Source organism: Bos taurus, chromosome 16, assembly GCF_002263795.3.
Source record: "Bos taurus isolate L1 Dominette 01449 registration number 42190680 breed Hereford chromosome 16, ARS-UCD2.0, whole genome shotgun sequence".
Taxonomy (NCBI): Eukaryota; Metazoa; Chordata; class Mammalia; order Artiodactyla; family Bovidae; genus Bos; species Bos taurus.
This window is the reverse complement of record NC_037343.1, coordinates 40,114,462-40,182,495: the sequence shown is the minus strand read 5'-3', so window position 1 is coordinate 40,182,495 and position 68,034 is coordinate 40,114,462. Positions and strand designations below refer to the sequence as shown.

Below are 68,034 nucleotides of genomic sequence, written 5' to 3'. Positions count from 1 at the left end.
GCGAGGGAAGTCTAAGTGTGACAAGAAGCTATAAAGAAAACAATAGATTTGCTTTTAAAAAGTAAACATTTCTACATGGAAAAAGTTAACAGACAAATGACACAATGGGAAGACACCTTTGTAATACATGTAACTGACAAAGAAAGAGCCACATTCATAACACACAAAGAGCTGTCGTAAACTAGTAAAAAAAATACAACAGCTTAATTTTTAAAAGTAAATTATATTAGCTAATTCACTGAAGAAGAACTACGAATGGCAATAAAGCCAAAAATTAAAGAGTTTCAACTTCGAAAATATTTTAAGGCAAATTATGGAGAGCATTTTTTTGCCTGCTAATGTAAAAAGTTTTAGAAATGAGTTAAAAAATAAAAAAATTAAAAAGCCAGGAAAAAAAAAAAAGAAATGATAATATAAATAAAGCTTACAGTATAGAGAAAAGGTGTTCTCACCTGGTGTGGGTAGGAGTGAAAATTAGTACAACTTTTCACAGAGCAATTTGATAATACCCATTGAAAGTCATAACTACATAGCTTATACCTTCCAATTCAGTTTTTCTATCCTAAAGAAATACTAACAGAAATACACAAACACATATGTAAACATAGTCATTATAGCTTTTTTGAAACAGCAAAACTTTGGGAACAAATTAAATGTCCCTTCATAGAGAAATGACTCAAGATGTGCTGATGGTCTATGCACACAACCATTAAGAAGAAAGAGGTAGATGTGTAAGATAAATAGCTAGTGGGAAGTAGCTGTATAACACAGGGAGCTCAGCCTGGCGTTCTGTGATGACCTGGAGATTTGGGGTCGGGGTAGGGGAGATGGGAGGGAGGCACAAGGGTACAGACATATGTATACTTATGACTGATTCACTTGTTGTGTGGCAGAAACCAACCCAACATTGTAAAGCAATTATTCTCCAATTAAAAAAAAAAAACTTTATAAATGAGGGACTTCCCTGGCCATTCAGTGGTTAAGACTTTGCCTTCTAATGCAGTAGGGCGCAGGTCCGCTCCCTCTTCAGAGAGCTAAGATCCCATATGTCTCAGGTCAAAAACCGAAAACATAAAACAGAAGTAATATTATAACAAATCAAAGACTTTAAAAAATGAAAACAGAAAAAAAAAAAAGAAAAGAAAGAGGTAGATCTGTATGCTCAGAGAAAGAGATGTCCATATTGTTCTGTTCAATCATTTTTTCAACACAATGTTATTGAGCACCAGAATAAAAGTCGACCTGGATCTAATTGGAAAAATACACAAAGGAAAAAAAAAGTCTAGGAAATCATTACAATAGGTGCTGTAAAGGAAACAGAGTAGAAAATAGTAGGTGTAATCCTTGATTCATCTCTTTTCCATGCACCCAACACCCAATCAACAGACCTGAAAATTTTACTACTAAAACTAACAGATCAAAACTTTCCACTTCTCTCCAGTTCTCCTTTTATTATGCTTTTCAGTGGCTTCCACTAGAACCTAAACCCCTCACCCCAGTTTAGAAAGCCCTGCATCATCTGGGCTCCTGTCTACTTCTTCAGCATCATCTCTTGCCATCCCCAGACTCCAGCCCTGTGGTCTTTCCTGCTGTCCCTGCTCTTAATAATTGCTGAGCCCATTCCTGTTTTACAGCCATCACTTTTGACAGTGGTTTTCAACAAGGAGGAAGTTAGGAGCAGCGCCAGGGAGAAGTATGGAAATATTTGGGGGATATATTTAGTTGTGTGAAAAGATTTCAATCTAAAATGGAACTGGAGGGTACGCAGTGGTGGATCTCACACATGCGCCCTCAGAGGAATGGAATTTAAGAACCAGGAGACTGACTTCCTATAAACGTCTGGTTTATGAAAGACTGAGACTTATTACCTGACCAGTGAACATCTGCCAAGAATCTCTCTCCATCCTCAAGCCAAAAAACATGTTTCTTGGACTCTCCCTGAACTTCCCCTTCTTCACACTCCTTGCTCATAAATACAGCTCACCCTAAATCCTCAACAGACTTGCCTATAGCTTGCTACAGCACATGCTTCCCAAAGAGCAATTCCTCTACTGTTCTCAAATAAACCTAATTTCTAGTAACTTGAGCTTGCCTCAGTTTACCTCTTTATTTAGGCTGACAGTTATCAAGTAACTAGTGGACCTATTGTCATTTAAGCCCTTAAAAAAACTCAGCATATTTCTAGATGCATTATGGACTCAAAAATACCAAGAGTAAGCCCAGAAAAAGTTGTTGCCTCGGCTTGCAATGCACTCTAGCTTCATCTTCGCATTCCTGGCCCTTGTTATTTTAAATGGTACCTTCTCAGAAAGGCCTTCCCACTCATAGTTTTCTAGTCTCTCTTTACCTTATCACCCTCTGGTAATTCTCTGTATAGTGTTTATGGTATTTATAATATTTATAAATACTATAAATTTATAGTATTTATTATTGACTTGTCTGTTTATTTTCTCCACCACTCATGCTCCCAACTAGAATGTAAGTTTAAAAGAAGTGAGGAACTTACCTGACTTGTTTGCTATTGTATCCTCTGAACAATGATTGGCACCTAGTAGTTGCTTAATGAATGTTTGTTGAATGAATGAAGAATATTGGTAATATAATGGGGCGATATGATCTTGCTTTGGTTAAGATTTTTTGGATCATAAAAGCCTGGTCTTGAATCCTAGCTCTCTTACCATGTGATCTTGGGAAAGTTACTTAACCTCTCCAAGACTAAATCTGTTTTTGGTCATTTGCAAAATGGATTTGTAGAGCTGCTGTGGGGATTAGTAAACATAAATGTTGGGCACTTTGCATAATCCTCACAAAAAGGAGTCAATAAGTTACAACTACTATTTCTACTTACATACTCCATGGCTTGGCTTAGGGCAAGAATTAAGTCATGTGATAAGTGTCCCACTATTTTTAAGCAAAGGGCTTCCCTGGTAGTTCAGCTGGTAAAGAATCCACCTGCAATGCAGGAGACCCTGGTTTGATTCCTTGTTGAGAAGATACCCTGGAGAATGGATAGGCTACCCACTCTAGTATTCTTGGGCTTCCCTGGTGGCTCAGATGGTAAAGAATCTGCCTGCAATGTGCGAGAACTGGGTTTGATTTCTGGGTGGTGGAGGAGGGTATGTCAACCCACTCCAATATTCTTACCTGGAGAATCCCCATAGACAGATGAGACTGGTGGGCTACAGTCCACGGGATTGCAAACAGTCAGGCATGACTGAGTGGCTAAGCACAGGGACACATTTTTCAGTAAAAGGGGTATTCTTACCCATCTTGTGAGCCATAAGATATGACAACATGGACTTAGAAGTAGGGCAGAAAAAATGTATTCATCTTCCTCTCAAATGTACTTTCAGCTACCTGAACACTGATTATACTCCTGCTCCCAATCTCAGAACAGAGCAATTTTTTCACGTTCTTCTGGAAAGTTAGAAAGAGTCACTTTGCCACCCAAAAGACATATGAACCATCTCAGCCCCTTGTGTGGTGTTCTTCTCTTTGCCACCCTCCAGACCCCTGCAGAAGCTTCCAGAATTTCTTAGAAGCCAGAACACAACCCACCAGATGATGCAAAGAGGATGCTGAGGTTTGAATTATCTTTCCTTGTAGTTCACACTTCGAGAGTTCTGTTTGACACCTTTGGGTCTCTTTCTCATCATCTGAGTCAATGCTGTTTTCTTTTCTCAATGAAGATATGGGTGAGAATAAGACACATTTCATGTTATTGGAATCCCCAGTTTCTTTAATCTACAGTTTTCAATCTGTTACAAAGATCTAGATTCTTAGTTCATTTACTTAAGGCCAGAGAACTCTGTAGCTTCCTGAATCTTTCACCTGCCTTCTCTTTCAAGCAGGAGCAACTTATAGAATCTTCCTTTCCAGAAAATGTGTACCAAGTTCTCTTCCAGAGACTGGAAGTGGTGCAGGGGTGGTGGTGTTACGGTGAGGTGTACAACAAGACTGAGACCTAAACCAAGTGAAACTAAAAGATCCTTGCCCAGAGAAACATTTGAGGTATCAACAGATGCCTCTACAACTCTCTAGCTTCCTTTGCAAAGGTTCTTGTCTTGCATATGGTATCTTACATGAGTGGACACTTTCAGACTTCAATAACATCAAGAGTGCCTCTTGGTAACTCACTTTGTCACTTTGTTCACCCATGGAAAGCCAAGGCTAGGACAAAAGCAGTAAGGAGTTCTATCCCTTCTGTGATGAGCGGCTGGAGAAGGTAGATTCCTTAGCAGTTCATGTCTCCTAAGAAGCCCTGAGTTAAGCAGGGGGTTTTAGCTATAGATAAGATAGCAAAGTGGAGAAGACAATGGCACCCCACTCCAGTACTCTTGCCTGGAAAATCCCATGGATGGAGGAGGCTGGTGGGCTGCAGTCCATGTGGTCACTAAGAGTCAGACACGACTGAGCGACTTCCCTTTCACTTTTCACTTTCATGCATTGGAGAAGGAAATGGCAACCCACTCCAGTGTTCTTGCCTGGAGAATCCCAGGGACGGGGGAGCCTGGTGGGCTGCCGTCTCTGGGGTTGCACAGAGTTGGACACGACTGAAGCGACTTAGCAGCAGCAGCAGCAAGATAGCAAAAAGCTTAAAGTGTTATATACCACCAGTCAAAAGTGAGTTAAATAGAATTAAATCACTCTATTTAATTATATGTCAGGCTTAAAAAATAGGCATCAAAATGGATCACCCTAGGTTGTGAATATAAAGAGCATGGTGAAGGTGAAATCAATCAGTCGTGTCCAACTCTGCGACCCCATGGACTGTAGCCTACCAGGCTTCTCCATCCATGGGATTCTCCAGGCAAGAATACTGGAGTGGGTTACCATTTCCTTCTCCAGGGGCTCTTCCCGACTCAGGGATCGAACCCAGGTCTCCCGCGTTGGAGGCAAGAATACTGGAGTGGGTTACCATTTCCTTCTCCAGGGGATCTTCCCGACCCAGGGATCAAACCCAGGTCTCCCGCATTGGAGACGCTTTAACCTCTGAGCCACCAGAGAAGCCATAATGAGCATAGAAAACATTCAATATATTCAACTAACTTTATAGAGAATCTGATACATGCCAACTGCTTTTATGTGTATTACTTCATATATTTTTAAAACAATAAAAACAAGAGACATGTGAGAAAATGTTTTTAAAGGCCATGAAGACATAAGATATTATTACTTTATTTACATAGCTCAGAATGAGATTTACCCAGATATTGTTCCTAAATAGTATTTTTATGTTTGATGGGATTCATACATGATAGGATTATGGATAATTGATTTTTTAAGCAAGTAAGAAAGTTTTTAAGTGACTTTATCATGAAAGTTGGGGCTTTCCTGGTGGCTCAGATGGTAAAGAATCCGCCTACAATGCTGGAGACCTGGGTTCGATCCCTCAGTTGGGAAGACCCCCTGGAGGAGGGCATGGCAACCCAGTATTCTTGCCTGGAGAATCCCCCTGGACAGAGGAGCCTGGCAGGCTATAGTCCATAGGGTCGCAAAGAGTCAGACATGACTGAGTGACTAAGCACACATACATATCAAGAAAGTTGCTGAGGAACATAGCAGTTCCGATGACTTACCTAGGAGTGATTTTCCAAGTCACAATGTAGCCTTGTTCCCCTTGGCATTAACACTATTCCTATAAAGTCATAAGAACAGAAATCGGCATTCTTATTTTACAGAGGAGACAAATGAATCCCAAGTTGTTCGTGTCACTTACTTAAGGTCCCACATATAGAAGAGGCTGAACCCAAACCCAGGCCTTTGACCCCAAGCTCAATCTCTTTCCCTGTCACCTTATTAAAACCAGGATGCTATGTGCTGGCAGAGGGGCAGTAGGGGCAACTCTTAAAGAATACAGAAGAGAGAAGAAATGAAAAACGAATCAAACAGCAAGTCTCAGCACTGAAACTCTGTGAACCGCATCAACAGAGTTACATCAGAATTATCCCAAAATCAACAGGATTACATCAATATAAAGTATGTTATAGATAACAATATGATATAATGAAGAATATTGGTACTAGGCAAAAAGAGACTCATATTGAAATGCAAGGAGATAATGAATCACTGAAAATTAATGAGATGAGGCTCATGTTGAGTGTCATTTTATGATACAGTTTTAAGAAATCTCTTTGCATGTGGAAAGAACTTAAGACATAGGGTTAGACAATTACAGTTAAGTCCCACTTCCACCATTTCTTAGCCACGTCACCTTTAGCAAGGCTCACAACTTTCCAGGATTTCAGTTGTTTTGTGTATAAAATAAGGATAACAATCTACCTTACAGAGTTTAGTGAAAAATAAACAAGATAAGGTACATGAGAGAGCTTGACAAGCCATAAAATTCTACAGGAGTATTAAGCAGCAAAGACCTATGACCAGTGTGTAGAGGACTTCAATCTAAGAAATAACTTTCTAAAATGTAATGTAGTCCAGTACAAAAATGGGTTCCCTCACAGTTCAGTGAGTCCTCTCTTCTGAAACTATTCAAATAGAGAATATGTTTGGAAATGGGTTCCATTTGGAAATACAGCAAAGGGGACTTCTACACTAGAAGAAAGTTTGCCTTATTTCGAAGATTACTTATTGACTTAAGATCTGCAATGAGTAATTTTTGGCAACTGGGGAAATTTCAGGTTTATACATGGCAATCTTAATATACCCTGTCTTCCTTCCTTCTTAAGGCCATGATAGAGACACGTATATCTATGAGAAGAACTCAAGCAGAACCTAAAGGCTGGTCGGTCTTTATGCTGTCAGCTATCAGTGAAGAGCTAGTCCTTGTTGGTACAAACCCAAGGATGTGTAACAGGAAACAGGAGTTTTCTTTTTTTTTAATTTGTCTATTTTTATTTTTGGTTGTGCTAGGTCTTCACTGCGGCATGGGCGTTTCTTGGGTCTACTCTGTGGTTGCAGTGCACAGGCTTCTCATTAAAGTGGCTTCTCTTGTTGCAGAGCACGGGTTCTAGGGTGTACGGGCCTCCGTAGCTGTGGCACGTGGGCTCAGCAGTGGCAGCTCCCAGGCTCTGGAGCAGAGGTTCAGTAGTTGTGGCACATGATCTTAGTTGCTCCACAGCCTGTGGGTTCTTCCCAGACCAGGGATCAAACCCATGTCCCCTGCAATGGCAGGTGGATTCTTTATCACTGAGCCATGAGAGAATCCCCAGACAACAGTTTTCTGACTCCAACACAAACTGTACCTCCTACTCGAGAGTAGCAAAACCATACTATGTAAATGGCACAGCATCCTCCCAATTGCTCAGACAAAAAATGAAAGAACTGTCACTTCCCTCATGTCCCACATCCAATCCATTAACAAATTTGTTTAACACTAACATCAAATTGACTCTCAGTACCCTGGTTCAAGCCACTGCCCTCTCCAACCTGGAGTGCTAAAGCAGCCTACAACTGTCCTCCCAACTCAGAGGCTGTTGTTCTTCATAAACAACTAGAGGTCACATCACTCTCTGTTTCTAGCCCTTTAAAGCCTTTCTATGACCCTTAGAATAAAATCCATACTCTTTTACAAAGTTCCCAAGGCCCTACATCATCTGGCCTCTGGTAACCTTTCCAACCAGTTTTCATCAACTCACTCCACTCCAACCATATACCTTTTTCGTCTTATGCCTTTGCATTTTAATTTCTCTGCTTCATGTGTTCTGAGTGGTATCCCCTCAGCACTTATCAAACAATCCCCTCCTTCTTCTCCCCTCTCCACCATCTTATCTCCCTTACAATTTCTTCATTAGCACTTACTGTGTGTGTTCAGTCACTCAGTCAAGTCCGACTCTTTGCGACCCCATGGATTGTGGCCCATCAGGCTCCTCTGAGAGGAGGAGATTCGTGAGATTCTCCAGGCAGGAATCCTGGAGTGGGTAGCCATTTCTTTCTCCATGGGAGTCTTCCTGACCCAGGAATTGAACCTGGATCTCTTGCCTCTCCTGCATTGGCAGGCACTGCCACCCATACCACTGCACCGCCTGGGGAGCCCATAACTAACTAGACACTTGCTTCTTTTCTGTTGTCTATTTACCATGTCTCCATTAGAACATAACTCCATAAGAGACTATTTTTTGTCGTACTCATGGTATCTTGGATAGTTTCTGGTAGATGGGAGACATTGAACAGTTTTTGAATGAATGAGCATATGCTTCCTTTCAAGTACTAGGATTTGGGGTGACACATTTAAGGAAATAACTGCAGCAAATTTGAGGGATGCTGGTGATGTCTAACACTCAATTTTAGGTGTAACTTACACTGTGTGTATAATGTAATCTCTATCCATTAGCCCCAAACTGTCAATAAAATTTGTGTACACCCAGCAACCTGTGGTAGGAGTGCCTTGAGGGCAACGCAGATGGTCCACCGTAGGAGTACCTTAGAGAACATGCACTGCCAGAATCCAGGTGAGAGCCAGGAAACCTGCTGTTAATGTCATGTGGACGCTCAAAGAATGGAGGTCTTTCCTGAAATTTTCAGAAAACTTAGGACAACTTTTAGAACAGAAGACAACTTTCAACAGAATGTGATTGAGGTTCATGTCATTCTACTGAGAAAGAGAAGAAAGGATAACCCCATAGAATTGAAGGGGTCTCCGAGAAAGAGAAGAGACAGGCCCAGTGCACTTTTCTCTAAAGATGTACCAGGTAGAACAGTGAAGAAATGTCTGCCAGCAAAGGGAAAACTTTAGCGACAGCAAGAAAGTTGTCATTGAGGTGATGCTTTTCTACCCTCTGGGTGAAATGTAAGGAGCAAAATACCCACTTAGCTGTCTATATTTCCAAGGCTGGTGGTTTCTAGATGAATCCCAAAGATTCCTGGCTACTATCAGTAGTTATATTATTTCTGAATAATGTCCATTTTTGAGTCTGAAGGCCCTAAGGAATGGGCTTTAATTCAGCTTTCCTAGGATTACCTCATTCTGCCTCTGGATAATTCAAAACCCTGGAAAAGAAACACACAAATACATACACACAAAGAGAAAGTAAAAAATTGTTTCTACTAACATCAGAACTTAACCAAACTCCTTTGAAAAAATGTAATTTAACATACAATTTAACAGCACTCTTTCTTAGATAAGGACCAAGAAATGTCTATGGTTTAACCTCTTTAAGGAAATCTTACAGTGTGGCTTTGAGGAGGCAGCTTCTTAACCAATTCAACGTCTTCCAATGATCTGTTGTTTCAAGTTAGTCATTCTCACAGTGATGGCCCCAGTAAAGCTTTTTTTTCTGAAAAGCTGTGGTAAGTCAAAACCTACTTCAGAGGATACAAAGTCACCACTCTGGGGGGCTAAGAAAAAAAATATGGTTTTCTACGTTTTTAGTTCTTTGAAGCAAAAGAAAGAAAACCTCAAACTACTGAACCAGAGGTGACCTTTTTTTTTTTTCAATAAGTGTTCTACTTTGGGTTTAGCATTTCATAAGGGAACGATGGCTGACTCTATTTTTGTTGAGCACATTCCAAAAGTTTTAGAGTTTTGACATCCCTTGTATTCCTGCTTACAGAAAAATAGCTAAAGAAACTGTTAGTACCTCTTCCCTGAAATGAATATTTAAAGCATAGTAAGTTACAAACTTGTCCTCAGAAAATCCCAAAGGCGTCCTAGCAGAGCAGACTCAGATGCGTAAAAGGGCCAGTAGTACCACAACTAGCTAATGGCATCAGGTCCCCTCTGGATGCCCAGCACCATTCCTCTTTCCTCTTTGCTCTAATACCATTATCTAGAAGGGCCCACTGACCCCTAAAAATGGTCCAGCCAACTTCCCATGACCATCAGAACCAGTTTACTTCAATGGATGGAGCCATATGAAGAAGAAACTGATGAGGAAAATTCATTGTGAGGGTTGGGAGTACAATCAGCCAAAAGAAGGGTGAATACCTCTCTGACTTTCTCCAAGAGGTACCTGGTCAGAAACCTGACCATATAAAGCAGATTAATCAACAGAAGAGTTTTAAGGCGATCAGGTGACGTACTCCAACCTGGACCTTTTGTTTTGTTCATTAATTTATTCAACAAATACATATTGAAAAAAGTGAAAGTGTTAATGGCTCAGTCATGTCCGATCATTTGAGACCCTATGGTCTGCCAGGCTCCTCTGTCCATGGAATTTCCTAGGCGAGAATACTGGAGTGGGTTGCCATTCCCTTCTCCAGGGGATCTTCCAGACCCAGGGATCGAACCCGGGACTCCTGCACTGCAGGCAGATTCCTTACTGTCTGAACTACCAGGGAAAACAAATATGTATTGAGTATCTTCCAAATGACAGTTTCAGCTCTAATTACCTAAAAATTTTCCTCAACATTCTCCCCAAAGCTCCTGGTAATTCCAAGGACCAATTAGATCTTTCTTGTTTTCTAATTCCATGAATTAAGATGCACAATTTTTTTTCATCTGTAGCCTCAAACTACCATTGGATAATCTAGTCAAAGATGGATAAACATGCACACACATCCATGAGGCAACACAGCTATGGATTCACTACTCTGAAAAACATATCCACTGAAAGGCCTTTGCCTTATGATTAAAGTTATTTAGTCAACAAATATTTATTGAGCACCTAATATGTGCTGGCGGAGAAGGCAATGGCACCTCACTCCAATACTCTTGCCTGGAAAATTCCATGGATGGAGGAGCCTGGCAGGCTGCAGTCCATGGGGTCGCTAAGAGTTGGACACAACTGAGCGACTTCACTTTCACTTTTCACTTTCATGCATTGGAGAAGGAAATGGCAACCCACTCCAGTACTATTGCCTGGAGAATCCCAGGGAAGGGGGAGCCTGGTGGGCTGCCATCTATGGGGTCGCATAGAGTTGGACACGACTGAAGCGACTTAGCAGCAGCAGCAATATGTGCTGGCACTGAGTTAGGTAATCTGGAATAAATACAAAGGCAAACACAACAGAAAAGGTCTTGCTTTTGGAACTTTTATTCTAACAGGAAAAAAAAAAAAACCAGATTTTTTTAAATGGTCAAATAAATAACCTAGCCAGATTCCTGGCTAAAAAAAAATGGAGCTCATGTGTGTGGAAAGAACCTTCTCAGATGTTTGTCTCTACCAGGAAAATGAGAAACGAAGCCATTACTGATGGAAGAGGAAGGTTAAAGAAAGGTTTGGGTTGTTTTGTGGTTTGATTTATCTTTTAGTGAAAGGGAATACGTGAGTATATATGTATTACATGCTAGTGGGCATTATTTCATAGACAGCTAGTTTGAAGATCAAGAAGAAAGAAGAAAATTTTTAAACAGGTAAAGCAGGGAAGAGGAAATGAGTCTAGTGCACAAATAAATGGTCCTCTTCCTCCTCCGTATTGGATGGAAGAAAGAGATCATTCAGATGCAGGTGGGTTTGTGTTTCAGTGGTAGAAGTGAGATTCCATGGTGGGAGGAGGGGATGTGGTTGGTTTACAAGAGGAAAAGACATGATGTAATTGTCTCAAACAGTGAAAAAAAAAAAAATGCTCATGAAGAAACTGAAGAAAAAGTGGTGGGCCTTTGAATGCTGATTTGAAATCTCTGATCACTAATAAAAAGCAGTGGTTCTCAACCAGGAGGGACTTTGTCTCCTCACCCCCAGCCTGGGGACATTTGGCCTCATTTGGTGATATTTTTGGTTATCACACAGGGCGGGAGGGGAATGCTACTGGTATCTAGAGGGTAGCAGGCAGGGATACTGCTAAACATACTAAATGTGCAGGCAGGACAACCCTCACAACAAGAATCAGGAGCCCAGAATGTCAACAGAACCGAGGCTGGGAAACCCTGACATAAAGTGATGTCATATTTGTGTATAGACCATCTCGCAAAAGTTACAGAAGGAGACAGTGATGTTCCTTGTGGGCAGAGGTGGAGCCACAGGACAGGACGAGAAGAGGACTTACTTTCATCCTATATCTTCGTACACCTTTTACAATTTGTACCATGTGCATGTATTACCTATTCAAATAAATCAAAAGACAGAAATAATTCACTGATGGATAAATAATTGATTGGCTGATTTAAGTAGATGATAGATAAAAATAAAATGAAACTAATCAATCAGTTGGAGTTATTTTTCTCCAGCAACATCCAGCTGCTAGGATGCCAGCATAAAGAAAATGAAATTTTTACAAGAGGAAAATAGTGACTGTAACAGAGTATTTTGGAGTTCAGGGTCTTTCCAAGGTACTAATTGTAATGACAGATCATGGAAAAGAGTGAAGATAAAGAAGGAGTTGATAGATAAGCAAGAAAATGATATTATTTATTAATTGAATGTCAAATATGGAAAAATATATATTTTAGGAGAGAAAATGTTGGACCAATTGAGTTGGAATTACAGGAGATTGTGTTGTGAAAATAAGGTGCTGAAGTCAAATTTTAACAGAAGTGTTATTTTTAACAGTGACAAAATATAAGGAGAAGTCATGGTAATAAGCATTTGGACAAAATAGGAAAAGGTCATTGTGACTGACCAAGGTGAGAGGGCAAGAAACAGGTGTTTGGATGGATCTCTCAGATTTGTAGCTTCTTCTGGAGAATGATGTACCTCCCCTTATTAATAATGGCAGATACTATTTTTGACATTCCACTATGTATCAGATACTTTATGTACGTATTACCCCACTTTTGTCCAAAAAAGGTCAAGTGACCTGCATAGTTATTAAGTAGAGGAACGAAGATTCAAATTCAGGTTTTTAGGCCCAAAGTTTATGCCCTTTCCATTGTGCCATGTCTCTGCCACCACGAAAAGACAAACTGTCATCAAATCTATGGGAAATAGGTGAGCTTAACACTGGCAATAATATTGGTAATGGAAACTGGGTAGTAGGAGAAAGAAGGGAAAGAGAATATAGTGAGGAGAGGAGAGCCTGGCAAAGATGCAAAGGTCTGCCTCATAACTCTTCTCACACTAGTATATTCTTCTTTAAGTGGGCTTAAGTCATAATGAATGAGGAAGCCATGGAGAAAAGAAATAATAAGGAAAAGATACAAACCTTAGTGATTTCCAAATAGAACACTTATAATGCCTACCTATATTATAAAATATAGTTTTTGTTATGGGTATTCTTTTCATTAAAAATGTACAAAATACATATAAATATGGTTATATTATGGGAAAACAGCATTAATAACTGACAATCAAAGAGCTTTGAGGACTATTAGAGTTGGTTACCAAAAAGCATTCAAAATCTACCATCAAATGCAGCCCATATTCTAACATGCCCTTCCCAATTTCCACATTCTTTCTACTTATGTAACCCTCTAGTCACATACTCACACTCACACACACACACACACACACACACCCCTACAATTGCACTGGAAATATACATGCTGTATAGGGAGTGCATTAAGTTCCCAAAAGATTTCTTTTGCTTCTCTGTTAACATGACCTGATGGCTCAGACTGTACATCTAGAAATAAAGATGCTGCCAGTGGGATGCTGGCCTTTCAGTCTCTTTAGCTTATCATGCAAGCCTGGTCCTCTTTTCCCATCCCTTATACATTCATGTCATATCCATATACATGAAAGACAGCCTCCCCTGAGGTAGACAGTAGACCCACCCCAAGAGGTGAGTTCAAAGGTGCCATTTTCAATGTGTCCGAATGCACTAGGCCACTTAAGATGAGTGTAGTTGCTGACACAAGCAACTGGTAGTCACTTTTCCCTGCCTTTGCACCTCCACATGGCAGCCCAGAGTTTCATGTTCATTGCTCACAGTCCTCCTCCTGTCTGGTTTGTGGACCTTAGGTGAGATAAGGAACTGTAGACCTGCTGGACTCTGTGGTCTCAAGATCCTCCTGGTTCATGTCTTCGCTCATGACCTCAAGTGGACTTCAGAAAACTCTCATTCAAGACAATATTCTCAGGGCCTGTAATAAGGAATCATAATGGAGAGAATCCCAGAGTGCTTTTCTTAGAGTTTATATAAGCCAAAAAATGTCTTAGATTCCTCAAAACTGACCAGAGAGAGTTCAGATACATTGACATATAAATGGTCAGCACTGGTTAGATTGAATACAGCCCCCAGGTAGCTGCTGCGGGCCCACATCTTGCCAGAAGTGCAGTAGTTCATCATCTTCCCCTCCATCAGCACCATGTCCTGGGGGTACCTAAAGTTCCTGGAGTAGACCTTGTGGCTCAGGGGCTGGTTGTTGCAGGACTGACCCCGGAAGTACACTTTGGAATACACAAAATACAGCCCAGTTTCATTGATCACAAGGCTGCCCTTCTTGTACTTCACCCCAGAGACCAGGGCAATTCCATAGGTGTCTTCCCATTCCAAAGGGATGGATCTTGAGTTGAGCTTGCCTGAAATCAAACCAGAGAGGAGCTTTCAGCCAGGAATGCTCATGTATCCCACAGATCAAGCTTTCAAGGCAAAACTGTGGACGATTCCTTGAGCAAATGCTTTTTCCCTAAGTGACAGAGAACTGGGTGATGGGTCAGACCTGACCTGTTACTGAACTTCTTCAGCACGTTTATCAAATTGACTCCCTCGATTTTATCATCCACACAACTGGGACAATAACATATGTTTCTAACCAGCTGCAGTGAGAAAAGACTAGGATGATTTTAGCTCTCTGGAACAGAGATTCTATGAACAGAGGTTCAGAACTAGCATCCAGATTGCTAGAGTTTGAGTCTCTTCATGAGAGGAGAAGTCAAATCCAAGGAACTCTGAAGTTCTAAAGTTGGAAAGGATCTTAGGAATCATCTAGTCCAACTCTTCACCTACACGAAAGATTCTTCAGTATGGGCAAAAATCCCCTTTCCTTTGTATCTGCACAGCATGGTGTACATACCTACTTCAAGCAGAGAATGCTGAAAATATTGCTTTCATACCTTTCATGTCTTTCCCTATTAGATTGTAAGCTCCTTGAAGGCAGGTGCCATGTGTGATTCAACTCCACATGCCCCAGGTTTGGCACAAAGCATGTGCTTAAGAAATATCTGTTGATCTAAACTGGATCATTTTACAGCCTCTGCTGACATAGTTTCAGGGACAGCAGCATGCCAGTTTCTGTGATACGCATCCACTTTGCAGATACTGGTGGACTTCACACTGACAGTGCCCCCACTGTCTTGCTATCAAATCATGTCACTCCACGGCACGACCACGTGTGCCAGGACCCAGCCTCCCTTCTCCTATTTCTGCATGGACAGAGTAAAGCTCTCCCAGAAAACCAGGGAAACACATATTGAAATAATTCACTGTTCACCATCTCCCCAGCTCTCACCTCTTGGACCTGTGTCCCAAATTCCCCAAGGGTCCTTGGAGCGAGTGAAGAGAGTGAGCTCCTTATGAGCAGGGATCATGTCATAAGCAGCTCCATTTCTCCTGTTTAGAGCAGGGCCTTGCCCAGAGCCGCCCTTTGTGTGTGTGTGTGTGTGTGTGTGTGTGTGTGTGTGTGTGTGCATGTGTGTGGTGTTGACGTAACTAGAAAGATGTGACTACTCTTGGGTTTCAAATACTGTCACTGGAAAGTATCATCTCCCTCAGAGCACAGTCACGGAAACCAACCAGCTACTCTGCTTTTTGCCAAAGGCTTTCCCAAGATAGCCCTCCAGATACAGACCTGTTAAATGAGCTGCTTTTTTCAGTTCCTTTTTCTCAGAGGGTGGACTGGGGTGACCTGTATTATAGAGAGATGAAAGATACATGTAAAAGTGACATAACTACTATTCTTTTTTGTGGGACTCTAAACAGGGCATTTAAATAAAAGATATTTTTATAAGCATAAATGGCAACAGTCTAACATCCACTAATCATTCAAGTCCAAACTGCAGGACTTACAGCAGCCTATATTTCAGAAACAGGTAAAAAGGAGTCAAATTAAGATAGACATGCATAAATTATAAATTACAAAACAATATAAAGGTCAGTTTATAAAGCCCTCCATATAAGTTACTGCATTTATAACTCCCAACAATCCTTTGAGGCGGCAATCCTTACAGATGCCAAAATGAGCTTGGAAGTTGGGTGACTTGTCCAAGAAGACCCGCTAACTCAGTGTCAGAGTGGGACCAACACTCAGGTCTCCTGAGTCCAAATCCCGGGCTCTTGCGTCTCTGGCTCTGCTGCCCTCAGGACTACAGGACAAAGGTTGAAGAAGACTGCTAATGTCCAGGCCACTAGGTCTTCCCCAGCGGCATTCTACAGTTGGCCACAGATTAATTCCTCTAAGGTCTCAAACACCGCGAATGACTCCTCATTAAACAGGTAATTGCACACAGGTGTTCCCCACCACACGCTCTCTGCCCATCTGTCCAGCCTCCTCTGGCTCACTCCCCTACCCTGGACACTGCCACACAACAGTTCTGAGCACACCCAGCCTCCTGCCTCTGTGCTTTTGTCCGTGCTACTCTTCCTGCCTGGAATGCCCTCCCAAACTGATCTCTGTGTCAAATTTCTATTGACACTACAAACACCACCTAAAATATCTCTTTTCCTGGAAAACATTCCCAAGCCTTTCTAATCAAATATGATTTTTCCCTCCACTGAAACCTGGAAGCATTCTGGCTTCACCCTATTTTGTCCATTCTGACTCACCTTTTTTTCAATGGTAACTGGATGACTGGTCTTACTCCTCCAAATAAATAGCAAATTCCTTACTATATGTTTCATCTACCAGAGTAATTAGCTCAGTTTCTAACCCAGGGCATGCAATCAGTATATGTGCATTAAATTAAATTGAAAGATTGAAAATAGACAACAGTTCTCAAAATAGATACTATTTCTCTGACTTGAGATATTTCAGTGGAATAGCACTACCATTTGGCTAATGAGTTCAGCTAACTTAGACTTTGAAGAAAGTTGCATAGAAGAGTGCTCATCCACAGCAGGCTCCTCACGGTTAGCCTGTAAAACTCCATATGATGTGCGCATGCTCCCACCGAGACTATGATGTGAGCAGTCATTCCCTCTGTAGCTGCCCAAGACCACACATCATGAGTGAGGTGTTAGCGAACAGGAAAGGCAAAACTGAGTCTCTTCTACATTCCTATACCACAAACCATCTGTGCAGCTATCTGGCATTCAGCCATAAACTGACAGGAAATGGAACAGAGAACCACATGCTGCCTATCTTTATATCCCTCAAGTGTTGGTCTCATAGAAGGTACTCAATAAAAATATCTGCTGGATAAATGCTGGAATAAATAAAGTAGAAATATACCCTACACTTTTGAGGATGACTGTTTCCTGCTCCAGGGTCTTTGCACATGACATTCTCAGAGCTGGACTGCTTTTCCCAGCCTCCCACACCCCCGGCCCCTCCGCCACACATACACACACTCACATTAACAACACCTCCTTAGAGGGGACTTTCCAGACCATTCTATCTTAGGTTGCATTTAGCACAGCTTGAAAGTCTGTTGTCTGTTTGCTTGCTTTTGTTTATCTTCTCTAGCATGCTAAGAGCTCCATGAGAGCAGGCCCCTTGTCTCTCTTGTTCTGCTATCACCCACTAACCCACACCCAGACTGGCATGCAGGAAGCACTCCAAGAACATTTGTGAAAGAATAAAAGATTCAGTGAGTTAACTGTGGAAAAATGACAGTGAACCAAATAAGAAAGTTTAAATAATCTACAGTAGTAAGTACCTCCCAGTTAACCTGTTGGAGTATAAGTCCTTCTAGATGCTTACTAAGAATATGAAAATATGTATATGTATTTAAAGAGTGAATATTAAATGAAATACACTGTTTTATAACTTGTTTTTTTATCTAACAACATGGACAATCTCTATGATATTGAATGTCCTTCTAGTATACAGCTTTAGTTGCTGCATGTTATGCTCTTGTGTGAATACACTGTGATGTGTTTAACTAATTTCCTATTGAGTGGCATTTAACTGTCTCCTAAATGGTTTATTAGAAATAGTCTTCTAAGAAAGTGGTGAACATCCTTATTATAAATTTTCAGACACATTTTATTTTCTTTAGATAGCTTTAGTGATGAGATTACAAGGTAAATTAACAGTATTAATCCTTTGATATATTTTTCCCAACTGCTCTTTAGAGAAGGTATAGTGGAGAAGGCAATGGCACCCCATTCCAGTACTCTTGCCTGGAAAATCCCATGGACGGAGGAGCCTGGTAGGCTGCAGTCCATGGGGTCGATAAGAGTCGGACACGACTGAGCGACCTCACTTTCACTTCTCACGTTCATGCATTGGAGAAGGAAATGGCAACCCACTCCAGTGTTCTTGCCTGGAGAATCCCAGGGACGGGGGAGCCTGGTGGGCTGCTGCCTATGGGGTCGCACAGAGTCTGACACGACTGAAGTGACTTAGGAGCAGCAGCAGCAGCAATTTACATGCCCACTGACTGTCACTAAGCAGACCCTTTTCACTCACATTTTTTGCCAATTGGGCTTTATTTTTTTAAACTTCACTAATTAGATGGGTCAACCTAGGTATCCCCCTTTTTAAAATTTGCATCTCTTATCTCATTAGTAGAGTTGCTAATTTGATTTCTATGTGATAACACACCAATTTCTGGCCCATCTGGTTTGGCCTAAGGAAGATACTTAATACTTGTTATTGGGACAGGTTGATCTGACTCATCTGCTAACTTGATTTTTAATCACTAAAAGGACTCTAGAGAGTGTTGAAAGATGAGTAATTTGGTACCCCTTTTACCGGCCACATTTCACTGATCTTCAAAGCTATTTTATATTAGAAATCCTCCAGAAGCTTTATTCTTCTAACGAACATTTGTACTCTGCTTGGGTACATCTGGAATTTCTCTTTACAGGTTCATACCCAGAATTAGAAACCAGAGGACCTTACCAATAGCTCCTACAAGAGCCTACCTTCCAGGGCAATAGGGTGTCTTGGGTTTCTCAGGCACAGCCTGAGAATTTGGAGCAGGCTTCCCTGACTAGATGACCAATGCTGTCTTCTCTTTGCAGAGGCATCTTGCCTGTCATCTTTATTTCTCATTCCATGACCATCAGAGACAGATAGGAGTAGGAGTTTCCCTGTGTCACAGGGCCAGAGCATGTACTGGTAAGAGCTGGAGGTGACAAGGCATCAGGAGCCTGAGTTCCTTCTCAGCCCCATTCCAGCCTCTGTGCCCAGAGGTCTTGGGCACATTACTAATCTGTCTGGTGTTTTGTTTCTCTTCTGAAAGGTGAGATGACTGGACTGGATGTTCTCTAAGCTCCTTTCCATCTTAGTTTAATGAGTATTCTAAATCCACAGTTTCCCAAACTATGTCCTGAAACTTTAAGAGGCCGACGTTCAACATTGTGATCTTCCTGTCCTGGATGTCACATAGAGGATTTCCCTTTATTATCAAAAATAGTGCATGATTGTCTCCGAGTGAAGTGGGACTACCCTCTGAAAAATGCCTAACATTTTCCTCCAAGCTTTCCAGCGGCTGCAAGAGAACCACCCTAATGTGGATGACTGCTTGCCCACTCTTTAAAAGCTTAAATATAACCTATTAAAATTTAAATCAGATCTGACTCTTAAGTAATCTCTTATAGAGTTTAAATAGGAGAGCAAGGATCTTTCCCAGCAACAGCTGTGTCTGCCTGCACCTCCCCTTCTCTCCTGAGGAGCTATAGCCGCCGCCCTGTGCATGGGAATCAGGAGGCCTGAGGAAGGGGGCAGGCCTGGAGCCAGCTCCTTGTGGGGGCAAAGGTCCAGGGTTGTACATGTGTGTTTCTCTTTCCAAATTCAAGCAGAAATTAGTTTTGAATTTTTTTGTGATACTTAACTAAACTAATTTTGAACAGTTAAACTCACTTCATATTTTAGGGCAGTTTCAAGAACCAAAATGACATGAGATTTTGGAATTGGTTAGGATTTCTCTTCCATAGTCTATATGTGCCCAAGAATAAGATGGAATTCAAGGTACTCCTCCAACATGGTTCGGTGCTGAGGACTGTTTTTAGAAACTCAGTGTGCAAGCATAAAAAAACTCACCTATTTGCTTCTCCAAAGATGATGCTGTATGCCTTTGGCTGGTGGACTGGCAAAAGAGAAAAGATATATAATAACTATGAAGCTCTTTAAGCAAAGGAAGAACTGTCAAATAAACTAAGCACTGGAAAGGAAATCTAAGCACGCAGAACCTCTCCTAACTCAGACTCTGGCCAAGCAATTGTGCCTGTCCATGCCTCAGTTTTGCGATTTGAAATAGTTCTAATACTTTTAAGCACTTCCAGGGAAATTTAGTTTGTGCATTTGAACAAATTCACTTCTCAGATGCCAAGTTCCTTTTCTTTGTTGAATCAAGTATGAGGTAGGTAGTAAAGGTCTTCCTTTCTCAGATGATCAGCCAACTGAGAAAGGAAGAACTCTTAACTGCCAGTCCTAATTTGATCCTGATCCCTCCCAAGATAGAAAATACTCCTTCCACCCATATGAGCCCCCATTTCTCTGCAGGTAGAATAGGATGGCTAGTGTGATTCATTTCTAAGACAGGAAGAAAGGATTGAGAAGTACGCTGCAAGCCAAGTGTGGTCCATGTGGATTCCTGTTGCCCTCCTCCCCCACTTCAGCAGGGCAGTTTCACCCCATCCCCCACCCCTGCACCTTCAGGGTGTGGCAATCCCCCAGGCAGCTTACCTCTCTGAGTTCAGCCAACTCCTTCTGTAGATGGAAGAGCTGAAATATCCCCAGCCCCAATCCAACCAGGGCCACCAGAACCATGAAAAACATCACAAGGAGACACAGGCCTGTGTTGTGGTCCCTCCTCTTCTTCAGAGGTGGTGGCGGTAGTGGAGGCAGGGGTGGCGGTGGCGGTAGTGTTGGGGGTGGCGGTGGTGGTGGCCTCCTTTGCCCCGGCCTTCCTGGCACTGAGGACGGACAGGGGAAGACTGATCCTGGAGAGGCCCAGGGGGAGCTGGCACTGCTGTCCACCCAGAAGATTGGGGGGTATGGGTAATTCAAGGGCTGCTGCATGGCATCCAGTGCCTCAGGCCAGCCCCCAGCCCAGGGTTTTCCTCTTCTTCAGTCGTGTGGAGGCCCAGGTGTCAAAGGCCAGACTCCTGTTTCTGACTGCTCAAGAGAAGGAAGCCGGTTCTCTCTTTATAGAGTTTCCAGAACTGAGGGAAACACCTCTCTTTCGTTCTCTTTCGGCTTCTCAAAGAGACACCCACTCACTCTGCATCTGACCCTGAGAAGCCTCAAGAAACTCAGAGCAAACCCCCCCGGGAAGTTTCCGCCCACAACTTTATGATGAAAGCTTTCAAAACCCCAATCGCTGCTGCCCTGCTCCCTCAAAGGCTGGGAGGGTGGGCTCGTTGTCCTCAGGCCCTGAGAGAGGGGGTAGCATCAGAGCAGCTCTGTGGGCTCCAGCCGTTGTTCAGCTACAAGGAGAGTGGCCTGTGGGGCGAAAGCACCGAGTCATGGCCAGAGGAGTCACTTCTGTGTCTTACCTTTGGCAGGAGGGAATCACCCCCTGCTGCCATCCCTCCCCCACACCCAAATACTGTTTACGCTGACACAGCAAAGCACCATAGTTTACAGGTTACAACATGCCTGCCTACTCTATAACAGATCAGAGACTGCAAACCAGTGGCCCATATGCCTCACAGAGTCCTCAGACTTGCTTTGCTTGTGCCTTATAATGTTGTTTATTTCTATTTACTGTCCTCCTCAAAAAACAGGATAGTCCATACTGCAGACATTCATCTCTGTTTTGCTGAACCTAGAACTCAGACCAGAAAAGCAATAGCCATTGCGATACTTTAAGTATCACAAGATAAACCAACCACAGATGCCTGGGGCAAAAGATTACTGTTGAGACTCACAGTGGACTGCTGTTATCACTGAATAGTGTTCTTCCAAAGTGTAAGCACCAAATCCCAATCCCCAATGTAACTGTACTTGGAGATAATGCCTTTAAGGTGTAATTAAGGTTAAATGAGGTAGTCTGAGTGGGACCCTAACCCAACATGATTAATGTCCTTACAAGAAGAGGTAGAGGGCTCCCTTTGTGGCCCAGTGGTTGGGAATCTGCCTTGCAATACAGGGGACACATATTCCATTCTTGCTCTAGGAAGATCCCACATGCCATGGGGCAACTAAGCCCTAGAGCTGCATCTACTGAACCCACATGCCCTAGAGCCCATGCTCTTCAATGAGAGAAGTCGCGGCAACGAGAAGCCCATGCTTGTCTACAACTAGAGAAAGCCCATGCACTTACAAGGACCCAGCAGAGCCAAAAATAAATAAATAAATACTTCTTGAAAAAAGAAGAAGTGGTAGAAGGGATGCATGTGTACAGACAAAAGGCCAAGGGAGGTGGTTATCTGTAAACACAGCAAGAAGGTGGTTATCTGTAAACCAAGAAAAGAGGACTTAGGAGAAACCAGCCCTACCAACACTTTGATCGTGGACTTCTATCATCTAGAACTGAGAAAATAAATTTTTGTTGTGTAGGCCATTCAGAAAAATTGGGATAGTCCATATATGTTATAGTCATATTGGGGTTTGAAACACTAGAATATTGGGCAGTCTGGAGGCCCTGTCTGCAAACCCAGTCAGCTGGACTTGGGCCACTGCTGCAGCTCTCAAGGACAGGACATGGGTGTGCCAGGCTGCCTGGCTTGCACACCCTCCACTGTGTTTCCCATGAACCTCACTGTGAGAAATGGCCTTCCTGGGCCCTTTAGGCATCTCTGTTTGCTACCTCTGTTATGGTTGTCAACATTTGTTGGATCATGGAGAAAGCAAGGGAGTTTCAGAAAAACATCTATTTCTGCTTCATTGACTACCCTAAAGCTTTTGACTGTGTGAATTTCAACAAATTGGAAAATTCTTAAAGAGATGGGAATACCAGACCACCTTACCTGCCTCCTGAGAAACCTGTATGCAGGTCAAGAAGTAATAGTTAGAACCAGACATGGAACAACTGACTGATTCAAAATTAGGAAAGGAGTATGACAAGGCTGTATATTGTCACCTTATATGCAGAATACATCGTGCAAAATGCCAGGCTGGAGGAATCATAAGGTGGAATCAAGATTGCCAGGAGAAATATCAAAAACCTCAGATATGCAGATGACACCACTCTAATGGAAGAAAGTGAAGAGCAACTAAAGAGCCTCTTGGTGAGGGTGAAAGAGGAGAGTGAAAAAGCTGGCTTAAAACTCAACATTCAAAAACTAAGACCATGGCATCCAGTCCCATCACTTCATGACAAATAGAAAGGGAAAAAGTGGAAACAGTGACAGATTTTATTTTCTTGGGCTCCAAAATCACTGCAGACTGATTGCAGCCATAAAATTAAAAAACCCTTGCTCCTTTGAAGGAAATCAATGACAAAGTTAGCATATTAGAAAGCAGAGATATTATTTTGCCAACAAAGGTCCATATAGTCAAAGATATGGTTTTTCTAGTAGTCATGTACAGATGTGAGAGTTGGGTCATAAAGGCTGAGTTGAAGAATTAATACTTTCAAATTGTGATATTGGAGAAGACTCTTGAGAGTCCCTTGGATTGCAAGGAGATCAAACCAATCAACCCTAAAGGAATCAACCCTGAATATTCATTGGAAGGACTGATGCTGAAGCTCCAATACTTTGGCCACCTGGTGTGAAGAGTTGGCTGATTAGAAAAGACCTGGATGCTGGGAAAGATGGAAGGCAAAAGGAGAAGAGGACGGTAGAGGATGAGATGGTTAGACAGCATCACTGACTCAGTGGACATGAATTTGAGCAAACTCCAGGAGAGAGCGGAGGACAGAAGAGCCTGGCATGTTGCAGTCCATGGGGTCACAAAGAGGAAGACCCGACTGAACAACAACAAGAAAACAACGAAAGAGATCATTTGACTTAATTTCAATATATAATAATTAAAAGGAGAGAAATAGAAACAATAGAGAAAAATAACAGCATATAATCACCGAACTGGGCTGACCTATATCCAGACTTGAACAGTGCTGGGAAGTCCCTCATTAACAGCAATCTGGAGTCTCATTTGGGAAAGGGTCCTGCGGGGAGCTGCCCATGAGAACGGGGTCCTTTGTCTGAAGGACACAGCTCTGGGAGCTGCCTCAGTCCTTGAGAGTTTGCTTGCAAACATAGCTCTCTGTCCCGCCACCCCAGAGATTAGGCGCTTATTTACTGCAGGCACCTGGAGTTCTGTGCAAACTTCTCACGCACAGAGAAATGTTATCTGGTGTAAGAAATAATAACAGGGAGCCATTCCCATGCTCTCAAGATTTCTTGTGACTGTTTGTAACATGTATAGGCCAACCAAGAAAAAATGTCAACTGTCTTGTCTTTCTCACGCTTTTCTGTATAAATATGAGATGTTGAATAAAGTTGGTGTCAGACTGCGTCCCTTCGTGGTGACGTGTCTGAACCTCTCGACCCCATCTTTGTAGTCTCTTGCTTTAGTTTCTTTCTTAGCCCCGCCGTGCACGTTCTCGGGACCTGATCGCCTTTGCCGGCTGGCTCCGGCAGGGTCCTGGGTAGTGCATCCATCCCATGGATGAGACTCCAAATTGCAGTTTCAAGGGCTCCCACTTACAATCCCAGGTTGCAAACTGATAACCATCATCAATTTGCACTTAAAACTGTAGCTATGGTTTTCATAACTTTTGAACTGTCGTGTTAGAGGAGACTCTTGAGAGTCCCTTGGATACCAAGGAGATCAAACCAGTCCATCATAAAGGAGATCAGTCCTGAATATTCATTGGAAGGACTGATGCTGAAGCTGAAACTCCAGTCCTTTGGCCACCTGATGCGAAGAACTGACTCATTTGAAAAGACCCTGATGCTGGGAAAGATTGACGGCAAGAGGAGAAGGGGATGACAGAAGATGAGATAGTTGGATGGCATCACCAATTCAATGGACATGAGTTTGAGTAAACTCCAAGAGTTGGTGATGGACAGGGAGGCCTGGTGTGCTGCAGTCCGTGGGGTCGCAAAGAGTCGGACACGACTGAGCGACTGTTTCACCTTGTGCATTTTAGGATTTTCTTGGGCCCCGGGGTGGGTTTTGTTGACCCTCAGGGGCTCAAGAATTCCAAGACCTGCTCCCATTCTTATCTAAAGTGCTGCCTTACTTGCTGTGCATGCAGGCAGGCATGGAATCTGAGCAGTGTCCAGGCAGGTGAGAAGCCGGTCAGAAGCCTGTTCTGCTTCTGAAGCCTAAACAAGACTTCCTCCATTTTAATTTTCCTAACATGACACAGTGTTCTCACTCTTTTACAGGTGGGCAGAGTTAACATGCTTTTAAATTCACATATGGGTTTCTTCATAAGCAAAAAAAAATAGTAAGTTTATAATTAATAATCAAAAAACATAATTTTAAGAGTTCCACCTTATGTACAACCAAAACACAACCCTTAAAGTATCCTGAAGTAATCCTTAAGAGCAGTTGTATAGAATCATATTTTTAAACTATAAAAATTTTCCTGAGAATGGCAAAGATTCAAATCAATGGAAAAAACCCCCCATATCCTGGATGGGGAGATTAGAAAAATGGTTAGGATTGTGTGCTTCTGATGTGAGACTTCCTGGGTTCAAATCCCAGCTTTTGCACTTGTTAGTTATGTGAGCTGGACAGGTCACTTTCCCTCCTCTGCACCACAGTTTTCTCATCTATAAAAATGGGCGTGATTATAATAATACCTATTTCACAGACCAATATGAGAATTAACTGAGCCACAGCACTTGATACACTTAAAACAGTCCTCAACATAAAAGTAAGCACTCAACAAATGTTACTGTTCTTGTTGTGTTTGTGGGAAAATATAGTGTATCTTCCCACAAATTATCTGGCTGTAGACTTAATGTAATTTACCTTCTTTCACTAAGAATAAAAGACAGGGGAGAGAAGAGAGACTGCAGCAAAAACTACAAGTCAATGTCTGACGTCCAGTATCCTGAGAGATGCTACCAGTGAACAGATGTACCAATGGATTCCTGTTTCAGGCTAAGACCATGCTGCTTTTCTATCTCAAACTCCCACAGAAAATTCTAGACTTATTCAATAGGAATTATGCTGTAGTTTCACATTTTCCTCTGTCCTGCTTCTTGATTAATTCTGTGGTAGGCAGAATCAGAATCCTAATATCTGCCCCCAAACCCCAATGCCCTCCAACCCTAGAGAGAACTCTGAACTGAAACAGAGACAAAGGGAGCAGTCTTAAACCTGGGTGCCACTCTTTGATAATGCTACCCCAAGCATCGCAAGTTGGTAAAGTTCCTAGCAAAATAAACACCCTGACAAACAATGACAGGGGCCCATCATAGTTTGGGGTTCTACCAGAACCTTATGAATTAGCAAAAATTATCTTTTACAAATAGATGTTAACTCTGTGATCACTAAAGGGAAAAAATTGTGTATTTGCTCTTGGGAGATGCACTGAATAAATAAATCAAAGAGCCAGCAGAGTTTCTTTCCTTCTCACCTTCACCCTCCTACCTGCATCTCTGAGTCTGGAACCAGGGTTTGTTGAGGATGGATGGGGCAGAAAGACTCAGAGTTGGTGATTTCTTTCAGCAAGTAGGATTGCCAGTCAGAGAGATTTAAAGAGATGTGCATGAGTTCATCTTTGTTTTTCTCCACATGTGAATCAGTTTTCTTAACATAATCCATCTTTTCTCCCAGTGAATCACAGTATATTTATCATATATGAAGTCTGTACCTATAGTTGGGTCTTTTTCTGGGCTCTTATCTTTGTCTCGTTGATTTCTTTCTCTATTCCAGTACTAGTGTCACACAGTTCTCAAAATTATAGCTTTATAAAATGTCTTGAGGCTAGTATGGCAAAATTTTCCCTTTGATCCTCTTTTTCAAAAAAAACTTGAGTATACTTAATCTCTCCTATATCTATTCAGTTCAGTTAGTTCAGTTCAGTCACTCAGTTGTATCCGACTCTTCGCGACCCCATGAATTGCAGCACACCAGGCCTCCCTGTCCATCACCAACTCATGTTCACTCAAACTCACATCCATCGAGTCAGTGTTGCCATCCAGCCATCTCATCCTCCGTCGTCCCCTTCTCATCCTGCCCCCAATCCCTCCCAGCATCAGAGTCTTTTCCAATGAATCAACTCTTTGCATGAGGTGGCCAAAGTACTGGAGTTTCAGCTTTAGCATCAGTCCTTCCAAAGAACACCCAGGACTGATCTCCTTTAGAATGGACTGGTTGGATCTCCTTGCAGTCCAAGGGTCTTCCAAGAGTCTTCTCCAACACTACAGTTCAAAAGCATCAATTCTTCGGTGCTCAGCTTTCTTCACAGTCCAACTCTCACATCCATACATGACTACTGGAAAAACCATAGCCTTGACTAGATGGACCTTTGTTGGCAAAGTAATGTCTCTGCTTTAGAAAAGAAAACTAGCATGGTCTTAAAATGTTCTACTGGATTCTTTTTACTGTAATTGCACAAATTTAGGTGAAGTGTTTTCTTTACAATGTTTTTGCCCTATTGACAGCTTTTCATCTGTCCTTAATGGCTTTTAAATTTTTTCTCCAGGATGGTCTTATCCATTCTTTCTTAGATTAATTGCTTGATATTTTGTAATTTTGTTGTGATAATAGACATCATTTTCTGGGGTATTTTTAGATTCTGTGGTAAGCAACCTCTACACAACCCCAATGATCCTCCACCTCCTGGCATTCACACTTTTTCATAAATCCCTCCCGTCACGTGTGGACTGGACCTGCTGACCCACTTCAAATAGAATAAAGCACAAGTGTTGGGATAGCACTTCCAAGATTAAGTCATTAAAAGACTGTAGCTTCTGCACTGCACATGACTGACTTCTCATTGTATCCTCATAGGGTGGAGAGAGGAAGCAAGATTTCCTCTGGCTCTCATTAGGGCACTAATCCCCTTCATGGGCTTCCCTGGTGGCTCAGACAATAAAGAATCTGCCTGCAATGTGGGAGACCTGGGTTTGATCCCTAGGTTGTGAAGATCCCCTAGAGGAGGATACGGCAACCCACTCCATTATTATGCCTGGAGAATCCCCATGGACAGATAAGCCTGGTGGGCTATAGTCCAGCCAGTCAGTTCAGTCACTCAGTTGTGTATGACTCTGTGACCCAATGGACTATAGCACGCCAGATTCCCTGTCCATCACCAACTCCCAGAGCTAACTCAAACTCATGTCCATTGAGTCAGTGATGCCATCCAACCATCTCATCCTCTGTCATCCCCTTCTCCTCCTGCCTTAATCTTTCCTAGCATCAGTCTTTTCCAAGGAGTCAGTTCTTCACATCAGGTGGCCAAAGTATTGGAGCTTCAGCTTCAGCATCAGTCCTTCCATTGAATATCCAGGACTCATTTCCTTTAGGATTGACTGGTTGGATCTCAGTGAAGGCCAAGAGACTCTCAAGAGTCTTCTTCAACACCACAGTTCAAAAGCATCAATTCTTCAGTGTTCAGCTTTCTTTATAGTCCAACTCTCACATCCATACATGACCACTGGAAAAACCCTAGCTTTGACTAGACAGACCTTTGTTGGCAAAGTAATGTCTCTGCTTTTTGATATGCTGTCTAGGTTGGTCATAGCCTTTCTTCCAAGGAGCAAGCATCTTTTAATTTCATGGCTGCAGTCACCAACTGCAGTGATTTTGGAGCCCCCTAAAATGAAGTCTGTCACTGTTTCCATTGTTTTCCCATCTATTTGCCATGAAGTGATGGGACCAGATGCCATGATCTTTGTTTTTTGAATGTTGAGTTTTAAGCCAACTTTTTCACTCTCCTCTTTCACTTTCATCAAGAGGCTCTTTGGTTCTTCTTTGCTTTCTTCCATAAGGGTGGTGTCATCTGCATATCTGAGGTTATTAATATTTCTCCAGCTATCTTGATTACAGCTTGTGCTTCATCTAGCCTGGCATTTCGCATGATGTCCTCTGCATATAAGTTAAATAATAAGGGTGAAAATATACAGCCATGACATACTCCTTTCCCAATTTGGAACCAGTCTGTTGTTCCACGCCCAGTGCTAACTGTTGCTTCTTGACCTGCATACAGATTTCACAGGAACCAGGTCTGGTCGTCTGGTATTCCCATCTCTTTAAGAATTTTCCACAGTTTGTTGTGAGCCACACAGTTAAAGGCTTTGGCATGGTCAATAAAGCAGATGTTTTTCTGGAACTCTCTTGCTTTTTCCATGATCCAGTGGATGTTGGCAATTTGATCTCTGGTTCCTCTGCCTTTTCTAAATCCAGGTTGAACATCTGGAAGTTCACAGTTCACGTACTGTTGAAGCCTGGCTTGGAGAATTTTGAGCATTACTTTGCTAGTGTGTGAGATGAATGCAATTGTGTGGTAGTTTGAACATTCTTTGGCATTGTCTTTCTTTGGGATTGGAATGAAAACTGACCTTTTCCAGTCCTGTGGCCACTGCTGAGTTTTCCAAATTTGCTGGCATATAGAGTGCAGCACTTTCACAGCATCATCTTTTAGGATTTGAAATAGCTCATCTGGAATTCCATCACCTTACTAGTTTTGTTCATAGTCATTCATAGTTGCAAATGACTCTAACTGACTTAAATAAATGCTCTTCATTCTGTAATAATTTAGACTCTTGTAAACTTATGGAACTCTCTTTATTTCTGATAGTGTGCCTATTGACTCCTGGGGTTTTCTTTCCTATTAACATAACATTATTAGCGGATAAAATGGTAAATTCTAATCTCCCTTTCTAATCCTATGCCTCATTCTTTTACTTTTCTTTTTGGATTGTCCCAAACCTCAAGAACTATATAAAACAGTAATTTTTATTATGGGTATCTAGCTCTTATCCCTAATCATGGAGAGACTGTTCTAAAGTTTCTCATAATAAGTATGATGTTTTTCTAAGGTTTTGTTTTTATTTTTTTTATTTTATTATTATTTTTAAATTTTATTTTATTTTTAAACTTTACAATATTGTATTAGTTTTGCCCAACATCGAAATGAATCCACCACAGGTATACCTGTGTTCCCCATCCTGAACCCTCCTCCCTCCTCCCTCCCCATACCCTCCCTCTGGGTCGTCCCAGCGCACCAGCCCCAAGCATCCAGCATCGTGCATCGAACCTGGACTGGTGACTCGTCTCATACATGTTACACATGTTTCAATGCCACTGTCAATAAAGTTTCCTACTATATCATCAGAATCTCATCAGCAAACAGATGGAACAGAAATTAGGATAGCTTGAGAAGGGCTTAGCAAAAAGGACAACCATATAAGTAAGATGTAGGGAAATCAAAAAGAAAACAGTATACTCTTTTATCAATAGAAGGAACAGGGTTGTTATGACCACTAGTTAAGAAGAATGATAAGTTATTGGAACCTAAGAAGGGCAGACTTGTATGGAGAAGACAGCCTAATAGGACTTGTGACTTCAAGTCAAGAATTGCAGCCAGTCCAAGGTGTACTTGGAGAATAAATATCTGTCCTACTACACAAGCTTCCCTTGTGGCTCAGCTGGCAAAGAATCCGCCTGCAGTGCAGAAGACCTGGGTTTGATCCCTGGGTTGGGAAGATCCCCTGGAGAAGGGAAAGGCTACCCAGTCCAGTATTCTGGCCTGGAGAATTCCATGGACTATACAGTCCATGGGGTCGCAGAGAGTCGGATACAACTGAGCGACTTTCACTTCACTTTCACAATAGGATAGATTCTTCTCTTCTGCTGGGGCTTCCCATTAGGCAAATTCAATCAGAAGCCAGAGGGCAAGGAAGTCCATTGAAGTAGTCCACATAAGGTAAATTCACAGAAGAGAGAGCAAACAATAGTCCCATTCCCTACCGTCACCTTCTTCATGTTCCTGCTGCCTAGAATTTTAATTCTGGGTTGTGATGGATCCTTACGGGGCCTTTGTACTAGTATTTAAATGGTAATTTAGCTGGGTATACATTTCAAAATCTAACTTTTTTTCCCCCAAAGATTTGCAAGTAAGATTTCTTTCAAAATTTTTATCTACTTTCTTGATGCTTTGAAGTTTTCAGATATCTTCCAGCTCAGTAATACATCCAATACATTCTTCAGCTATATCTTTTCTAAAATTTAACAAATTCATTAAGATTTTTGTTTCAACTATAACATGTTTTCAAATCCAATATTTCCCACCAGTTCTTTTTGAATTGTTTTCCTTGATTAATGTTGTCGGTATTTTACCTTCATATTTTTGGAAGGTATTTCTTATGCTTATTTTAAACTTATTTTCTATGGTCTGTTAATTTTCTTTGCCTGGTATAACTTGTTTGGTGGTGTCTTTCTTTTAGAAAGATCATATGTCTGATCACTTTTCCTTGCGAGCTACACATTCCTGCAAGTTTCAGTTCTCATGGAGCATAATATGAAGCATGTGTGTGGGAGCTAGAGGGAGGGAAGAGGTGGAGGTGGCTAAAGCCCAGGAATCCAGGAGTAATTTATGCCCTTCCTAGGGAGCTTAGGGAATTGGCAGTGCATCCCTCCTTAGGAGGAAGAGCCTCTGGCATTATAATCTGGGGTAAATCATCCCCTGTTTGCCACCTACCTTGCCAAAGAAAATCTACCGAGGGTCTGCCTGACATTGCTCTTTTTTTTAAGAGATTTTCTTCCTCAGCTGGAGTCATTTATCTATACCTGCTGTTGACTCCTCCTCCCCACCTCAGCCAGATTCCAGCACTATATTGATATTTCCCCCAGTGCTTCTGGGCATCCACTGCTGCTTATCTGCCTCAAAATGACAACCAAGCAAGATAGGAAAGAGAAACACACAGACTCATAAAGCTCTGGCCTGGCCCATCTCCGTGTGACATCTGACCCTCTTCTCCCCTGAGCTGTTGTAAACGTACACGCACATGTACACTGAGATGCAGCCGCCCCTTCTTCTCCCCTCAAGAGCTTCTCAGGTTGATGTTAGTTTCTCAGGCCCATCAAGACACTGCCTATTTCTTGGAGTTGTTTCAAGGGTCAGAGTCAGAAATACATGTTCGTAAGTCATCTTGTCAGCTCTGCTATATTCTTTACATCCATTGCCTCTAGTGTTATTGTGAGGATTAATTAAATGAGTTGATTCACATGAGGCACTTAGGAGAGTGTCTGGAATACAGCACGTTTTACAACTGTTAGCAGTAATTATTATTTGTCATCATCATCATTAATATGCAGAATAAGTCTATGAAAATGAGTATATTATCTCATTATTATCTCATATTATATTATCTCATTATCTCTAATTATTCAGAATAATTAGATTATTAGATTAGATTAGATTAGATTCAGAGAAGAAAAGTAAACCTGGCAAGAGGTTGAGCCAGGCTTCAGTCACCTTTAAGTCTATTTGATCTGCAAAGAGTGTGCTTTTTCTATTCTTTTTATCAGTGGCCCTTTTCTACTCCCACTTCACAATCTGATTGGCTCAGGAAAATCTGTAAGATATTGAAGGCTTTTTAACTCACTTCAGGAGGTGGATGACCACAACTTTCTCTGTGCTTCAATTTGATCTCTTGTCTGTAAGATAAAGGTAACTTTGATGTTCTTTTCTAGTATAAAAGACTGAATTAGAGGATAAGCGATCAAGCACAACTCTTGTTTCTCCAGGTCACAGCAACTTGAATGGGGACAATCTGGAGACGTGGATGACAGCAGCAGTGGGGCCAAAATTATCCTTCATCCCCGCCACTCCATGCAACAGTATTATTGGATGTCAAGACTATTCTCATTTTTTCCCTGTCTTTTGTGTATCAACTGGAGTCTGGACAGAAAAACAGAAGCCACTCCAAGTATGCAAAGTGGGGAAAGGATTAATACAGGAATTAAAGATTGGGCAAACAAAAGTCAGCAAGAACAACTTTAGGAAACTTTGAAGTTCAGACTCATGCTACAACCAGTAGTTTCAGCTTCCAACAATGCTGATACTGGTGATTTTTAGGTGAACAGCAGAAAGCTGTAGGAAAAACCCAAACCACTTCTGCTGTCCCCAAACACTTTCCAGTAACTACTGTGACAACCAGTGGCTTCTCCTCCATTACTTTCCAAATCTCATGGAATTGCTTCTCACTGGTGGAATCCAACTGGACTCTCACTTGCAATGGAGTGGAAGAATTGTCATTTCTCAGCTTTGTGCTCCTGGGAATGGGGAAGAGGATAGAGACAGGGGTAGTACTAAGTATTAACAAATTACACGTGGTACACTGTGTCTGTTTTGTTCAACATCACTGAGTAAAAACTCAACATATGTTGACTGAATTAATAATTCCAAGAGGGTCCCAGGTCATGAACAGGACTATTTAGTGGGAATTAAGATTCTATTGCAGCCTCGTTCAGTGATGTTACGTGCTCCATAGCCTGATAATACCCTACACGTGCTATCAGCCTGTCATTGACTTATTATGGAATCATGACAACATTGTATTTCTTCATCTTCCACTGAGGTGGGTCATGTCACTTCTTCGGTTGTCACTGATGCAAGTGTAAATCTGATCATGTAAGTCTGCTTCTTAAAAGTAACACTTCAGTGGCTGCCTATTGCCTTTAGAATAAAATCTGAACACTTTATCATGACTTCCAAGACTCTGCATTATCTGGGCTCTTCCCAGCTCTCCAGCTTAACCGTTTCTACTCCCTTCCTCTCTCACTACACACAGGCCACATTGGCCTTTCAGTTCATCAAATGGGGCAAATTCTTCCTTGCCTCAGGATCTATGCCCAAGATGGTGCCTAGAAGGCTCTTTGCCCCAGCTCTGCCCCACTTTTATTTGACCAGGTGCTAGAACCCTTCAATGCTAAACTACATATCACTTTCTCAAAGAGGTCTTCACTTGCCACTTCATCTAAAGGAGATAATTCCATTTAGTGTTCTCTCTCTGGGATTTTTTCCCCCTCTTCTGGTACTTATCACTATTCTATAGGAGGTATAAAATCACATTGCATTCAGTTGTACACCCAGCCCAGCACAGTGCCTGGCAACTAATATGCACTCAATAAATAAATGCTGAAATTCTTTACAGGCTCCTCATAAAGTGATTTTACAGAATGCTCAAATTATGTTTCACTTTCTAAATTTCCCATCAGCTTTTGGCTTTTAAACCTGAGACAAGCCAAAAGACATTTGAGAGGAATAGACTTACTACCAAAGGCACCTGTTACCATTAATAATCCAACTGGATCCCAAGCACTCATTGGTCTTTCCTGCCTCCAGATGACCTCCTTTCCACCCAAAGTATGTCCCAAGAAGCCAGGGAGAGACTCCGTCATCTCTCTTGCTCAAAGGTTTTAATACCATTTCATTGTATTACTATTTCTCTCAGGAGGTTCATCTTGTTCTCCTGCAGTTAGAACCCTGGTGGCTGACCTTGACATGGTAAGTTAGGTATGCCTCTGCTCACTGGCCATATTTTCCTCTCAGTCTCTGTATGCAAACACAGAAATACATAGTATACAACTGGGAACAGTGTCGGAGGTCATACATTGGTTCCCTAAATCTTATCAGTGACCAATTGCTTTAATTTCTCAAAGACAAATGAATAAATATTCCAAGCCAAGAATAGTGTCTGGTATTAGAGGCACTCAATAAATGTATGCTGATTATATGAATATAGATAAAGAAACTGATACTTAAATAGATTAAGGGACTTGCCTGAAGTCACACAGCCTGTTGGTATTGAGCCAAAATTCTAATCCAAAAAGGACACAATGTAAGAGGGATTGTGAAACAAGACTGCTCTGTGAGCAGTGCTCCCAAGTTTATAGGGCTGAGAACCCACTGCCCATAGGCCAGTAGGAGACAGGATAGGACAATATCTATTAAGACTAAAAATGTCTGAAGAAATAAGATCAGAGCATAAATAAATGAAATAGAGACCAAAAAAACAATAGAAAGATTAATTAAACTAAGAGTTGGTTCTTTGAAAAGGTAAACAAAATTTACAAACCTTTATCCAGACATCAAGAAGAGGGCCCAAATCAATAAAACCAGGGGGAAAAAAGGAGAAGTTACAGCCAATACCACAGAAATGCAAAGGATCATAAGAGATTACCAGAAACAATTGAACACCAAAAAATGGACACTTTGCCAAGATAGAACCAGGAAGAAATAGAAAATATGAACATATCAACTACCAGTAATAAAACTGAATGATGAATTAAAAAAAAAACTGGATGACTTCACAGGTTAAATTTACCAAATGTTTAGAGAAGAGTTAATGCCTATTCTTCTCAAACTATTCCAAGAACTTGGAGAGGAAGGAAAGCTTCTTAACTCATTCTATGAGGGGCCAGAATCATCTTAATACCAAAACTAGACAAAGATATCACACAAAAAAGAAAATTATAGGCCAGTATCACTGATAAACATGGTGCCAAAATCCTCAACAAAATACTAACAAACCAAATTCAACAATACATTAAAAGGATCTTAGACCATGATCAAGTGGGTTTAATATCAGGGATGCAAGGATGGTTCAGTATCCACAAACCAATCAGTGTGATATACCACATTAACATATTAAAGAATAAAAATCATATGATCATCTCAATAAATGCATAAAAAGTTTTTGATGAGATTTAACATCTATTTATGATTAAAAAAAAAATTCTCTCACAAAGCAGCTATAGAGAGAATATACCTGAACTATTATAATAAAGGCCATGTATGACCAGCTCATAGCCAAAATTATACTCAACAGTGAAAAGCTGAGAATATTTCATTTAAGATCAGGAACAAGACAAGGATGCCCACACTCACCATTTGTATTCAACATACTGTTGGAAGTCCTAGCCACAGCACTCAGACAATAAAAAGAAATGAAAGGAATCCAAATGGGAGAGGAAGAAGTAAAACTGTTACTGTTTGCAGATGGCATGATACTATACACAGAAAATCCTAAAGATACCACACACACACACAAAAATACTAGAACTCATCAATAAATTCAGTAAAGTTGCAGAGTATAAAATTAATATACAGATGTCTGCCACACTTCTATTTCCTAACAAGAAACTATCAAAAAAGAAATTAAGAAAACAATCCCATTTACAAGCACTGCAAAAGAATAAAAATAAGTCTAACTAAGGCGGTAAAAGAATGGTACTCAGAAAATTGTAAGACACTGTTGAAAGAGATTGAAGGCAGCACAAACAGATGAAAAGATAGCCCATGCTCATAAATTGGAAGAATTAATATGATTTAAAAGAGCATACTACCCAATGTAATCTACAGACTCAATGCAATCCCCAGCAAAATATCAATGGCATTTTTCACTAGAAGAAATAATTCTAAAATTTGTATGGAAACACAAAAGATCCCAATAGTCAAAACAATCTTAAGAAAGAAAAGTAGAACTAGAAGTATTATGCTCCCTGATTTCAAACTATACTTCAAAGTTATAGTAATCAAAACAGTATGGTTCTGCACAAAAACAGACACATAATTCAGTGGGAAAAAGATATCCTAGAAGTGAACCCTGGTGGCTCAGACGGTAAAAGTGTCTGCTTACAATGCGGGAGACCCGGGTTTGATCCCTGTGTTGGGAAGATCCCCTGGAGAAGGAAATGGCACCCCACTCCAGTACTCTTGCCTGGAAAATCCCATGGACAGAGGAGCCTGGTAGGCTACAGTCCATGGGGTCGCAAAGAGTTGGACACGACTGAGTGACTTCACTAGAAGTGAACCCACATTTTTATGGGTAATTAAAGAAGGCAAGAATACATGATGGAGAAAAGACAGCTTCTTTAATAAATGGTGTTGGGAAAACTATACAGCTACATGCAAAAGAATCAAACTGGCTTACTCTCTTAAAGTACAAAACTCAAACTAGATTCCTCTCTCAAAGCACAAAAATAAATTTGAAATGGATTAAAGACTTAAGACTTGAAACCACAAAACTTCTAGAAAAAACCATAAGCTCTTTGGCATCAGTCATAGTAGAATTTTTTTTTTTCTTTGTATATGTCCCCTCAGACAATGGAAACAAAACCAAAAATAAACAAATGGGGCTATATCAAACTAAAAAGCTTTTGCATAATGGAGAAAACTATCAACAAAATGAAAAGTCAACCTACTAAATGGGAGTGAGTGGAAGGAGATATTTGCAAAAAAATATATCCAATAAGGGGTTAATATCATACACAAACCACACATACACACACACATATATATATAACTTACACAATTCAACATCAAAAATACAAACAACCCAACCAATTGAAAATGGGCAGAGGATCTGAACAGACATTTTTCCAAACAAGCACATGAAAAGATGCTTAATATCACTAATCATCAGGGAAATGCAAGTCAAAACCTCAATGAGAAATTATCTCATACTTGTCTGAATGGCTATTATCAAAAAGACAACAAACAACAAGTGCTTGGAAGGACGTGAAGAAAAGAGAACTCCCACCCAGGCACTGTGGGCAGAACTGTAATCTGGTGCAGCTCCTATGAAACTCAGTATGGAGATTCCTTTAAAAATTAAAAACAGAACTACCATATGATCCAGCAATTCCACTCCTGGGTATTTATTTGAAGAAAAGGAAACAACTAATTCAAAAAGACATATGAACCCCTATGTTCACTGCAACCTTTTTTTACAACTGCCAGGATATGGAAATAACTTAAGTGCCCAGAAACAGATGAATGGATAAAGAAGATATATATAAGGGAAAATTACTCAGCCATAAAAAAGAATGAAATCTTGCCATCTGTGACAACCTGGATGAACCTAGAGGATATTAAGTAAAATAAGACACGCAGAGATAGACAAGTGCTATCTGACTTCACTTATTATGTGGAATCTAAAAAACAAAGCAGGAGACACAGAAATAAAGAATAGATTTTTGGACATAGTGGGGGAAGGAGAAGGTGAGATAATTTGAGAGAACAGCATTGAAACATATTGCCTGGAAAATCCCATGGACAAAGGAGACTAGGGGGCTACAGTCTATAGGCTCACAAGAGTCGGACATGACTCAGTGACTAAACCACCACCACCATATACATTACCATATGTAAAACAGAGAGCCAGTGGGAGTTTGATGTATGATGAAGGGAATCCAAAGCTGGTGCTCTGTGACAATCTTGAGGGACGGGGTAGGGAGGGAGGTGGAAGTGGGGATCAAGAGGGAGGGGACACATATATCTATGGTTGACTCATGTTGATGTATGGCAAAAAGCATCACAGTATTGTAATTATCCCCCAGTTAAATAAATAAATAAATTTTTTTTTTTTAAAAAGCAAATGAATAAACAGAAACGGATTCCTATATACAGAGCAAAAACAGGTAGTTGCCAGAGAAGAGGGTTGGGTCAGGTGAGGAGGAACTGGTAAGGGAGATTAAGTACAAAATTCTAGCTGTAAAATAAGTGAGTCACAGATACGAAGTGTACAGTGAGGAGACTATAGTCAAGAATCGTGCAGTATCATTGTATGCAGACATATTGTACCTAGGCTTATCATGGTGACCATTTTAGTATATATAGAAATATCAAATAATAGAAACTAACATGGCATTGTAGCTCATGGCACTAAAAGCAAACAAACTCATACAAAAAGAGATCAGATTTGTGGTTACCAGAGGCAGCGTTTTGGGGGGAGGAGAAACTGGATGAAGGCAGTTAAAAGGGACAAACTTCCAGTTGTAAGATAAGTATAAGGGATATAATATACAACATAATAAATATAATTACTGCTGTATGTTATATATTGACTCCTGGGTCAGGAAGATCCTCTGGAGAAGGGAACAGCTTTCTACTTTATTATTCTTGCCTGGAGAATTCCATGGACAGAGGAGCCCGGCAGGCTGTAGTCCATGGGGTGGCAAAGAGTCAGACACAACTGAGCAACTTTCACTTTCACTGTGTTATATATGAAAGTTGTTAAGAGAGGAAATCCCAACAGTTCTCATCATAAGGAAAAAATTTTTTTCTACTTCTTAAATTTTGCATCTATAAAAGATGATGGATGTTCATTAAACTTGTGATAATTATTTCATGATGTATATATAATGTATATAATTATTTCATGATGTCTTCATAATGATGTCGAATCATTATGTTGTATACCATAAACATATACAGTGCTATATGCCAGTTATAGCTCAATGATTAACTGGAAGTGCAAAAAGACTGGAAAGACCTAGGTCTTGTGGGCTCTTTTAAGAACCTTTATTGATGTTTGAAATGCTTCTCACATTTATCATGGTGCCATGGTGGGTTTGTGGGACGGTCACATGTACTAAGGACTGACTTAAATGTCAAAGTCGTTGTTTTTGTCACCCACTGTTTCCTTTGAGTGTCTAGCAGATGTTAGTCAGGGCTATGCAGCTGGAAGAGCCTTCTAACCTCAGGGTCTCAGGAGAAGAAAATTTGAGCATACTGCCTCTGAGTCTGGATATGTTTCACTGTCTATTACCGACGGCGGGACAGCCACACCCCAGTAAGTGAAAAGCCCTAGGCCTTGTACCAGTTTGCAATTTGATAAATGAGGTATTCTCCACTGAGCTTTCTTTGCAAACTAGCAATGTCTGACCAGTCTGAAACCTTACAGTAAAGTCCTAGAACGTCAATGCTGGAATAGGGAAGAGCTGACTGACTCACGTCCCTAACTTCACAGATTTGGACCTGAGCTCAAGAGAGGTAAGAGGATTCTCCCCAAACCACAACCAGTATGGAGGAAGAACTAGGAAGAAATCCCACCCTATCTCCTGGTGCTTCCCTACCACACCTTCTACATCTGGAAATGAAACACAGGAAGCATTTGTTTCTGTTCAGTTCCATCCATACATGTCTTGAGCACCTAACAGGAGCCAAGCAGCATGGAAGGGTGCAAAGACAAAGCCATGGTCAAACACAACTCCTTCAGGAGCTCTGAATTTGGTGAGTTCTGTCCCTGTGGTCATTTTCATGCTAAGTTGCTTCAGTTATGTCTGACTCCATGGCCTGTAGTCCGCCAGGTTCCTTTGTGCATGGGATTCTCTAGCCAAAAATACTGAAGTGGGTTGCCATTTCCTCCTCCAGGGGATCTTCCCAACCCAGGGATCAAACCCAGGTTTCCAGCATTGCAGGCAGATTCTTTACCATCTGAGCCCCCATGGAAGCAAGAACTCTATACATTACCTTATTTTACCCTCAAGCAGCCCTCCATGATAAGAATTATCCTATCTCCATTTTACAAATGATTTGAGAGGCTAAATAACCTATGAAGAGGCTGAGCTTAGACATGAATTCAGGTCTTCCTACCAGACCACACTGTGACGCTAGGTTTTTCCTCTCATCACTTCCCCCTCATCCCTGCAAATTCTCACATGCCTTTGACAAATAAGTTCCCCTCCCCAAATACATACCATCAAAATCCCTATTTATCATTCTAGGGAACCTGAATTCCATGTGGAAGTTTCTTGTTCTCACTTTTAAACTCCTAGTCCCCACTTCTCCATGCCTCCTCTTTCATAAGGTCTACCTGTGTCTGAAGCCACACTCGCAACTGCTCAGCTCGCCTTACCTCCCTAAATGCACTGTACTCCACGACTGAGACCTGGACTGAATGCTCAGACTCCACCCCCTCCTCTCTCCACCACAAGACAGACAGCCTGGTATTTCTGTCGCCTCTATTAACAGAAGAGGTAACCGGAACCCAGCAAAGCATCCTCTCACAACAGGAAGTGCTGGACCCCCACACCTCTACTCCTCAGGGTTCCTGCTCCCTGACCTCCTCGCACCGCCCTGTGTGTGGTTTCTACATCATGTTACACGTGATTTTTTCTTCCGTCTCCACAGGGAATCTATCAGTCCAATCCATTCCTTCACTCCTTCCAGTTAAATACCTCACTCTATTTGATCTTAGTCAAGCTGCCTGATGGAGCCCCATATCCCCAAGTCCTGCCTGGTAAACTCTTCTTCCCAAAGTCAGCTCAGACATCAGCTCCTCTGTGAGGCCTTCCCAGGCACAGTGAATTCCTCCTCCTTCAAGGTTCCTGCAGCTTGTTTATTATAGCACTCAACACACCACGTCATTGGAAATCTAGTCTATTTCCTAAACATAAGCATCTTAACTCTTGGGACACTTTCAAGTCAATTTTGCAATCTGTAATCTCTAGCCCAGAGGCTGGCACACAGGAAATGTTCAATAAATATCCCCTGAGTATTGCTTGTCTAGATAGACCTGTGGAGAACTAGTACCAAACAGTAGAAGGTTCCACTTTCTCAGAGGCAGAGGGAACAACTTCTTTCATCAGTGGAGCCCCACTGTGCTTACAGTCACAGCGCTGTAAGCACGGCTCGAGCCACCCTGGGCTGGGGTCAGTTCCCAGTTCCGGGAGATTCCTAAGCTTGGGATAACGATGTGCTGGCGGAGAGCTGGGGCTCAGGCTGCACTAGATGTTCTGAGGTCCCCTCTACTCCAAAGACTATATATGATAAGGGAGAAGTTGGTTAAAAGATCAAAAGACAGATAGGAAAAGGTGTGGACAGAGGAGGGTGGAGGTGAAAGAGCCACGAGCCAGAAGATAAAGATTTAGTGAGGAAAGGGAGGCTGAAAACTGGGGAAAGGAGACTGGAGGGACTGGCAAGAAGAAGGACAAAAAGAGGGAGACAGGTGCGTGGACACTGGGCATGATCAGATTCCCAAGATCCCGTGCCATAAGGACAAAGTCATCCAGAAAACTAAAACTGAAATGCTGAAAGCTGCTGCTCTTAAAAATCAGTCCAAAATGGACTTAATGCATCTCCCACCCAAACAGGAAACTAAATCCTCAGAAAATCAGCTGCAGCTGACAAAAACCAAGACGCGGAAGAACACAGTTACAGCACTTACTGCCTGGCGCCATCTGGTCCTTCCCATGTGCCGTGGGCTGGCCAGCCCCGAGTCAGCACGCCGGAGCATCAGTCCTTAAGCAACAAGGAGCCAAGGGAGGGCAGACAACTTCCCAGCTCTGGTGCCCCAATGGCTCCATAATCCGTCTAACCTCTTCACCCAAAACTTACTGCACGTTATAGGTGGTGACACTGCAGGCTGAGCTCTGGGACCAGACCAACTTCTGAACAGGAAATAACAGGAGACCTGCTCTCCTGTCACCTTGGGGCTACAGGCCGTGCTCTAACTTCATACCCTTATTCTTATCGACCAGCAACCATCTGGTGCCCCAAGCAATGCTTATCTAGTGTCACACCGGGGCTTCAATCTGTACCTATAACTAAACTACATTATGACGAATAAGTTATGTAATGTTTGTACCTTAGATGTCTTATCTGTGAAATGGGGGTAATGATGACAATATACTTTATGTGGTGATTTGATGATTAAATGAAAAAATACATAGTGAGCATCCAATAAAACATCTATTCTCTTAACCTTTGCTAAAAATCAAATAGAACATATGTCTGTAACTTTTAGAAGAGAGTATATCTGGTATGCCACTATAAAAATATTTAGCTCTTGTGTCTTTTATGAGACAATGGGTAACTGAGAAAGTCCTTATTCAAAAAAATAAAATAATAAACTATAGCCAAAAAAATAGGATCCTGAGTGTCACAGAGTATCCAGATACTGAATCAGATCCTTTATGTAGATTATCATATCAGTTCCTCAAAATAACCCAGTTAGGTTAAATATCCCCATTGGCAATAAGGAGACCAAAGCTCAGAAAGATTAAATCATTTTTCAAAAGAGTGGCAGGGCCTGGGTTCAAACACAGGCTGTCCAGCTCCAGTGTCCATAATACACTGCATCCAGGAATGGGATTTTGTTCCCCCATCCCTGAAGCCCTGCCCTCATGCCCATTCCTCTCACACTCGGGCCTGCTTTGCTCGCTGTTGTCTTCCCTAGGCCTGTTGCCCTGCCAGATTCTCCTTCCAGGGCCATGCCCTGGCACCTTGCTCCAGTCCCCTGGTAAATGCCCCATCGATCTACCAAGGCACCTACCTGGCATCTCCTGTTCCATGCTTCACCACTGCAGAGGCCAGCCTGCCTGTCTTTTTATTGCCAGCTCCAGAAACCTGCCCCCATCACCATACAGAGGTTAACCTCTGCATCTTGCTGTCCACAGCAGGTCTGTCCTGCCCCTCACGGAACTGGTTTTCACGGACACTGAGATACCTAAATGCATCCCCAGGAACAGTGACTGACCCGCTGGCTGAATCAACTTCCTCTCTGCAGATACCTAACTTGTGAGAACCCCAATCCTACAATGCACTTCATCTTCACATATCACTCACATATCAAGGTAATTGGACCGTATAGAAAGGGAGACCTCAGCCCTGGGTCTGGCACTCCTCGGGCTCCAACCCTCTGAGGGTAGGGATTCCGGGGGGAGAGCAGAGGTGCTGGGGTTTCCTTTATCTTGCAGCTCTGCACCATCCTTGTTCCTGCACAGCAAGGCCTGCTCTCACGTCTGCACCCTAACCCGTGTGTGAACCTACATTCTGACAGCTGACACAGAATGCAGGTTCACACACAAGTTAGGATGTGTGTGTGTGTGCACATGTGAGTGTGTTTAACAGCCTGCAACGGCCCTGCTCACTCTCCCTGGGCTCAGATTAACCCATACCACCACACAGGACAGAGGGAGGGCCCAGAGAGGGCTGGGCAGAGAATAAAGACACAGACAAGAACCCAGTGACGATGGCCACTAAAGCAGTTTCATTTCCACAACACTCCTTCGGTCAATTGTTTCAACTCCAACTCCACAGAGTTGAAGAGTAAGGGGACTGCGGTGGGAGGGACACTGAGGAAGTGGTCAAAGGGTGGCAGGAAGCACTTCCTTTCACAGGTCTCAGGGGCAGAAGCTAAGTATTATGACCTCTCGGTTCAAACATCTCTTCTCCTGTCCCATAGCCCCTTTCTCCAGTTTATAGACACATATTTTCTGTTTTCTCCACTTTTTTTCATATCTTCCTGTACCTATGTGCTGTCTTGCCTCTTGAAGAGAGATCCCTGTGCTCACAGCCATGGAGCTGGAACTGAAATTCATCTTAGCATCCAGCCATCAGTTCATTCTTTCTTTCTTTCACTCTCTATCTAGCATGGACCTGCCTTGGGTTTCAACAGTGTGATCATCCAGTATAACTTCTTAGTTGTCCAGTTGGAAATCTGAGATAAAAGAGCTTTCCAAACTGAAATGAGCATCGTGGCTGGCAGTATTTCATTTCTATTAATGAAATATCTCAGAATGATTAAACATGAAATAGACACAATTTCTTGTTTCCTGTGCACAAATGTCTCTCTCCCTTCCTGTCTCATATCTTCCATGTTTAGGCACACAGCAGGCATCTGCTCATTTTGTGGGCAGTTTCATGTCACAAGGTCAGTGGACAATTGATAGTTGGTTGACTGTGTCCCAGAAACTAAGCCTAGCCCACATTGGATCTGAAGATATCCGTGACTTAGGACATCTCTTGTCCTGAAAGAAGTGTTGAGCATTATTGTCACTCACATTCCTCTTCTTCAATCTAGCAGAAAGGAGTTTTTAAAATTTAATCTTGCAGTGCTCAAGTTTTGCCATATACAAATATGGAGGAGGTATAACCCAGAGGATTGTAGACTTGAATGTCAGCCCCAAATCAAATACTTCAGAAATAAAGTGCAGTACACTAGAGATAAAACATCCAAAACCTAACATTAGAGATAAGAGAACGGAAGCCCAGAAAAGAAGTGAATTACTCCATAATTAAGAGCATTATGGATTTTGAGTGTCTACCAAAAATCAAATACTTCAGAAAGAAAATGGAGTACCCCAGAGAGAAAATGTCCCAAACCTAATATTTATAGATGAGAAAATGGAAGACCAGGAAAGAAGTGAATTACTCAGTCTCACCCAGGTTGTGAGTGGCAGAGTCAGGGCCAAAACCTCCAGTCTCCCAGCATTCGTCAAGGCCAGGTATATCCGACCACGTGCTCCAAACACCCTGATCACCCTGGATATGGGGCTCCATCCACATGACATATTGGTTCCATTCAGATAAATCTATAATGATCTTTTGTTCCCAGATGGTTTCAGAAACTTTGTTTGTCCTCACTGAGGAGCACAGATTGTGCTTCTTGATTATTTCACTGGATAGGAAAAAAAAAACGAAATGGTATTTTCCCTCTTGATGAACACCCTCTACAAGAAAATATCCAACTTTCTTAAAAAAAAAAAAAAATACCAGCTTTTAAATGGAACCAGGATGGTATTGAGGAATGGGAGACACAATTTTAGGAGCCCAGCCCTTAAAGCTTAGATGGAAAGACATGTTTCTAGAGAACACTCTTGCATGTAGGAAGGATGCAGAAATCTTTACAGAGTACCTGCACTTTTTCACTGTAATGTAATTCACTCTGTAATCATCACCCCATTTTTGGTAACAACAGTCCAATTTTCTTTGAGAAATTTTCCACCCTCTCTGTCTCTGTGATTCAGTTGTAGCTGATTCCACCTGGATGCCATCGTACTCCAGGGATGGACTCAGGACTCAGACTTGGTCAGTAAACCATGAGTTTTAGTGGCCTTAGTGACTGGGTCAGAGCTGGCCAAGTGCCACAAGCTAGGCCATTACTGAGCAGCTCTGGAACCTTACTGGAGCTATTAGGAAAGAAGTACTCTTGCTCTTCAGGGGTTATTTGTAACATAGAGAGGAGGCCTAGACCTGCTTGTCTACTCATCTATGTGGTAGTGTCTAAGAAAGCAAAGCTGAGAGGGGGGCAAAGGTAAGTACCTGAGGATATTACCAGAGTATCTGATTCTAGGGGCCCTTACTCTTGGAGATCTACCCCTAAATTTTATAAACTGCAAGGGCCATAAAATTTTATTTTTAAGTCCAAACCTATTTGAATTGGGTTTCTGTCACTTAAAACCAAAACAGACCTAATAAACCCATAACAAGAAGGGTGGATGAATGGACAGAGTTGGGAGCAGAGGAAATATTTCATTGAGGAGGTTAACTCTGGGGTGGGACTTGAAGAATTATCTCCACTGATTTAATTTGATGTCTTTAAAAAAAAGTTTGGGTCCATTCAACTGAACATTCATATGAAGCAAGGAAACAATTCAAGAGAAAGTGCAAATCTCTGTGACTGCTTAAAAAGAGTAGGATCTGTAATGAAAGGGCAGTGACAGTGTTTGGGGCAACTGGCCTAAGTCTTGCCAGTCCGTGAGAAGAGGAAAGGTCAACACTGCCCGAAAAATGAGGGCTGCCAGGTGGCAGAGCAGAGCTCACCAGAAGAGCAGGGCTCATCCTGAGCTGACAGAGAGACCTCCACCCACCTAACCTTCCAGTGAAATTCAGTGTGAGAACATGAAACTGCTTTTCATGAGGTTTCACCTCCTCTAACTCCCACAATGCTTTCCAGGTCCCCAGAACATAATTTGTATTTTAGAGGCACCTGAAGACGTCTGAATCAGGGTTCATCATTAGCCACATTTTCTCTATTGCTCAAAACCCAAGTTTTTTTTTTTTTTTAATAAAAGCTATCCCCGATCTCAAGGTCCTTCCTTTTCTATGACTTCTGTCCCTCCCTGTGTTTATCCAGAACAAACAGGGTGGACATTAGTCCTTTGATAAAAGCACAACATTAGACCTTCATGACTGACTGCAATCCTACTTTTTGGGCAGATGGCTTGAATTCTCATTGCCCTTCCTGATTGATTTCCTGATAATCATCAGTCCCACTTCCCTCCTCCCCAACCCCCCGCATCTGAAGTCGAGAGAAAAAACAAATTAGACTGAGGTGCCACCATAAAGCCAGGAATCAATCAGTCATTCCATCAACAGCTCCGAGCACTTGGCACTACAAACCACCGTGGGCATACAGTGGACACAAGCTACACCCTGTCCTCAGGGAATTTACACAGTAAACCACCAGTGGGGACCTTTTGTGTAGCTCTCAGATTATAAAACGGCTATAAAAGTTGGGGGCAGTCAAAAGACTTCACAGTGATGTCATGATGTCATCGATTAGTTATGATTTCATAAAATACTAACTTAAAAAATATATATATAATATGCATGCATGCACAAATGTGTTTGTATATACTTATATATGATGTATAGCACTCATTCTATTGAATATTCCTAATAATTAAACAATGTCAAATGGTAAAAAAAAAAACCATGATACATTTCTGAAGCCATGTCATACTGTGTGTTCTAACAACCGCATTTATTTGAAACATTTTTAAAAGATCTCCTGGCCATCTCCTTCCCTGAATGGGGACAGTGCTGGTGGCTGGTTACCCGCAGTGAGCCCGGGAAAGGAGCACATCTCAGAGCCCCTTGGCTCCTCTCTTCATCACTGAGCTCCTACGTGTGACGCCCTCACCACCCACCTCAGGGAGGCAGACAGAGCAAGCCAGTCCTCCAGCTCAGGCTCCCCGTGGTTAGAAAAGCCGCGCTGAAGCAGAGAAGTCCTCATGTAACAGTAACTGCATTACAGGTGTGATAAATATTCTAGACACCTTAAAATTAGTGTTGTATTAAAAAGGAGTAAATCCTACTTGGACTGAGGGTGGAGGAATGGACAGAGCTGGGAGCAGAGGAAATACTTCATTGAGGAGGTTTACTCTGACATGGGACTTGAAGAATTACCTTCACTCATTTAACCTGATGTTTAAAAAAAAAAAAAGTTTGGGTGCATTCAACTTAAAGCTCATAGGAAGCAAATAAACAATTGAAGAGAAGACAAACTGCAGATTTGATCTGTGACCCGAATCTCCCTTGCTCAGTGTGATCAGAACCCCTGGACAGTCCTGCCAGCCTGGCTCTGCCCGTTCCCCAGCAGCGAGGTCAGTGGCAGCTGCAACCCTGACTGTCCCATCCATGACTAGCCCTCCTCTTCCAACGTAAGGCACACACAAGTAATGCCCATCGGTGAGCCTTTCCCTGCTGCCACCCTTTCAAGGCACAAGCTTCCCAGCCAGCTGCCCAGCTGCCCAAGGCCACTCCTTCCTCCTCCCCTCACCCGGGGTTCAAGCCTGGTCACTTTCTTCTGGGGCGGCTCTGACACAGCTTGAAAGTCAGGGTTTCCAGAGATGAGACACATCAGAGGCTGCTCTGCCCACAGCCCTCTGTGGTCTGGCTCCAGATCTCAGGTGTTCCAGAGTGCAGTGGAACAAGAGTGTGCTCCACTCAAGAAACAGAAAATCAGCCCTCATCTTGTTCCAGGGGTGGCAGCACACGGGCAGAGGGAGCCCCAACCCTGCGTCTTCTAGAAAACCGAGCCAGCCTCTAGGCACCGGCACTGGGGTTCTCAGAATTTTAGACAAAGGATGCTTTAACCACGGAAACTCAGACGGCGGCAGCCAGATGCGACCACAGCGTGCAGCAAGTCAGACGCGCTGGTCAGAGGCGGAGCTGTGCCAGGAGCAGCGATCAGTGTTTGATGCTTGTCAGTCATAAATATGCATACTGTTTACCTAAGTCATACCGAGTAAGTACACACGGTTAAGTCCTAGCCTGTTGGCACAGGACATATGTTCTTCATCTTATGTGTGTGGTGTGTGTGTGAATATGCAAATATGAACGTGCAAATGTGATATGTGAATGTGCAAATGATGGGTACACTAGTATCTGTTTCACAACCAGGGAAAGTCAGCTTTGCCTCCTTTGACTCACTAATACAAGACAGTATTTTACACTCATTAAGAAGCTGCCCCTAAACCAAAGGACACAAACAATGTGTGTCCTTTAACCTGGTTTTCTAGGTAACCACATGCACCATTCTGTGATTTGACAGCAGAAAAAAATGCTTTTCTTACTGGGAAAGAGCATGAAGAAAAGAGAGCAGGATTCTCCTCCCACCCGGCAACTCCCTTACTAAAGACCTTCACAAAGATGTCCCTTTGATTGTCAAATATTTATAAAATATTAAGGAAATACCAAGAGATACCAAGGGAACATTTCATGCAAAGATGGGCTCCATACAGGACAGAAATGGTATGGACCTAACAGAAGCAGAAGATATTAAGAAGAGGTAGCAAGAATTCACAGAAGAACTGTACAAAAAAGATCTTTATGACCCAAATAATCACGATGGTGTGATCACTGACCTAGAGCCAGACATCCTGGAATGTGAAGTTAAGTGGGCCTTAGAAAGCATCACTACGAACAAAGCTAGTGGAGGTGATGGAATTCCAGTTGAGCTATTTCAAATCCTGAAAAGATGATGCTGTGAAAGTGCTGCACTCAACATGCCAGCAAATTTGGAAAACTCAGCAATGGCCACAGGACTGGAAAAGGTCATTCCAATCCCAAAGAAAGGCAATGCCAAAGAATGCTCAAACTACCACACAATTGAACTCATCTCACACGCTAGTAAAGTAATGTTCAAAATTCTCCAAGCCAGGCTTCAGCAATATGTGAACTGTGAACTTCCTGATGTTCAAGCTGGTTTTAGAAAAGGCAGAGGAACCAGAGATCAAATTGCCAACATCCGCTGGCTCATGGAAAAAGCAAGAGAGTTCCAGAAAAAACATCTATTTCTGCTTTATTGACTATGCCAAAGCCTTTGACTGTGTGGATCACAATAAACTGTGGAAAATTCTGAAAGAGATCGGAATACCAGACCACCTGATCTGCCTCTTGAGAAATCTGTATGCAGGTCAGGAAGCAACAGTTAGAACTGGACATGGAACAACAGACTGGTTCCAAAGAGGAAAAGGAGTACGTCAAGGCTGTATATTGTCACCCTGCTTATTTAACTTATATGCAGAGTACATCATGAGAAAGTCTGGGCTGGAAGCAGCAGAAGCTGGAATCAAGATTGCCGGGAGCAATATCAATAACCGCAGATGAGACCACCCTTATGGCAGAAAGTGAAGAGGAACTAAAAAGCCTCTTGATGAAAGTGAAAGAGGAAAGTGAAAAAGTTGGCTTAAAGCTCAACATTCAGAAAACGAAGATCATAGCATCCGGTCCCATCACTTCATGAGAAATAGATGGGGAAACAGTGGAAACGGTGTCAGACTTTATTTTGGGGGGGCTCCAAAATCACTGCAGATGGTGACTGCAGCCATGAAATTAAAAGATGCTTACTCCTTGGAAGGAAAGTTATGACCAACCTAGATAGCATATTCAAAAGCAGAGACATTACTTTGCCAACAAAGGTTCGTCTAGTCAAGGCTATGGTTTTTCCTGTGGTCATGTATGGATGTGAGAGTTGGACTGTGAAGAAGGCTGAGCATCGAAGAATTGATGCTTTTGAACGGTGGTGTTGGAGAAGACTCTTGAGAGTCCCTTGGACTGCAAGGAGATCCAACCAGCCCATTCTGAAGATCAGCCCTGGGATTTCTTTGAAGGGAATGATGCTGAAGCTGAAACTCCAGTACTTTGGCCATCTCATGCGAAGAGCTGACTCATTGGAAAAGACTCTGATGCTGGGAGGGATTGAGGGCAGGAGGAGAAGGGGACGACAGAGAATGAGATGGCTGGATGGCATCGCTGACTTGATGGACATGAGTCTTAGTGAACTCCGGGAGTTTGTGATGGACAGTTAGGCCTGGTGTGCTGGGATTCATGGGGTCGCAAAGAGTCGGAAACTACTGAGCGACTGAACTGAACTGAACTGAAGGAAATACAGAAGTCTTCGAATGATTACACACTGTCTGGTGGGAGATACTGAAAAGTAATTATATACTTAAACCTTGTGGTGAGAGCAGGGACAGGTGCCACATAAACCAGGATGGGGGTCACCAATGTTCCATGGGCAGGGTGGGGGTCATAGAAAATATTTCAGAGGTTGTGATGGGTCTCGAGCAGCTAAGCCCCAAGGAAGGGAGAGTCATTCCCAGCAGACACAGAGCAGAACAGGAAAGCAAGGCGTGTTCTGCAGGCTGCCAGGCAGGAGCTTACCCTGCTGACTTTCCCTATGGTACTTGGTGCCATCTGTCATTTTGTACCTTTGCTTGTGTCTGTCTCCCCTAACTAGAACGTAAGTCCCCTGATGGCAGGGACTTTGTTTTGTTCTCTGCTATACCCTCAGCACCTAGAACATACTTAGAATGTAGCAGGAATCATAAACACTTGCTGACTACATGGATGTTGGCAGGAGTGTGAAATGAAACTGGACAGTCAGGCAGAGTAGCCCGCACCTCCGTGAGGGTCTTGTGTGAGTGTGGGCATGAGCTTTGAGATCTGGCGCAGCATTTACAAACTGGCAGCCCATAATTTACAGACTGCTCATACAGCTGAATATCAAAAACACAAACAACTCAATAAAGAAATTGGCAGAGGACCTAAACGGACGTTTCTCCAAAGAAGACATACAGATGGGCAAGAGGTACATGAAAAGGCAATCAACATCTCTAATTATCAGAGAGATGCAAATCAAATCTACAACGAGGTATCACCTCACATCAGTCAGAATGCCATCGTCAAAGTCCACAAACAATAAATGCTGGAAAGGGTATGGAGAAAAGGGAACCCGTTTACACCATTAATGAGAGTGTCAATCGGTGCAGTCACTATGGAGAGCAGTACAGAGGTAAAAATAGGGCCACCATGAATGTTTGCATGCTAAGTCACTTCAGTCATGTCTGACTCTTTGCAACCCTATGGACTATATAGTCCACCAGGCTTGGTTGTCCATGAGATTCTCCACACACGAATACTAGAGTGGGCTGCCATGCCCTCCTCTGTTGGAGTTGCACTGAAATAATTTTCACAAACACACAGGATTATGAGACACAGTGCAGGGAGAGCTCGTGAAAGAGTAATTCCCTGAGGAAAGTGCTGAGAGTATATTTATTAGAAGCTTATCTGACAGCTCAGTGGAGTATCACAAAGACCAGAAATCAGGAACAAAGGCAAACATCTGAGGGAAATGGAATGCACATGTACACTACTTCCTTGAGCTAAAAAGGATTATGTGGGAATCATAAGGAGCTGTTCTGTGTGCAGAACAACATCTGTAGTGGGCTGATATGTCAGCCAAAATATTTGTCTTAGGGGCATGAGAATGGCTACACAAGAAAGAGCACAGCTATAAGACAGCAGCATCAGGAAGCTTCCATCAGCCTCTTATCCTTCTCCATCAGAGGGTAGACAGAATGAAAACCACAATCACAGAAAACTAACCAAACTGATCACATGGACCACAGCCTTGTCTAACTCAGGCTGAGTTAGAAACTGAGCCATGTTGTATAGGAACACCCAAGAGATGGGTCATAGTGGAGAGTTCTGACAAAACATGATCCACTGGAGAGGGGGACGGCAAACCACTCCAGTATTCTTGCCCTGAGAAATCCATGAACAGAATGAAAAGGCAAAAAGATATGACACTGAAAGATGAATTCCCCAAGACGGTAGGTGCCCATATGCTACTGGAGAAGAGTGGAGAAATAACACCAGAAAGAATGAAGAGATCGGAGCCAAAGCAAAAACAGCATCCAGTTGTGGATGTGACTGGTGATAGAAGCAAAGTCCAGTGCTGTAAAGAACAATATTGCACAGGAACCTGGAATGTTAGGTCCATAAATCAAGGTAATTGGAAGCAGTCAAACAGGAGATGGCAAGAGTGAACATCGACATTCTAGGAATCAGTGAATTAAAATGTACTGGAATGGGCAATTTTAATTCAGATGACTACTATATCTACTACTGTGGGCAAGAATCACTAAGAAGAAATGGAGTAGCCCTCATAGTCAACAAGAGTCTGAAAATGAGTATATGGATACAATCTCAAAAATGACAGAATGATCTCATTTTGTTTTCAAGGCAAACTATTCAATATCACAGTAATCCAAATCTATGCCCCAACCAGTAAAGCTGAAGAAGCTCAAGTTGAATGATTCTATGAAGACCTACAAGACCTTCTAGAACTAACACCCCAAAAAAGGTATATTTTTATAATATGGGGCTGGAATGCAAAAGTAGGAAGTCAAGAGATACCTGCAGTAACAGGCAAGTTTGACCTTCGAGTACAAAATGAAGCAGGGCTAAGGCTAATAGAGTTTTGCCAAGAGAATGCACTGGTCATAGCAAACACCCTCTTCCAACAACACAAGAGAAGACTCTACATATGGACATCACCAGATAGTCCATACCGAAATCAGCTTGATTATATTCTTTGCAGCCAAAGATGGAGAAGCTCTATACAGTCAGCAAAAACAAGACTGGGAGCTGACTGTGGCTCAGATCATGATCCCATATTGCAAAATTCAGACATAAATTGAAGAAAGTAAGGAAAACCACTAGACAATTCAGGTATGACCTAAATCAAATCCCGTACGATTATACGGTGGAAGTGAGAAAGAGATTCAAGGGATCAGATCTGATAGACAGAGTGCCTGAAAAACTATGGACAGAGTTCATGACATTGTACAGGAGGCAGTGATCAAGACCATCCCCAAGAAAAAGAAATACAAGAAGGCAAAATGGTTGTCTGAGGAGACCTTACAAATACCTGAGAAAAGAAGAGAAGCAAAAAAAAAAAAAAAAAGAAGAGAAGCAAAAGGCAAAGGAGAAAAGGAAAGATACACCCATCTGAATGCACAGTTCCAAAGAATACCAAGGAGAGATAAGAAAGCCTTCCTAAGTGATCAATGCAAAGAAATAGAGGAAAACAATAGAATGGCAAAAACTAGAGATCTCTTCCAAAAAAATTAGATACCAAGGGAATATTTCATGCAAAGATTGGTACAATAAAGGACAGAAACAGTACAGACTTAACAGAAGCAGAAGGTATTTAGAAGAGGTGGCAAGAATACACTGAAGAACTGTACAAAAAAGATCTTCATGACCCAGATAACCACAATGGTGTGATCACTCATCTAGAGCCAGACATCTTGGAGTGCAGAGTCAAGTGGGCCTTAGGAAGCATCACTAAAAACAAAGCTAGTGGAGGTGATGGAATTCCAGCTGAGCTATTTCAAATCCTAAAAGATGATGCTGTGAAAGTGCTGCACTCAATATGCCAGCAAATTTGCAAAACTCAGCAGTGGCCACAGGACTGGAGAAGGTCAGTTTTCATTCCCATTCCAAAGAAAGGTAATACCAAAGAATGTTCAAACTACCACCCAATTGCACTCATCTCACATGCTTGGAAACTAATGCTCAAAATTCTCTAAGCAAGACAGCAAGAGTACATGAACTGAAAATTTCTATATCTTCAAGCTGGTTTTAGAAAAGGCAAAGGAACCAGAGATCAAATTGCTAACATCCATTGGATCATAGGAAAGCAAGAGAGCTCCAGAAAATCATCTACTTCTACATTATTGACTACACCAAAGCCTTTACCTGTGTGGGTCACAACAATCCGAGGAAAATTCTTCAAGACATGGGTATATCAGACCATCTTTCCTGCCTCCTGAGAAATCTGTATGCAGGTCAAGAAGCAATAGTTAGAATCGGACATGGAACAATGGACTGGTTCAAAATTGAGAAAGGAGTACGTCAAGGCTGTATATTGTCACCCTGCTTATTTAACTTATATGCAGAGTAAATCAAGCAAAATGCCAGGCTGGATGAAGCACAAGCTGGAATCAAGAGTGCCAGGAAAAATATCAATAACTTCAGATATGCAGATGACACCACCCTTATGGCAGAAAGTGAAGAGGAACTAAAGAGCCTCTTGAAGAAAGTGAAAGAGGAGAGTGAAAAAGTTGGCTTAAAGCTCAACATTCAAAAAATGAAGATCATGGCATCCGGTCCCATCACTTCATGGGGAATAGATGGGGAAACAGTGCAAACAGTGTCAGACTTTCTTTTTCGGGGCTCCAAAATCACTGCAGATGGTGACTACAGCCATGAAATTAAAAGACGCTTACTCCTTGGAAGGAAAGTTATGACCAACCTAGATAGCATATTCAAAAGCAGAGACATTACTTTGCCAACAAAGGTTCGTCTAGTCAAGGCTATTGTTTTTTCTGTGGTCATGTATGGATGTGAGAGTTGGACTGTGAAGAAGGCTGAGCATCGAAGAATTGATGCTTTTGAACGGTGGTGTTGGAGAAGACTCTTGAGAGTCCCTTGGACTGCAAGGAGATCCAACCAGTCCATTCTGAAGGAGATCAGCCCTGGGATTTCTTTGGAAGGAATGATGCTGAAGCTGAAACTCCAGTACTTTGGCCACCTCATGCGAAGAGCTGACTCATTGGAAAAGACCCTGATGCTGGGAGGGATTGGGGGCAGGAGGAGAAGGGGACAACAGAGGATGAGATGGCTGGATGGCATCACTGACTCGATGGACGTGAGTCTCAGTGAACTCCGGGAGTTGGTGATGGACAGCGAGGCCTGGCTTGTTGCGATTCATGGGGTCGCAAAGAGTCAGACACGACTGAGCGACTGATCTGATCTGATCTGAGTTCACCAGGATCTTTTCCAATCTAAATTGTCTTGCTAAGGCTTCCTTCTTCACATGTCACCTGCTATTCTATCTTGATAAATGGGTTTCCAACCTCTTAGCCTGAGTTCCTGAGAAAGCAATGGCACCCCACTCCAGTACTCTTGCCTGGAAAATCCCATGGATGGAGGAGCCTGGTGGGCCGCAGTCCATGGGGTTTTAAGAGTTGGACAAAACTCAGCGACTTCACTTTCACTTTTCACTTTCCTACATTGGAGAAGGCAATGGCAATGCCCTCCAGTGTTCTTGCCTGGAGAATCCCAGGGACGGGGGAGCCTGGTGGGCTGCCGTCTATGGGGTCGCACAGAGTCGGACACAACTGAAGCAACTTAGCAGCAGGAGCAGCAGCAGCCGGAGTTCAGAATGTCTGGTTTAGAGATCCCAACATGATAGCAAGCCTCCAAAATAATCTCCCAATGACCCATACCTCCCAGTACTTATGACCTCCCACAGTGAAACTGAGTTGTTACAATGCAACAAATAGAATGAGACAGAAGTGACATTGTGTGACTCTAAGGACAATTCATAAGAAGCTAATCATCACACAAGAAGTCGGACTACCGTGAGGCCTCGTGCTGGGAGGAAGCCTAAGCTAACAATGGGGAGATGCCATGTAGACAGAGTCCCCTCGTGTCCCACCTGAGATGCCAGACATGTGAAAGCCATCTTGACTCTCAGAACCCATCTAACTACATACAAAGAGGTCCATCATATGAGACTCCAAGCGAGAACCAGCCAGTTGAACTCTTTCAACCCACAGAACCATGACAAATATTAGTAAATTGTGTTAAGCCACTGCGTTTTTGGTGACTTGTTACAGAGCAAAGGTAACTGAAACACACACATTGCCACTTATTCAGAATGTGGCCTTAAGGATATCATTTGTCATCTTCAAGCCTCAATTTCTTCATCCTTAAAATAAGGAAAATATCAATAATAGTACTAACTTTAGAGTTTTTGAAATTCAAATTAAACTATGAATGGGAGTACTTAGCCTTGAAGCAAGCGCATCATCAGTGCTCAATAAATGTTAACCATTATTTAATTTTACTTTTCATTACTACTGTTGTTGAAGTCTGTCTAGTGGGTAGCATCTTTCACAACCAGAACACTGAAAAGGGAAGAGACAGGGAAGGTATGGATCGACAGGGTCAAGGAGGGTGTACATGGAGAAGGCATTTCTCAGTGTGGTGTGTATGTCTTGCTCACACGAACTCTAGAGTGCCAGGCAATTGGCTATTTTCTCCATTTTGGTGCCTACACTAAGGATTCTGGAAACTCCTATCAAGTCAATAACTTAATCAAAAAACTTTATTGAGCACTGACACTAAATGGCAGGCACCGTTCTAGGTGCTGAGGATACAGCAGCAAACAGAAACAGATAAAGGCCTCTGTCCTCATGGAGCTTCCATTCCAGTGTTGGAGGAGATAGCAAATAAATTTTAAAAAGATGTAGTATGGCAGATAGTGATAAGTACAATGGAAAAAATAAGTAAGCTAGGGTGATAATGTAGGTGGGGTGGAAGAAACTGGGTTGTAATTATAAGTAAGTGGGTCAAGGAAGGGCTCCCTGAGCACAGCAGAAAGTGAAAGAGGTCTCTGGGATGGGGAGGGACCATCATATAGAAAGACCCACTTTGTCCTGTGAATGTAACCTGTAAGTTCTAACATTCTCCATTTCTGACTGATTCATTTAATAATTCATTGCCCTTGTAATAATATTTGAATTGTTATCTGTTTTCTGAAAAGTATAATACTTGTGAAGTTCTTTTTAAAGTAAGAACAAGAGCTTTGGAATTTCCCTTTTCTTTATCATTAAAGAATGTCATAAATCTTGAAAAACAAAAGAAAGATCCAAACATAAAAATGAACTAAAGTCTCATATTGTTACATCTACTGTCAATCACAACTGATATTTATGTCTTCTCCCAATAATTCTGTGAGGTAAATGCTATTATAAATTATCCTTAATTTACTCAGTTATTTTTTTATCCTACTGTGCTCAATTTCTCTTTTAAGCTACTTTAACTTCTTTTCGAAACAAGGCAAGATGATGCATTAGTCAGGTGAAGGTGGGTTAAGCAACAAATAACCCCCAAGTCTCACTGGCCTAACACAACAGCATATTTCTCATGCACAGAAAGTCCACAATGGCTGGGCTCCACTATGTCTTCATTCAGGGACCCTAGTCAGCTGAGGCATCACATTTACACTGTCAGCAGGGAGAAGGCAAGATGGACACTGTCACCAGCTCTTCAGTGTTTCTGCTGAAAAGAGCACAAGTCATCACCTCTCCTCAGTGAGGGAGGGAAGGAGGGGGAGAGGGAGGGTGTGTGTGTATATGTTCTAAATGCCTAGAAGTAAAAGAAAATAGATACTGATGAGAAGTTTGTCTACCATAGATGGATAGATGGAAATGATAGATGATAGTAGGTAATAATTGATGGAAGGGAGGGAGGGACAGAGGGAAAAAGAAAGAAAAAGAAAAGGAGGAAAGGAAGAGAGAGAGAAAGAAAGAAAAGAAAAACTAGTAAAAGAAAGGAAAACTCAGGCTTAGAAATGGTCAAACATTTGCACATGGTGAAAATGTTTATAAATAGCCAAATCAAAATCAGAACCAAATTCTACTTGCTTTTTCATACTAGTCTTAGAGATAGAATACCTGGACTCCCTGCTGCTGAACAGAGTTCTCTGATACCAAGTCAGATGTTATTTCATATCAGGTCAGGCACTGAATGTGCCTCTCTGACTGGGTGTTAAGTGGATCTCTGAATTTTGTTTTCATGAAGCACAATTTGAGAACCTCTACACTTTTTTTCCAGCAAATTTTAAAAACTATCATTATTCAAATATCAATCACCACAGAAAACCTCAGTCAGCTCCACAAACACCACTGTTCCATGGGAATGTGCTTTGAGAATCACTATGATGAATGTCTCACTCTGGAGTATTTTCCACCACCAACAACAAATTCTCTGATTCTCCAGACACCAACTGTGTATTCAACAACTCAATGCAGTTCTGACACTAACTTCCCAGAGTCCCTCAGCATTTAAGGGCTCAGTCTCACAGACTGTGTTCCACTTTTTGACAGGTGCCAGTCAAAAGCCCTGGGCCTCCCATACTTCTGACTGGCTATAAAACAGGGTTCAAGCTTCCATGCTGTTTCAGGTCACACCACCCTCCTAGCACACCTTGTGCTTACCAATCTCAGACTCTCCAAACACCATTGATTAGGAGGTTTTAATGGAGGTTTCATTGTGTAGGTGTGATCAGGTAAAGCATTGACCACTGGTGACTAATTCAATCTCCAGCCCCTCTGCTGCTACTGCTGCTGCTAAGTCGCTTCAGTCGTGTCCGACTCTGTGCGACCCCATGGACTGCAGCCCACCAGGCTCCCCCGTCCCTGGGATTCTCCAGGCAAGAACACTGGAGTGGGTTGCCATTTCCTTCTCCAATGCATAAAAGTGAAAAGTGAAAGTGAAGTCGCTCAGTCGTGTCTGACTCTTAGCGACCCCATGGACTGCAGCCTACCAGGCTCCTCCGTCCATGGGGTTTTCCAGCCCCTCTACCTTCCCCAGAAACTGGGGGTTGTCTTTCTGGCAACCAGCCCACATTCCCTACTTTGTTTAAGAATATCTTTTCTTACCTCTCCAGGCTGAGACAAGATGCAGTTTTTCTGCCGACTCTGTCGTCATATCCTGAAATAAAGATCCTGCGTGCCGCAACAAAACCTGGCACAGCCAAATAAATAAATTAAAAAAAAATTTTTTTTAAGGAAATCACTTTCTTAATAAAAAAAAAAAAAAAAGAAAGAAACTCCACCAGATTTGTTCCCACCACCGACCCTGACCCTAAAAAAGGGGAGGGGCAGGGGCAGGGGCAGGAAAGACTTAAAATACATTGTATCAAACTTGGGGTTTTAAACTTATTTGAGAGTGAAAGAGTCCTTTGAGAAACTGATAAAAGCCAAAGACAAATACCAATTAGCTTGAAATTCTGCAGGGACTTTCAGGTTCCTCAGAAACCTTCTCCAAGCTCAGATGAACTTCCATCCCAGACCCTTGCTTCTCAAAGGTTGGGGGTCCAGGGAGACCCATCAGATCCCTAGGCAGAGAGATTCACACTCTACACCATACTCCCCCCTACTGTAAGGGACACACCTGGAACCACCATCTGAGAAACCTTTTGAATAATTAGAAGTGGATCCCACATGTGTCCTCAGTCTTTGAGTTGCTCAAGAAAAATCCTTCCTCCAGGTGGGTCACCTCTTTGATGTGAAGTAATTCTTCCATAAGCGAGAGTCATTAGAGAAGAGGGAAATTTTCCTGAAATAAAATACGTGTCAGGATTTATCTTGGTTTTGATCCAGACTTCTGAACTCAATCTTCCTGGTCATTTGTGTCTTTAGTTTATTCCAGGCCAGTTATTGGGACTCCCCTGGTAGCTCAGTGGTAAAGAATCTGCCTGCAAAGCAGGAGACACAAGAGACACGGGTTCCATCTCTGGGTCAGAATGATCCCCTGGAGAAGGAAATAGCAACCCACTTCAGTATTCTTGCCTGGGAAATCCCATGGACAGTGGAGCCTTGAAGGCTACAGTCCACAGGGTTGCAGAGTCAGATTCAGAGTCAGGGTTGCAACTGAGCACTGCTGCTGCTGCTGCTAAGTCGCTTCAGTCGTGTCCAACTCTGTGCGACCCCAGAGACGGAAGTCCACCAGGTTCCCCCGTCCCTGGGATTCTCCAGGCAAGAACACTGGAGTGGGTTGCCATTTCCTTCTCCAATGCATGAAAGTGAAAAGTGAAAGTGAAGTCGCTCAGCCGTGTCCGACTCTTAGCGACCCCATGGACTGTAGCCCACCAGGCTCCTCCATCCATGGGATTTTCCAGGCAAGAGTACTGGAATGGGGTGCCATTGCCTTCTCTGCAACTGAGCACAGCACATGCCAATTTTAAAATTTAGATTTTTCTCTTATTTGACTTGGGAATTTTTTTTCTATGTCCTTCATGGAGAAATGCAATGAAGAAAATGAGGAAGTGACACTTTTCCCCACTCTGTGCCTGAAAGAGATTAAAAATTCCTAAAGTGTCACAGATTATAGATCTATAAATTAATTCAGCAGATTAGCCCAGAATAGAAAGGACCTGTAAGGATCCATAATCACAGCAAAGGCTACTTTCTTAATCCCTGTTGGCCATTATCTTAAACATAAGCCTCCAGTCTCAACGTAACTGAGCGGGACCCTATGGGGGATCCCATGTCCTCTGCTTTAGCTCCTCTTGCAAGTATCTAGATAACAGTATCTGATGCACATTTCCCAAGTTGTTTTACAGATGCCAAAGTGAAAGTGTTAGTTGTTCAGTTGTGTCTGACTCTTTGTGACCCCACAGACTGTAGCCCGCCGGGCTCCTCTCCATGGAATTCTCCTGGCAAGAATATTGGAGTGGGTTGCATTCCCTTCTTCAGGGGATCTTTCCAACCCAGGGAAAATCTACCACCAAATGGCAGAAATTACTTGATACTCAGGAGCACAGAGGCTCTGACATACTGGAGCCTGAGGATTAACGATGTGACTCCACCCTATTACCTCACCATCAACCAATCAGAGAATTGTCTATGAGCTGATCCCATGCCCTGAGATGCAAAATGCCTTGCTGAAATCCACTGGGGAATTCAAGCTTTTTGAGCACTGAAGTGAAGTGAAAGTTGCTCAGCCATGTCCAACTCTTATTACCCCATGGACTGCACCCTGCCAGACTCCTTGGCCCATGGGGTTCTCCAGGCAAGAATACTGGAGTGGGTTGCCATTCTCGTCTCCAGGGGATCTTCCCAAACCAGAGATCAAACCCGAGTCTCCTGCATTGCAGGCAGATTCTTTACCGTCTGAGCCACCAAAGAGGTTTTGAGCACTAGCTGTCCCGAACTCCCTACTTGGCACCCTGCAACCAATGCTTCACTTTCTTTCCCCACAACCTGGTGTCTGGAGACTGGCTTTACTGTCACAGGCAAGCGGACCCAAGTTTGGTTTGGTAACAACAGAGAAGAGATAATATTTGGAGGCCCCACACCTACTAATTAATCTCCATAAGCAGAAAAACTCATGTGGTGTTTCAATAATGGCATCTTCATATAATAAGAGAAAGCCCAAGATGAGAGGTAAGAATCTGATGATCTTTGCCTTGGGAGAGAAACTGAAGTTCATCTGGTTAGTGACCAGCTATGGTCATGAAGCTCAATGTGCCTTATGCCTCTGAGCTTTTCAGGGCTTTTTATGGGTAAAATGCCCTCTGATGGCCATTCAGGGTAGTCCCAAATCCTACCCTTGCTCAACAATGTCTACCACCACTGCTTCCATTGCCTGGGAAACTCCTATTCATTCAGTTTCTCTCTGAAATCTGCTCTGCCCAGACAGTGGTACACCCTCTGTGTTCCTCTAACTAGAGCACTTAAACATGATATACTATTAATGGCTGTCTCTCTGCGTTTCTCTTGTCAACCCCTGCTTACTAGACTGAAGTTCCTAAGTTAAGGGACTGTCTTAAAACAGCCCCATCTGAGGCCTCAGCATTTTTTCTTGGGGAAGCTTCAAAATTGCAAAGTAACCCAAATGATGTTTTAGACAGAATTTAACTAGGAATACCTGAGTTAAGACATAACTGAAGAAGGCATATCCTTTTAAGTATGTAATCTCAGAAACCTCACAGTTCTAGTGAGGGAGAGGAGACAGAGATATCTAAGAAAATTTTTATCATTATACTATAACAATAATAGTACAGGGATACATGAAAGGACAAACGTTGTTAGAACATCTTTTTCTAAATGAGTACATACACAGTCTTCTTCTGAAAGTTATGAGGTTTGTTTCATGGAAGTCATGTGTGTGTGTGCAGGCAAGTGGGTGGATGCCCACACGGACTTGTCCAAGCTGTGCCCATGAGAGACAGGAGTAGGCCCAGACTAAGGCAGGAGATCAGGTGGACCTGACTTTCTCTTCTTCGGAGGCTATGCCATGAAAGAAAATGAGACAAGACTTGACATAGCCCAGCAGCACCTGGATTGGGTCTGCTTGGCCCTTCTAAAGGGCTCCTTACATTAGGAGAATGTATTTTTGGTCTATGAGGATTTTCAAGTACTGGGTGGCACGCTGAAATGTTACTATTTTGGATATATATTTGATTAAATTAAAATTTTATTTAAATTAAAAAAGTTTTTAAAAAAGTACTGCGTGCTGTATTACTCAGGAAAAGTGTTTTGAATAGGAAGTTTTGAAATGGGTCAGGCAATAAAGGGTCATCTGTTGGATCCTTTTTGAACTAAGGGTAATAAATCAGTTAAGTTGCTTGATTCCACAGAAAGAGTCCTAGACCTACAAAACTTGTGATGAGGGGGAAATAAGTTCATCTAACTACCAGTGGAAGTTTGCATCTGTAATTCTTCTTATAGGAAGTTGAAATATATTAGTAATTAATGTTCCCCAGTGGCAATCTTGAGGACAAATCTTTTCTTTAAATTTCATTTAATTGTCTTTTAGTTATGTGACTCCTCTTTCATGAATATTGCAGAATAGAAATACAAACTCACAGCCATTTTTCAAAAATAGATGAATTGATCATTTCTTTACTGTAAATAATAGTCTCTGAATCAGTTTACAGTTCAGACTCATTTTTACAATCAAACAGCTGTGTGTGTGTGTGTGTGTGTGTAGCAGTGTCTGACTCTTTTGCGACCCCATGGACTGTAGTCTGCCAGGCTCGTCTGTCCATAGGATTTCCAGGCAAGAGTACTGGAGTGGTTTGCCATTTCCTCCTCCAGGGGATCTTCCTAACCCAGGGACCAAACCCGCATCTCCTGCACTGCAAAGTGAATTCTTTATCACTGAGCCATCAGAGAAGCTGTCAGAGATAGCTCTAAACTGATCCACACTATAGTTAAAAAAAAAACACCACCACTCTAAAATGCCTGCTGCTGCTGCTACTAAGTCACTTCAGTCGTGTCCGACTCTGTGCCCCATAGACGACAGCCCACCAGGTTCCCCTGTCCCTGGGATTCTCCAGGCAACAACACTGGAGTGGGTTGCCATTTCCCTTTCCAATGGAAGAAAGTGAAAGTGAAGTCGCTCAGTCGTGTCCGACTCTTAGCGACCCCATGGGCCGCAGCCTACCAGGCTCCTCCATCCATGGGATTTTCCAGCCAAGAGTACTGGAGTGGGGTGTCATTGCCTTCTCCCTAAAATGCCTAGAGTTCTTTATTTGCTCTAACTATAATTAGGCAAACAATTGCCAGGGATTTCCAGATGGCACTAGTGGTAAAGAACCCACCTGTCAATGCAGGAGACTCAAGAGATGCTAGTTCAAACCCTGGGTCCCCTGGAGGAGGAAATGGCAATCCACCCCAGTATTCTTGCCTGTAATCCCAGGGACAGAACAGCCTGGTGGGCTACAGTCCATGGGGTCGCAGAATCGGACATGACTGAGCAACAGAGCACACATAATGAGGCAAACAATGGCCAGAGTTAGCCTGGGATAGGCAATATGGCCCTGTGATAAATATTTAAGGTATTTCTGAGTGATTTGATAAACTTGGTCACTCTGGGATTCATAGAAACATGCAGATCAAAACCCTAGTGAGGCTCTTGCGATTCATGTGAAGGGTGCTCTGAGGCTGTAGGGGGAGATCAGAGACTCTTGGGGGAGAAAAGAAGAGCCACAATTTCCGCTCTCTGCTGTGTTACTAGTTGTTATATTTAAGCTGAGCCTCTTTGATGTGAGACACATTAACATTTCACACTCCCTCAAATCAATATTCTTTTTCATGTGGGGATTTGAGTCATTTTTATACTTACTCTTTAAAGTTCCATAAACCATCAGTTCAGTTCAGTTAGTCGCTCAGTCATGTCTGACTCTTTGCCACCCCATGAATCGCAGCATGCCAGACCTCCCTGTCCATCACCAACTCCCGGAGTTCACTCAGACTCATGTCCACTGAGTCAGTGATGCCATCCAGCCATCTCATCCTCTGTTGTCCCCTTCTCCTCCTGCCCCTAATCCCTCCCAGCATCAGAGTCTTTTCCAATGAGTCAACTCTTCCAATGAGGTGGCCAAAGTACTGGAGTTTCAGCTTCAGCATCATTCCTTCCAAAGAAATCCTAGGGCTGAATCCTTCAGAATGGACTGGTTGGATCTCCTTGCAGTCCAAGGGACTCTCAAGAGTCTTCTCCAACACCACCGTTCAAAAGCATCAATTCTTTGGCGTTCAGCTTTCTTCACAGTCCAACTCTCACATCCATACATGACCACTGGAAAAACCATAGCCTTGACTAGACGGACCTTTGTTGGCAAAGTAATGTCTCTGCTTTTGAATATGCTATCTAGGTTGGTCATAACTTTTCTTCCAAGGAGTAAATGTCTTTTAATTTCATGGCTGCAGTCACCATCTGCAGTGATTTTGGAGCCCCCAAAAATAAAGTCTGACACTGTTTCCACTGTTTCCCCATCTATTCCCCATGAAGTGATGGGACCAAATGCTATGATCTTAGTTTTCTGAATGTTGAGCTTTAAGCCAACTTTTTCACTCTCCACTTTCACTTTCGCCAAGAGGCTTTTTAGTTCCTCTTCACTTTCTGCCATAAGGGTGGTCTCATCTGCATATTTGAGGTTATTGATATTTCTCCTGGCAATCTTGATTCCAGCTTGTGCTTCTTCCAGCCCAGCGTTTCTCATGATGTAGTCTGCCTATAAGTTAAATAAGCAGAGTGACAATATACAGCCTTGACGTACTCCTTTTCCTCTTTGGAACCAATCTGTTGTTCCATGTCCAGTTCTAACTGTTGCTTCCTGACCTGCATATAGGTTTCTCAAGAGGCAGGTCAGGTGGTCTGGTATTCCCATCTCTTTCAGAATTTTCCACAGTTTATTGTGATCCACACAGTCAAAGGCTTTGGCATAGTCAATAAAGCAGAAATAGATGTTCTTCTGGAACTCTCTTGCTTTTTCCATGATCTAGCAGATGTTGGCAATTTGATCTCTGGTTCCTCTACCTTTTCTAAAACCAGCTTTGACATCTGGAAGTCCACAGTTCACGTATTGCTGAAGCCTGGCTTGGAGAATTTTGAGCATTACTTTACTAGCGTGTGAGATGAGTGCAATTGTGCCGTAGTTTGAGCATTCTTTGGCATTGCCTTTCTTTGGGATTGGGATGAAAACTGACCTTTTCCAGTCCTGTGGCCACTGCTGAGTTTTCCAAATTTGCTGGCATGTTGAGTGCAGCACTTTCACAGCATCATCTTTCAGGATTTGAAATAGCTCAACTGGAATTCCATCACCTCCACTAGCTTTGTTTGTAGTGATGCTTTCTAAGGCCCACTTGACTTCACATTCCAGGATATCTGGCTCTAGGTGAGTGATCACACCATCATGATTATCTTGGTCATGAAGATCTTTTTTGTATAGTTCTTCTGTGTATTCCAGCCACCTCTTCTTAATATCTTCTGCTTCTGTTAGGTCTACACCATTTCTGTCCTTTATTGAGCCCATCTTTGCATGAAATGTTCCCTTGGTATCTCTAATTTTCTTGAAGAGATCTCTAGTCTTTCCCATTCTGTTGTTTTCCTCTATTTATTTGCATTGATTGCTGAGAAAGGCTTTCTTATCTCTTCTTGCTATTCTTTGGAACTCTGCATTCAGATGCTTGTATCTTTCCTTTTCTCCTTTGCTTTTCACTTCTCTTCTTTTCACAGCTATTTGTAAGGCCTCCCCAGACAGCCATTTTGCTTTTTTGCATTTCTTTTCCATGGGGATGGTCTTGATCCCTGTCTCCTGTACAATGTCATGAACCTCCGACCATAGTTCAACAGGCACTCTATCAGATCTAGTCCCTTGAATCTATTTCTCACTTCCACTGTATAATCATAAGGGATTTGATTTAGGTCATACCTGAATGGTCTAGTGATTTTCCCTACTTTCTTCAATTTAAGACTGAATTTGGCAATAAGGAGTTCATGATCTGAGCCATAGTCAGCTCCTGGTCTTGTTTTTGTTGACTGTATAGAGCTTCTCCATCTTTGGCTGCAAAGAATATAATCAATCTGATTTCGGTGTTGACCATCTGGTAATGTCCATGTACAGAGTCTTCTCTTGTGTTGTTGGAAGAGGGTGTTTGATATGACCAGTGCATTTTCTTGACAAAACTCTATTAGTCTTTGCCCTGCTTCATTCCGTATTCCAAGGCCAAATTTGCCTGTTATTCCAGGTGTTTCCTGACTTCCTACTTTTGCATTCCAGTCCCCTATAATGAAAAGGACATCTTTTTTGGGTGTTAGTTCTATAAAAGGTCTTGTAGGTCTTCACAGGACCGTTCAACCTCAGCTTCTTCAGCGTTACTGGTTGGGGCATGGACTTGGATTACTGTGATATTGAATGGTTTTTCTTGGAAATGAACAGAGATCATTCTGTTGTTTTTGAGATTTCATCCAAGTACTACGTTTCAGACTCTTTTGTTGACCATGATGGCCACTCCATTTCTTCTGAGGGATTCCTGCCCGCAGTAGTAGATATAATGGTCATCTGAGTTAAATTCACCCATTCCAGTCCATTTTAGTTCACTGATTCCTAGAATGTCGCGTTTACTCTTGCCATCTCCTGTTTGACCACTTCCAATTTGCCTTGATTCATGGACCTGACATTCCAGGTTCCTATGCAATATTGCTCTTTACAGCATTGGACCTTGCTTCTGCCACCAGTCACATCCACAACTGGGTATTGTTTTTGCTTTGGCTCCATCCCTTCATTCTTTCTGGAGTTATTTCTCCACTGATCTCCAGTAGCATATTGGGCACCTACTGACCTGGGGAGTTCCTCTTTCAGTATCCTATCATTTCGCCTTTTCATACTGTTCATGGGGTTCTCAAGACAAGAATACTGAAGTGGTTTGCCATTCCCTTCTCCAGTGGACCACATTCTGTCAGACCTCTCCACCATGACCCGCCTGTCTTGGGTGTCCCCGTGGGCATGGCTTAGTTTCATTGAGTTAGACAAGGCTGTGGTCCTAGTGTGATTAGATTGACTAGTTTTCTGTGATTATGTTTCAGTGTGTCTGCCCTCTGATGCCCTCTTGCAACACCTACCGTCTTACTTGGGTTTCTCTTACCTTGGACGTGGGGTATCTGTTCACGGCTGCTCCAGCAAAGCGCAGCCACTGCTCCTTACCTTGGACGAGGGTATCTCCTCACCGCCACCCCTCCTGACCTTGACGTGGAATAGCTCCTCCATAAACCATAATAGATAAGAATTCTGATTGTCTGCTCCTGAGGAGAGCAGACCTTTCGTGACCAGTGATAAAAATACTGTTCATTTCTACTGAATGTTGCCTGGTTCTTAGAATTGGATTGTGCAAACTTCCTTACCCCTTAAAGTTAAGTGTTGTGGTGGTCCATCCCAAATACATAATGATCACAAAATATTTTACCTCATTGAATAAAATATCTCTTGAAAGAAAGACTCATCCTTTTTCTTTTTACTTAAGTATAGTTGATTTGCTGTGTTGTATTTGTTTCATAATAGTGTATGAAGTAGTGTATAATCCAGTTAGACATATATTTCTTTTTCATACTCTTCTCATATTATGAAATAGTGAATATAACTCCCTGTGCTATACAGTAGGTCCTTGTGTATCTATTTTATGTATAGTAGTGTGCATTTCTTAATCCCAGATTCACAGTTTATCCCTCTCTCTACTTCCCCTTTGGAAACCATAAGCTGGTTTTCTATGTCTACTTGTATGTCTATGTCTGTTTTCTATGTCTACATGATTCTACTTATGTTTTCTATGGTTTACTTGTATCA

General features: G+C 42.3%; 1 protein-coding gene across 1 annotated transcript; it reads right to left on the bottom strand.

The window, feature by feature from the left end:
* Positions 1–13,073: 13,073 nt before the first annotated feature.
* Positions 13,074–21,094, bottom strand: FASLG (Fas ligand). The gene is made up of 4 exons (NM_001098859.2): positions 20,570–21,094; positions 19,925–19,970; positions 15,566–15,622; positions 13,074–14,297 (listed from the first exon to the last, which is right to left on the bottom strand). Exons 1-4 carry the CDS (start codon positions 20,903–20,905, stop codon positions 13,903–13,905), a joined length of 834 nt encoding a protein of 277 aa, NP_001092329.1. The 5' UTR covers positions 20,906–21,094; the 3' UTR covers positions 13,074–13,902.
* Between the last annotated feature and the right edge of the window lie 46,940 nt (positions 21,095–68,034).

Coding starts and splice junctions, on each gene's coding strand:
- FASLG (NM_001098859.2), bottom strand. CDS start 20,905: ATGCAGCAGCCCTTGAATTACCCATACCCCCCAATCTTCTGGGTGGAC. Junction 15,623..19,924: donor ATCTTTGGAGAAGCAAATAG/GTGAGTTTTTTT, acceptor TCTATAATACAG/GTCACCCCAGTCCACCCTCT. Junction 14,298..15,565: donor AAAAGCAGCTCATTTAACAG/GTCTGTATCTGG, acceptor GTTTGATTTCAG/GCAAGCTCAACTCAAGATCC.